The sequence below is a fragment of the Quercus robur genome, chromosome 1 (assembly GCF_932294415.1).
Source record: "Quercus robur chromosome 1, dhQueRobu3.1, whole genome shotgun sequence".
NCBI lineage: Eukaryota > Viridiplantae > Streptophyta > Magnoliopsida > Fagales > Fagaceae > Quercus > Quercus robur.
The window spans coordinates 26,425,851-26,491,011 of NC_065534.1; the positions used below are offsets into that span (position 1 = coordinate 26,425,851).

The window sequence follows — 65,161 nt, forward strand, 5'->3', positions numbered from 1 at the left end:
AAGGATTTCAACAAAAACAGATTTAGCTTTTTGAAAAACTCTTAACACAAAAATATTACACAAAAACACTTTTAAAAATAAATAAAATACTTAAAAATCTTTTTAGGTTTGATCATTAAGCAATTGAGTATACACATATCACATTTGAACACGTACAATCACACAAATGAAATAGGCATTCATTGAACATTAAACTTGTGTGTTGTGTGTATGGATCAAGTATGAACTAGTCCATAGTCTAGTATGAAGTTTCAATGATTAATTTAGTCAAGTTATACACAACTAGTATGAAGTCGAGTAACCTATCTCATTTGTAAAAATGAACATATATGACCCCTCACTGTAGGGAATTAACACGAAATTTCTAAACCTATGAGAAAAAAATAGAGAAAACACATGCCAAAGAAAAAATAATAATAATAATAATCACATGCACAAGACAGTATTTACGTGGTTCGGCAATTTGCCTACATCCACGAAGTTGCAGGGATTTCACTATTATCAAGGAAAAAAATACAAAGTGCGACAGTACAGTTTTTCTCTCTCTCAAAAAAACTACATCAAGAAACCCTAATCACTAAAACAACGGTTTATATATCCTGCGCATAGGATTCACAATGGGTTTCAAAATGGCCCAAGCCTTCGCTCCATGGACTAAGCCTCAAAAAATCTCCCATTAAAAAACACGCAACATCATTTCAGGTCAGGTCGTCATCCAGATCAAACACAACTAGGCTCCATAAAGCCCAATAAATCTCCCACTTGGAGACTAGTTCAATCACCAACATCAACCACAATCCTCCAAAAACAATCCCTCATCCCTACAACTCATCCTCATGTCCCTAAAGCTGCACACAACTTCAGCTTCTCAATAGTGACACCCTTAGTCAACATGTCTGCCGGGTTCTTAAATCCACAAATCTTCTCAAGTATTACCAGCTTATCTTCAGCAAGGTAACGGATAAAGTGGTATTTTGTTTGTATATGCTTCAAATTTGAATGAAAAGCCAAATTTTTAGAAAGAAAAATTGCACTCTGACTGTCACTGTGTAGAATGCCTATCTACTGCTTCTTACCCAATTCATCTAAGAAGCCATGTAGCCAAATCATCTCCTTTCCGGCTTTAGTTGTTGCAACATACTCAGCTTTTGTAGTAGACAAAGTAACAATATTCTGTAGATTTGAAGTCGAGGATATAGCTGTACCACCTAGAGTAAATACAAACTAGTAGTACTCTTTTTACAATTAATATCACTAGCAAAATCAGCATCTACATAACCCTGCAGTTTCAAAAGACATGTATCTAATGAAACCCTCAAATATCTCATAATCCACTTAACTGCCTCCCAATGCTGCTTTCCAGTTATACTTATGAATCTACTCACAACTCCCATTGCATGTGCAATGTCTGGCCTTGTACACACCATATCATACATCAAGCTACCAATAGCTGAGGCATAGGGCACCTTGCTCATATGGTCCCTTTCTTCTTCTGTCTTCGATGACTGTTCTTTGCTTATTTTGAAATGACTACCCAAGGGTGTGCTCACTGGTTTAGCTTCATTCATGTTGAACCTACTGAGAATTTTCTTCACATACTCTAACTGTGAAAGCTTCAATGTACCAATAGCCTTGTCTCTAATGATTCTCATACCAAGGATTTGCTTTGCAGCTCCCAAATCCTTCATTACAAACTGTTTTGACAATTGCTTCTTTAGATTATTAATCTCCTCAATGCTAGACCCTGCAATGAGCATATCATCCACATACAACAGTAAAATGATGTAAGAATTGCCAAAGAACTTAACACGGCAACAGTGATCAGCTTCACATCTCTTGAATCCAATTCTATGCATAAAACTATCAACTTTCTTGTACCACTATCTTGGAGCTTGTTTTAGGCCATACAAGCTCTTTCTCAGTTTGTAGACTAGATTCTCTTGTCCCTGAACAATGAACCCTTCTGGCTGAATCATGTAAATGTCTTCCTCCAAGTCACCATAAAAGAATGTTGTCTTCACATCTAACTACTCAAGATGTAAATTTTCTGCAGCCACCATTCCCAATACTAGTTTGATTGTTGACATCTTCACAACTGAAGAAAATATTTCTGAGTAGTCAATACCCTTCTTCTGCTGGAACCCTTTGACAACTAATCTGGCCTTGTAATGCTTGCTACCATCATGCTCATTCTTTATTTTGTATACCCACTTGTTATGCAAAGCCTTCTTTCCTACTGGCAATTCAGTCAATTCCCATGTTTGATTCCCCAACAAGGAACCCATCTCATCCTTCATGGCTAACTCCCACTTTCTTGAATTTTCATCCTGCAAGGCTTCATCATAACACTCTGGCTCACCACCATCAGTCAACAGGGGATAATTTAGAGCGGGTAAATAACGTTGTGGAGGTCTAATGGTCCTGGAAAATCTACGAACTTCAGCTACAAGTGTACTCTGATCTACCTGTGAATCTACATTCTCCTTATCTTCTTCACCCCTTTTCTGGACAGTACTTTCAATCAATTCATCTAAGTTGACAAACTTAGATTTCTTATGATCTATCTCTGTAATATCTAGCACTATAGTTGACCTATCCTTATACATAACCCGTTCATTAAATATCACATTTCTACTTCTAATGATTTTTTTTGTTTTGTTCATCCCAAAACCGATAACCAAATTTCTTATCACCATAGCCAATAAAAAAACATATTTTAGACTTTGCATCAAGTTTATTACGAGTAACAGAATTAATATGAACATAAGAAACACAACCAAAAACTTTTAAATGGGAAAACTTTACCTCTTTACTACTCCAAACTTCTTTAGGAAGTCTGAACTCCATGGGAATTGAAGGTCCCCAGTTTATCAGGTAAGATGTAGTACTAACAATATCAGCCTAGAAAGTTTTTGGTAATCTAGCATGTAACCTCATACTCCTAGCACGCTCATTGAGAGTTCTATTCATGCGCTCAGCCACACCGTTCTGCTGTGGTGTCCTAGGAATAGTCTTCTCCATCCTGATTCCATGTGTAACACAATACTCACTGAACCCTCCATCTATGTACTCTCTTCCATTGTCTGGCCTCAAACATTTTACTTTCAGACCTGTTTTTATCTCAACCATAGCCTTCCACTTCTTAAATAGAGAAAAACTACATCAAGAAACCCTAATCACTAAAACAACGGTTTATATATCCTGCGCATAGGATTCACAATGGGTTTCAAAATGGCCCATGCCTCCGCTCCATGGACTAAGCCTAAAAAAAATCTCCCATTAAAAACCACGCAACATCATTTCGGGTCGGGTCATCATCCGGATCAAACACAACTAAGCTCCACAAAGCCCATCACTCACCAATGTGTTTACATTTTGATTGAAAGCTTTTTATTTGGCTTCCATATTTCATACTTTTGATCAAATACAACTCAAATTTTTGAGAAACAATGCCATGATCTTTTTTATATTTCTTTGATAAATAAGCTGTTGGCTTTGGCTTTGATATTTCCAATTTTCCCTCATTTTCTCCTTTAGCTTGAATTCCCTTTGGCATTTTTATTGAGTTGTCTTGGCCACATAGAGAGTTAGCCCTTTTAAGAGCTTGAAACTTGAAGCAATTTAGTCTTGTGCGCCCTCGAACGCCACAATGATGACAAAAATGCTTCACTTAAGGTCCCCTTTGACTTTTGGTAATGACTTCCCTTTTTTCCTTTGGTTTTGGACTAGTGGTTCTCTTTACAATAGCAGGGACCCCAACCTTGGGCTTTTCTACATTCTTTGCCGACACAAACTTCACTTCCTTCTTAGGGCTGTTACTTGAGCTTCCTTCACCAGTATAGCCTAAACCAGTCTTGTCATTTGAAGATTTTTGAGAAGAAAGCACATTGTCAAGCTTCTTGATGGAAATGCGCTCCACTTTGACATTTGCTTGGATTATTTCAAGTTCAAGGAACTTGATTTTAGAATACTCATTCAGCAACTCTTCCTTTAGATCTTGAACTTCACATTTAGCTTCCTTAAGTTGCACAAGTCTGGATATATGCTCTTCTACAATTTTCTTCATCTTTCTAACAGCATTCTTTACAACTTTGGCATATTTGACACAATCTTCAAGTAACACATCATACACATCTTGAAGGTTCTTCTCACCTTCATTGAGATACACATCTTCATCATCTGAATCATCAATTTCTTCACCTTCAGAATGTACACTGAGCTCATCAACCAACTCACTCAATTCATCTCTAGAGTTAACTGCGGTAATTGCTATGAAAGTTGAATAGTTTCCCTCACTATCACATTCTCCTTCCGCATCAGAATTTGAGCTTTCTGAATCACTAAGGGTAGTTGCGAACACTTTACCCTTTCCTCTCAAGTAGTTTGGACATTCTTTCTTAAGATGTCCATGCCCATTACATTCATAGCACAGAATTCCTAGAGTTGATGATGAGTCTTTCCTATCCTTCTTCATGAACTCTCTCTTGTCATTTTTGAATGATGAGAACTTTCCTTTGCCAAATGACTTCCCATTGTTCTTCATCTTGAGAAATTTCTGAAAGTTCTTTACAAGAAACACCACCTCTTTCTCTACATCATCTTCATTGGAGAAATCATCCATTTTCTCATTTATAGTTTTGAGAGCAAGGGATTTGCTGGACTTATAAGAGGGCAGTCCGAGCTCATAGGTTTGGAGAGATCCAATGAGTTCTTAAATCTTTATCTCATCCAAATCTTTACTCTTCTCTATGGCAGTGACCTTAGCTCGGAAGCTTTTGGTTAAGGATCTCAAGATCTTCATCACCACCTTGGCGTCTTCAATCTTCTCCCCAAGATTAAGCTTGGCAATCACTATCTCGTTGAGTCTCCCATAAAAGGAATTGAACGACTAATTGTCGCTCATCTTTACTTCTTCGAACTGAGTAGTGAGCATTTGAAGCTTGGTGTCCTTAACCTTCTTGGTACCTTCATAGGTTGTCTTAAGAATGGTCAACGCCTCTTTGGCGGTCTTCACATGCAAAATCCTGTGAAACTCATCACTAGTAACACCACTGAAAATAGCATTAATTGCTTTACTATTGGCATTTGCCAAAGCAAGAACAGCCTTATCCCATTTGGATTTAGTTGTAATGGGTCTTTCCCAACCATTTTCAATGGAATCCCACACCGTCTCATCAATCACACACAGAAAAGCACGCATACATACTTTCCAAAAAGCATAGTTACTTCCATTAAAGTATGGAGGAGCATTAAGAGATTGAGATCCATCCATCTCACGCGGGGTCTAGGATCACACTAGGATATTGAAATCCGACAAGTGTACTTGCTCTGATACCAATTGAAAGCTCGGATTTGTGCTAAAACACAAGAGCTTGTTCAGAGCCCCAATTAAAAAATTACAGCTAGATTACTTTTACTCTAACTTAGACTAAGTGCAGAACAAGAGTAAATAAGCGCAATGAACCGATAAAACTACCCTAAGCCATATTCATCCACCATCAACAATAAAATGAAAGCTTAAAGAGTAGGGATGAGAGATGCAAACACAAGATAACACCAAGACGTGTTATCGAAGAGGAAACTGAAGAACTCGGCGAAAAACCTCTTCGTGACCCTCCAAGTCGAAATCGATCCATTAGAGAATAAAGTTGGAGTACACGAATAACAAAAGACCTTCTAAGCCTAGTCTACCCCATGTACTTGAACCCTCCAAGCTCTTGCTACCAACTGACTTCTCAGAGCCGTGTCTTCTCTAGTTTTCTGGATTCTGCAATTCAGCCCGATTGCATCCGCCAATGAATATCTCCTTCCAATGCTTCCTAACAGCACAAAAATCTCATTTTACACTCAATATGGGTGTGGTAAGTGTTTGGGCTAACAACCTCTAAAAGATCTAGAAATTGAGAGGTAGGAGTTGAGGAAAACCACAAGGGAATGTGTAGATGATTATGGGTATAACAATCTCAAACTCTCAAGTGTGTTTTTTAGGGTTTTCTCTCTAAAAAGCACTCCTTACCCTTTGTGGGTAATGAGGGTATATATAATATGGGTAAAGACTTGGTAAAGCAAAGCACAACTTTCTGCCAAATAGAGAATTTCGTGAGTCCTTTGCGGGTTGGCCTTATCCGCGAAAATGATAGCTTGGCACGACTTTTCATCTTCTAGTCATATGCTCTACACGTGGCTTTTTCGCGGGTTGCTTCTCACAAGCTACTCTCAAGCCAGTCGTGAAATCCACTTGTTCATCTTTTGAAGCTTGATTCTTCACCGATCTCTCATACTCATCCCTTACAATTAAACCCACATACATACAGGGAAAATGATTGAAGAAATTACAATCAAATTTGGTACGGAATTAAAGCCAACACAATATAATTGGAAATCACAACTTTACAAATTAAATAAGTGAACATGTGGCAAGTTTTTATTGGTGGAGTTTTGAGTGTGGGAAAAATGAGATAAAATATATAGACTCGAAAAAGATTGTGTCCAACATTTCCTACCAGAAGAATGTCACTCTTGCCTTCAGTCACTTTCAATGAGACAATCAGGATGTTTTATCAATAAATGTCCTCACAGCAATCTCTCCGATAGGCCAAGAATGTATTGACCCCTTTGGTAGCTTAATCAATTAATTTAGTCAAGTGAAATTAATTAGATTCAATTACATGCAATAAGCGTGGTAGCACTCCCGAGAATCCACTATTATCAAAACAAGCGGTTACAAGTAAAGGAATCCTAGTATCTTATACCAACCTACAATTGAACCTTTACCCCAATACCCAATTGGACTTGTAATGTAGTGATAATCTCTCCTTTCAATGCACAGCTCCAAGTACGTGACTAACTAATCAATGCACGGATCCTAGTATGTGACTAACACACCAACTTGAGAAGAATGTTGGCTGCAAAGTTCTTCAGTTTATTCATACGATGAAGATTAAGAAGCTCCTTGGTTACAAAACCCTTGGTGCACAAATGCAGCAGCTTCTTCAAGAGAAAGATGAACTAGGGCAAATTGTCTCTGGTCACAATTTGAGTGAATAATCACTTTGCATCGAGTTGCATCACCTTTGATAGCCCTAAAAATAATCCTTATATATGTCTAGGGTTATGAGAAAAGAAATTCTACACAAATACACATGGATATGCATGAAATCAGATTTGAAAATCTAAATTTCGTAATTCTTGATAGATACAGCTATCAAGATATCTGTCGAGTTTCAAATATTAAATCTCAATAGATACATCTGTCGAGCTATTTTTCTAGCTTTAATGAATAGCACTTCTTCACTTTATTCTTGGACAGATTTGCATGGCTTCAATACTTGGACTTGAACTCTTGTTCCCTAAAGTATTAAACACATCCTAGATCTACCCAATTACAAGTAAAATATGTTTTGTCAAAGAATTAGTCAATTCTATATGACATATGTTCTTAACATGTTCCACATATGTCCTAAAAATCTCCCCCTTTGGCAATCCATGACAAAACCACAACAAACAAATGAAATATTAAAGAAGTCATAAATCACTTAACTCATAATCACTTGTTAATTACAATAAAATCTATCCCAACACAAACTCTTGAAAAATTTTGCAAGAAGAGAGTTCATGGCATGGAAGATTTTGACAACTTGTATTTTTGAAACACTTTAAACAAAACTTATCAAGGCATCTTAGTGTGAAACAGAAATAAAAGAATGCGTACAAATAAGAAACATGTGTATAAAGAGAGAAAAGAAACAACGCATGGAGAGATAGGTGAAAAATGATAACAACATCAAATTTATATATATATATATATATATATATATCAAAGATAAATACAATGTTTGTCACTAAGTGGTCACAAGACCAATGTACAAAAAGGTAATGTATCTAAAAGGGAAAGAAAAGAAAAGATACATAAATCCTCACTACATCCCTCATAAATAAAGAGAACATTCCCCCTAACAAAAATGTCCTATGCTAACTCTCCCCCTAAATACATGACTACTCTCATACCCAAAACTACTCCCCCTATTTGTCATGAATGACAAATGTCAAGTCACTGAGAAGTAGTTATCTCCTCATCACTGGAAGAGCTAGCATCCTCATCCTCATCATTATCATCATCACTGGAGCCATCATCATCGTCCTCATCCTTGGAAGCCTGTGGAGATGGAGATGGAGATGTGACAAAGCCATCCATGTGAGCCTGTCGTTGTGCAATATGACTAACACAGGTGTTCACACCTGACACAACTCATCACTAAGAGTGTCAAGGCGAGCATCGATGTACTCAAGCTATGCCATGATGGTTGGTAGTGTCACACCACCACTCAAAGAGGAGGGAGCAAAGGTGGATGGAGCGGAAGAGGCTGGAAGAGTAGTCGTCTCAGTCTGTGGCCACTTCGATCGAAGTTGGGCCTCACTCTGTCTAACGAATACCGCACTGATGGTACCCATGATGGTGAAGTAGGGAGACTCGGGATAAGAGACAGAGGAGTGGCAAATGATCCTCGTGATAGCAGAAGGAAAGATAAGCTTATCATGGGTCGTCGTATCCTTATAGACATCTGTAAGGGATAGTATGAAATGAGAAGGAAAGTCCATAGTAAAGTCCTCGATGAGGGACAACAGAAAGCGAGCACGAGGCTCAGTAATAGAAATTTAGTGAGACAAGAGACGTAGAACAAACGTCATCACCATATTGAGGAACCTCAGACCTTTTGCAAAGTCTGAGCAAGGGGTGTTTTGACGGTCACCCCAAGATGAAGGTGTCTCACAAAAGAGAGACAGAAGTTCGTCCTTGGACACAGTCCTTAGACGTGGACATTCGGGGTAATCGGGATGCGATTCCCTCGGAACATGTAGTATATCGAAGATAAGCTCCGGAGTAACTACTATACAAGTACCTCAAACAGAAGTAATGAAACAAGGTATGGAATAATCAAAATCATGCATATTGGAGTAAAACTCCCGTATGATCACAGAAGGACAACTCACGGGTATCTCACAAAGAGATTCCCAATCCCACATGTGTATGACAGTCGATAAAGTAGTATGGGAGAAGTCTGATAAGATAATGTGGCATTTTGAATGAATACCACGTTTAGAGAAGTTCTCCGAGAAGTCCTAACAGGCTTTCTCATCAGGGAAACTGACATATAAAGGAGTGGAATTAGAAGATGATGCCCTAGAATGAAAAGAGTTCCGGGACGGAGTAGTTTTGAGCTTGGGTGCCATGCATAGACTATCTGAGAGAGAGAGAGAGAGAGAGACAGAGACAGAGAGAGAGAGAGAGAAAGAGAGGCAGAAAAGAACCATCAACAAATTGTACCATAAAGGAAATGAAAAGGTACGTATGCATGATCATATGACGTGCAAATAAAAATGCATCATGGGCTCAGCCGAATCCAATCCTACCAGCACACAAGGTTCCAACATAGAAAACATACATCTATAATGCATGAAACATAGTGAGAATGCAAATTTAATGCAATGCATGAGCATATAACAACATTTAAGCAAAATCCAACCCAAAAATTTCACAAAATTCTCATCAATTTTCAAAAATCCCAAAGATTTCACAAAAACCCAAAACCTAGGTCTAAATGTATGAAATGCAAGAAGAATGAGAGATTAGAGACCAAACCAATGAAGAAAGGATCACACTAGGCCAAAATCTAAGAGGGTTTGAGGTTTTGAGAGAGAAGAGAGTGTTTGGGAGAGAAAAAAGAAGTTTTCTGTTGAAAGAAATCGAAGAGAAATGAATTTGATTTCGCGTTGGACCTATTTAAGGAAAACGTGTCTCGATGGATCAAGGATCTATCATGATTCTGTTGAGCACTAATAATCTACAAATGAATCTGTCGAGGTGCTATCGAGAATTTATCGATGGCAAAATACCTCGATGGATCGAGCTTCTATCAAGAATCTATCGGTCAAATAGAAACTTTTTCGATGGATCGAAAATCTGTTAAGAAGCTATCAATGGGATTTTTTAGTCCTTCCCATCAAAAAGAGTGATATAAGAGTTAAGTACAAGAGATTACTTAATCATACTCATCACAAACACGAGCCACAAAGCTCACTTGCTTAGTTGTGCATTGAGATGCTCATCTAAGTTACAAAAGATACAAAGTTTAGAAAATTTTGTTTCAATGGCCATCCAAGGTACATAAGTACCAATGTACACAAAACACATACTGTTTTTGTATTTTTCTGATTTTTCAATTTTTTTTATTAAAAACAAAATAAAGCAAAACTGAAAACAAACAAACAAACAAAAACATGTTAAACAAAGCATAGTATAAAACTAGACTGACTCAAAAACAAGAAAGTAAAACATACAAGTAATGCATAAACAAAAAGAAAGGGAGAGAGAGAAAAAGTGACTAAATCACTTAGAGCCTTTTTCCTTCCACATCTTGGAAGAACCTTTCCGTTGAGTGAACCTTTGATCCGGCAGTGATGGAGAAGAATTGAAACTGCTCAAGTTCATAAGGAACATAAGGACCTTAAGAAGATCTCTAAAAGGAGCAAAAGAGGATAGAAACTGATTCTGGTTTCCAAATAAGATCATACTATTGCTTTGTTGAGTGGCTAACCACTTGTAGCAGTTAGTTCAAGTATGTCCTGTAGCTCCATAGTGATGACAGAGATGCTGCTTCTTCTGTTTAGACTTTTGATTATTTCCCTTCTTAGTCCTAGGGTTTCTAGTCTCTTTCTTATCAAGCTTAAAGGGTGCTCCTAAGATAGATTTTCCCTTGTCTATGTTCTCACTAGCCAAAATAGTTTTAACATTGTTGTTCTCAGAATTAACATAATTAGCAGGTGAGACAAACACAGTAGTACTAGAAGAAGCAATATTAGGAGAAGAGAAATCATACCCCAAACCGGTTCTATCCAAAATAGATTTTTGAAACCTAAGCATCTAATCAAGCTTTGCACTGGAAGTCCTCTCCAATTGAGCTCTAACTTGAAACAGCTCTGCTTCAAGCTTCTTGGTCTTTTCAGCCAAGAAATTTTTCTTAAACCGTAGTACTCCAATTGACTAATTAGCTTCGTCGAACTTTGTGGAGAGCTCTGATAGGCCAAGAATGTATTGACCCTTTAGGTAAATTAAACAATTAATTAGCCAAGTGAATTAATTAAGTCAATTAACATGCAATACGAGTGGTAGCACAAACAAATCACCAAATAACTAAATGCAGCAGAAATTAAATTTGACACGGGTGATTTGTTTACGAATGGGGAAAACTACCGAGGCAAAACCTCACCGGGTGAATTTAAGGTCACCACTCCTAAGAATCCAATATTATCAAAACAAGCAACCCTTACCTCGATACTCAATTGAACTTGTAATGTAGTGACAATATTTCCTTTCAATACACGGCTCCAAGTATGCGACTAACCAATCAATGCACGGATCCCAATATATGACTAACACACCAACTTAAGAAGGATGCTTACTGTAAAGTTCTTCAGTTTATCCACACAATGACAAAACCACAATAAATAAATGAAATATGAGAGAAGTCATAAAACATTCAACTCATACTCACTTGTTGAATACAATAAAATCTAATCCTAACACAAACTCTGAAACACTTTAAACAAAACTCATCAAGGCATCTTAGTGTGAAACAGAAATAAAAGATTGCATACAAAAAATAAGAAACATGTGTATAAAGAAAGAAAAAAAACAACACGTGGAGAGATAGGTGAAATGTGATAATAACATTATCAAATATATATATCAAGGATAAATACAATGTTTGCTATCACTAAGTGGTCACAAGACCGATGTACAAGAGATAATGTATCTAAAAAGAGAAAGAAAAGAAAAGATACATAAGTGCTCACTACATCCCTCAAAAATAAAAACACTCCCCCTAAGTACATGACTACTTTCATACCCAAAACTACCCCTCCTTTTTGTCTCGAATGACAAAGGGTAAGTCACTGAGAAGCAGTCATCTCATCATCACCGGAAGAGCCAGCATCCTTATTGATAGGCTAAAAATGTTTTGACCCCTTATGATAAACTAACCAATTAATTAGCCAAGTGAATTAATTAAGTTAATTAACATGTAATACATGTGGTACCACAAACAAATCACCAACTAAGTTAAATCCAGCAAAAAATAAAGTTGACACGGTGATTTGTTTTCGAATGGGGAAAACCTCTAAGGCAAAAACCCTACCAAATGATTTTAAGGTCAACACTCTCGAGAATCCACTATTATCATAACATGCGATTACAAGTAAAGGAATTCTAGTACCTTATACCAACCTATAGTTGAACCCTTACCCCAATACCTAATTGGACTTGTTCTGTAGTGACAATCTCCTTTTTTCAATGCATAGCTCCCACTATGTGACTAACTAATCGATGCGCAGATCCAAGTATATGGCTAACACACCAACTTGAGAAGGATGCTGGCTGCAAAGTTCTTCAGTTCATCCACATGATGATGATCACGAAGCTCCTTGGTTACAAAACCCTACAGCATACAAACGCAGTAGCTTCTTCAAGCGAAAGATGAACTAAGGCAAATTGTCTCCGGTCACAATATGTTTGCAACAACAAGTGCAACAACCTTATGACGGTCCTTAAAATAATCATTATATATGTTTAGGGTTGTGAGAAAAGAAAGCCAAAACACATACACATGGATATGCATGAAATCAGATTTGAAAAACTGATTTTCGTAAATCTCGATAAATAGGTTATCTATCAGGCAACTATTGAGCATTAGACTAAAACTGCCTTTTAAACCTCAATAGATGCAATCTGTCAAGCTAGTTGTCGAGCTTTAAAATACAGTACTTCGTCACTTGTTTCTTGAACAGATTTGCATGGCTTTAACTCTTAACTTGAACAACATGATTCTTGAAGACTTAAACCTATCCTAGATCTACCCAATTACAAGTAAAGTGCGTTTTGTCAAAGGATTAGACAATTCTAAATGACATATGTTCTTAACATGATTCACATATGTCCTAACAATCTCCCCCTTTGGCAATTCATGATAAAACCACAACAAACAAATGAAAATATGAGAGAAATCATAAATCACTCAACTCATACTCACTTGTTGAATACAATAAAATCAATCCTAACACAAACTCTTGAAAAAAATTTCAAGAAAAGGGTTCATGGCAAGAAATACTTTGACAACCTATATTTCTGAAACACTTTAAAAAAAAAAAATCATCACGGCATCTTAGTGCGAAACAGAAATAAAATATTGCATACAATAAATAATGTTAGGACATATGTGATTTGACATTAGGAACATATGTCATTTTAGAATTGGCTAATCCTTTGACAAAATGCACTTTACTTGTAATTGGGTAGATCTAAGATGTGTTTAATGCTTCAAAGAACAAGGTTTCAAGATCAAGTGTTAAAGCCATGTAAATTTGTCCAAGAAACAAGTAATGAAGTGCTGGATTTTAATGCTCAATAGCTAGCTCGATAGCTAGCATCTATCAAGGTTTAAAAAGCTGCTGAAGCCCAAAGCTCGATAGCTAGCTCGATAGATACCCTATCTGTCGAGGTTTATGGAATTCAGTTTTTCAGAACTATTTTTCATCCAATCCGTGTGTATATGTTTGGGATTTCTTTTCTCACAACCTTAAACATATATAAGGATTATTTTAAGGACCTTAAAAGGTTACGCAAGTGTGAAGCAAAGTTGTGTTCATACAAATTGTGACCGGAGGCAGAATTTGCCCTAGTTCATCTTTCTCTTAAAGAAGCTGTTGTGTTTGTACACCTTAGAGTTTTGTGACGAAGGAGCTTCTTGATCTTCATCATGTGATGAACTGAAGAACTTTGCAACCAACATCTTTCTCAAGTTGGCTATCAAGTCGCATACTGGGATCCGCGCATCTATTGGTTAGTCACATACTGGGAGTTGTGCAATGAAAAGGAGAGATTGTCAATACAGAACAAGTCCAACTAGGTATTGGAGTAAAAGTTCAACTGTAGGTTGGTATAAAGTACTGGGATTCCTTTACTTGTAACAGTTTGTTTTGATAATAGTGGATTCTTGGGAGTGGTGACTGATAGGCCAAAAATGAATTGACCCCTTATGATAAATTAACCAATTAATTTAACCAAGTGAATTAATTAAGTTAATTAACATGCAAACACGTGGTAGCACAAACAAATCACCAATAATCTAATTATGCAGCGAAAAATAATAACACGGTAATTTATTTACGAATGGGGAAAACCTAACGGCAAAATCCCCATCGGGGGTGATTTTCAGGTCACCACTCCCGAAATTTCACTATTATCAAAACAAGCGGTTACAAGTAAAGGAATTCCAGTACCTTATACCAACCTACAGTTAAACCCTTACCCCAATACCCAATTGGACTTGTTTTGTAGTGACAGTTGATAGGCCACAAACTGAATGACCCCTTGTGATAGAAATTAATTAATTAATTAGCCAAGTTATTAATTAATCAATTTATCATGCAAACGCGTGGTAGCACAAAAAAATCACCAATAAACTAAATACGTAGCGGAAAATAAATAACATGGCGATTTGTTTACGAATGGGGAAAACCTAACGGCGAAAACCCCACCGGGTGATTTTCAGGTCACCACTCCCGAAACTCCACTATTATCACAACAAGCGGTTACAAGTAAAGGAATCCAAGTACCTTACTAACCTACAGTTGAACCCTTACCCCAATACCCAATTGGACTTGTTCTGTAGCAACAGTTCCCCTTTCTGATGCACAGCACCCAAGTACGTGACTAACCAATTTGATGCGCGGATCCCAGTATGCGGCTTACTCCTTTGCACGAATCCCAGTACGTGACTAACTCCACAGCAACCCTTTGATTGTTGTAGTTGATTTGCAGCAGCTTCACATAGAAACACCAATAAGATCTTCAATGTTGGTGCAAGAGACTTTGCTTAGTTATAGAACCCAAAGGCGTACAAGAAACGCATCAAGAACTCTTTTTTCTGTAAAAGGAGGCTAGGGTTTCAAAAAGAAAACCTTATGAAGCTCTTTAGGGTTAGGTTTTTCTTTTTCCACCTCCTTTAAATAGGAGCTTAATGAGCTCTCCTATTTCAAATAGGTTTACACAAACCTTAGGCTTTCCTAGTCCAATAAGGATTATAAAAACCCACAAACCTTAGGTTTTCCTAGTCCAATAAGGATTATACAAACCCATAAACAAATAGCCTTTTAGAATAAAAACATTGCTGGCTATAGACTAAAATCCCGTAAGCTCGATCGATCGAGGCATCTGTCGAGCTTTAATGAATCTTGACAGATCGAGCTTCTATCGAGCAGGTATCGAGACCTGCAGATTGCACTTTTCTTGAACAGTTCTTGAGTAGTCTTTATGTCTTCAATTTAACCACTTGTAATGATCATCTTGAACCTACTTAGATTTACCCAAATACAAGTAAAATGCGTTTTGTCAAAAGATATGCCAATTACATAAAAATATGTCCCCAACAATCTCCCCCTTTGGCAATCCATGACAAAACCACAAGAGTACATTGAATGTCCTAGAATACATTCTACTCAAGATTACAGAATAAATAAGCCTAGTCTAAAAGATCTGAACCTTGGAAGTTGCTGCAAGAAGAAGGTTTGGAATCTTGACTTGGCTTTAACTTGTCTTTCCTGAAAGGCATTAAACAAAACACATCAAGGTACCATGTGGAAAATAATGACAAGTTAAATAAACAAGAAACATGTGTATAAAGAGAGAAAAGAAACAACACATGTGAGATAAAGAGTGAAACACATACATCATTATCTAATATAGAAATAACACATGATGTATGTAAATGGTTACAAAACCAAAAGATACACAACACAAAAAATATATCAATATCAATGTGTATCAAACTAACTCTCCTCCTAAGTTAGTTACGACAAAAACATTCTTCCCTTTAACATGAAGTTCTCCCTCTAAATCTATTACTCCCCCTGAGAAATGACATTCAATTCTCAAATTTCTCCCCCTTTTTGACACGATTGTCAAAGGGCATAAAAAGCCAAAAGACATGATGGAGACAAACAGAAAACTGACATAGAGGAAACAAGGAGAACAAGGAACCATAGACCTACAAGAAAAAGAAAAACAAGATGCTATGAACACAAAGATAACCAAAAATATGCAAAACATGTGAAAAATAATGCATGCAGGAGGATCTCAATCGATTAAGAGGTGGCGAGACAGGTGTCGAGCATGATAGACGTCGACAGATGTAGCTGTCGAGGATCTATTGAGGGACAAATCAACAAAAGGCTAAAAAGATCTTGATCGATCCACCAGGTGTCGAGAAGCTATCGAGGATGCAGACCCAATCTCGATCGATCCACCAGGTATCGAGGTGCTGGCGAGATTGAGATAAGAAAAAGCTTAGGAAGCTTGATAGATAGCTAGCTATCGAGGAGGTGTCGAGCCAGCTTTTAAAAGCAATTTTTCGAGATGAGACAAACATAGACATGAATGCAATCCAACATGCAACTCAACCAACGATCCAATCAACATATTAAGCTCTCAAAATCATCTCTCAAATGAAAATTTAAGCACATGGATCTCCAAAAACACACACACACACTAAACAAGTCTAACCAATTTTATATTTCAAAAACAAGTCTAGATAGTTTAGTGAGCATACATTAATACATGTAAACCTCGTGATGGCCAAATCACATTGTACCTACACATGTATCAAGCATAGAAAAGAATATTGCGTGTTGTGTGTGAAAAACATCGCAAGATTGCATAAGTGTATGCATGTTATGACGATTTGAGATATAAGAAAATCATTTTAACTCACACACAATCATAACTGCTTGATGGGGACTATCACCTTTGAGATACATCCTATAACTCCCACATCTCCTAGAATACATGCTTGCAATCATGTTTAAAGCATTTTTGATCTTTTTGCTTTTGATTCTTTGCATATTTTTTTCTTTTAAGCATATCATGCATGGGCTTATTAGAGAAAGAAAAGAAATACCCAATGATATTTGACATTTTAATTTTGCTATGCCTAAGCACACAAATGTCATTGACACTACACTTTTACTATGCCGAAGCATACAAGTGTCAAATTATGATTGGCAGGCAACAGTGGTGAAATGGTTATTTATGCCTTTCTCTCAGGATTTTTTAGTCCTTCCCATCAAAAAGAGTGATATGCGTGTTAAGTTTAAGAGACAACTTAATCGTACTCATCACAAACACGAGCCACAAAACTCACTTGCTTAGTTGTGCATAGAGATGCTCATCTAAGCTACAAATGATACAAAGTTTAGAAGACTTTGTTTCAATGGCCATCCAAGGTACACAAGTACCAAAGTACACAAAACACACATTGTTTTTGTATTTTCTGATTTTTCAATTTTTTATTTTTTTTTATAAAGAAAAACAAAACAAAGCAAAAATTGAAATATAACCAAACAAAAACATGTTAGACAAACAACATGAAAGTATGAAAGAAATATGCATATGCATGAAGGCATGATAGAAGGGTGCAGATGCATGAAGCATGATTCCAAAAGCAGAAAAGAAATCAAGCAAAGAGAGTCCTACTTTAGATAGAAAGAATTAAAGTAGAGGACAAACAGAAAAGACAATTAAGTCTTAGGATCCTTTATCACCTACACAGCATGAGTCCTTGGCCATGAATATGAAAAGGCACGTGTCCTAGTATGACTACTAAAGGACATAGAGGAATTAGAATTCCCCGGAAATTGAGTCAAAAAGCTCAAAGCTTTTAATAACTCACCAAGAATAGGTACAGAGCCTTTAGACAAAGGATGAGACCTATTTGACACTCGCTTATGAGGAAACAACTTGAAACAATTAGGACGAGTGTGACCGGAAGCACCACAATGGTGACAAACATGAGTAGTTTTCGAACTACTATGCTTCCTAGAAGGAGGTCTAACCTTAGAGGTTGACAAAGACCTTAATTTAGGACAATTTGGCCTAATATGACCAACAATATGACAATGATGACAAGTGGGGACAAATTCAGAATTTTTATTCAACCTAGGAGGAGTTTTAGACCTAGGTTTAGAAACTTCAGTGTTAACATCATATTGTTTACCTTTGTCTATCCTAGCAATATTAGCCTTCAACTTTTCATTATTCCTTTTAAATGGAGGAATATAACAATCTTTTTCTTTTGAGTCAGGCTCAACAACAAGTTTAGCACTAGTTAATTTTTCAACTTCAGTTTTAGATTCAACTAGTTGCTCTTCCAAACTTTTAATTTTGTCCACCTGAGATGAAATTTGATTTTTAAAATTCTCATTCAAATTATTGGCTTCATCCAATTTTGCAATCAAATCATCTTTTTCAAGCTTGACCTTTTTAAATTTAGCTTTTAATTTTGTAGAACATTCAAGAGATTTCATACAAAAAATATAAAGCTTGCAATAGGCATCTTGAATATTATCATCATCATTCAACATAAGATCATGCAAATCAAAACAATCAAGAGTTTCCATGACAATAGGAGTCAATGGATCACACAGCAAAGATTAAAACCTAATCAGAGTGTGCCTGCTCTGATACCACTTGATAGGCCACAAACTGAATGACCCCTTGTGATAGAAATTAATTAATTAATTAGCCAAATTATTAATTAATCAATTTATCATGCAAACGCGTGGTAGCACAAATAAATCACCAATAAACTAAATATGCAGCGAAAAATAAATAACACGGTGATTTGTTTACGAATGGGGAAAACCTAATGGCAAAAACCCCACCAGTTGATTTTCAGGTCACCACTCCCGAAACTCCACTATTATCACAACAAGCGGATACAAGTAAAGGAATCCAAGTACCTTACCAACCTACAGTTGAACTCTTACCCCAATACCCAATTGGACTTGTTCTGTAGCGACAGTTCCCCTTTCTGATGCACGGCTCCCAAGTACGTGACTAACCAATTTGATGCGCAGATCCTAGTACGCAGCTTACTCCTTTGCACGAATCCCAGTACGTGACTAACTCCACAGCAACCCTTTGATTGTTGTAGTTGATTTGTAGCAGCTTCACATAGAAACACCAATAAGATCTTCAATGTTGGTGCAAGAGACTTTGCTTGGTTATAGAACCCAAAGGCGTACAAGAAACGCTGCAAGAACTCTTTTTTCTGTAAAAGAAGGCTAGGGTTTCAAAAATAAAATCTTATGAAGCTCTCTAGGGTTAGGTTTTTCTTTTTCCACCTCCTTTAAATAGCAGCTTAATGGGCTCTCTTATTTCAAATAGGTTTACACAAACCTTAGGCTTTCCTAGTCCAATAAGGATTATACAAACCCACAAACTTTAGGTTTTTCTAGTCCAATAAGGATTATACAAACCCATAAACAAATAGTCTTTTAAAATAAAAACATTGCTGGCTATAGACTGAAAACCCGTAAGCTCGATCGATCAAGGCATTTGTCGAGCTTTAATGAATCTCGACAGATCGAGCTTCTATCAAGCAGGTATCGAGACCTGTAGATTGCACTTTTCTTGAGCAGTTCTTGAGTAGTCTTTATGTCTTCAATTTAACTACTTGTAATGATCATCTTGAACTTACTTAGATTTACCCAAATACAAGTAAATTGCGTTTTATCAAAGGATATGCCAATTACATAAAAATATGTCCCCAATAACAATTTTCCCTTTTGATGCACAACTCCCAAGTACGTGACTAACCAATGCGCGGATCCTAGTACGCGACTTCAATCACCAACTAGAAAAGATTATTGGCTGCAAAGTTCTTTAGTTCATGCCAACGATGAAGATCAAGAAGATGCTTGGTCACAAAATCCTACAGGGCACAAACACAGCAACTTCTTCACAAGAATGATGAAGTAGGGCAAAACTTTGTCTCCGGTTACAAAATGCTTGAACAAACTTTGCTCAACACTTGTGCAACATGTGTACCCTTTAACGGCCCTTAAAGTAATCATTTTATATGTCTAGGGTTAGAAGAAAAGAAAGCTTAAACACATAATCATGGATTAGAGTCAAAACAGAACTGGAATTCTGTTTTTCATAAAGCTCGACAGATACCTGTCTGTCGAGATGCTATCGAGTAGCTATCAAGCCACGGGGTTGGAATAGCTTCTTAAGCTCGATGGATAGCTAGCTGTCAAGCCAGCTATTAAGCTTTAATGAACAGCATTTCTTCAGCTTGAATCTTGGACAAACTTGCATGTCTTCAACACTTGATCTTGAAACACAGTTTCTTGAAGTATTAAACACATTCTAGATCTACCCAAATACAAGTAAAGTGTGTTTTGTCAAATGATTAGTCAATTACATAAAATAGTAACATATGTTCCTAACAAGTGAATCACATATGTCTTAATAGTGACCTTAAAATCACCTGGTGGGGTTTTTACCATGTAGGTTTTCCCCATTTGTAAAAAAAATCACCGTGTCAATTTATTTTCCGCTGCATATTTAGTTAGTTGGTGATTTTTTTGTGCTACCATGAATTTTGCATGTTAATTGAATTAATTAATTAACTTGACTAAATCAATTGGTTAATTTATCACAAGGGGTCAATACATTATTGGCCTATTAAGTGGTATCAAAGCAGGCACACTCTGATTAGGTGTTAATCTTAGCTGTGTGATCCATTGACCCCTGTTTGTCATGGATAGAGGACAATCTCTTATTATATCTCCTTTATTTGATGGCACTAACTATGCATACTAGAAAGTACGCACGAGAGCTTTCTTGTAGTCATTGGATGAAAAGGTGTGGCAAGCTGTGGAGATAGGCTAGACCAAGCCTACTGAAGTGTCAGCCGACTGGGATGATGCTAAGATCAAGGCGGCAAACTTCAACAGCAGGGCATTGAATGCTCTATTTAGTGCAATCACGAATGAGGAATTCAAGAAGATATCCTCTATTGAAACTGCTAAGGAAGTATGGACCATTCTCCAAACAACCTATGAAGGAACCAAGGCTGTCAAGGATTCAAAGTTACAGAGGCTTACTACGAGCTTTGAAGAAATTAAGATGGAGGACAATGAGTCATTCGATGAGTTCTATGCCAAGCTCAAGGACATAGTGAACTCAGTCTTTAATCTTGGGGAAACCATTCCTGAACCTAAGATTGTGAGAAATGTGCTCAAATCTCTACTTGAGAGATTTCATGCCAAGATCACCGTAATTGAGGAATCAAAGGATATTGATAAAATTCCTTTAACAGAGTTTGCTAGAAATCTACAAACCTATGAGTTGGGTTTGACAAGGATCGGGAAATCAAGCAAGAGCAAAAGCTTGGCATTGAAGGCCAATAGTAGTGACATTGATGAGTCTTCAGATGATGAAGATTCTAAGATGAAATCCTATATCATGAGGCAATTCAAGAAATTTATGAAGAATGCCAACGCAAAAGGATTTGACAAGGACTAAAAGCAATCTAGTTCTTTGCAATTCAAGAGTCAAGACAAAGGGAAGAAGGATGCTAGGGATGGCGGTCAGTACACTGTTCCCTCAAGACCAAAATGCTTTGGGTGTCAGGGTTTCGGTCATATGAAACAAGAGTGCCCTATGTATCTCAAGACTATTGGGAAGAGTAAGGCACTTGCTATAACATTGAGCGACACTAAGCCTGAGGATGATGGAATCCTAAATGCCTTCATTGCCACTGTAAATCCTACTAAAGGGATTGTTGAAGAAGTGGAATTGGTGGAGTCTAAGTTTGAAAAGATGGATGAGCAAGATGACATCCACACAGCCTATGCAAAGTTATACAAGGTCTTAAAAAAGCATGAGAAGTTGTATAGGTTGGCCACCAAGAAGCTTAGTGAAGTGGAGCTTGAACGAGAAGAAATTTCCACTAAGTTTGATGAAGCAAATCAAACCATTAGAGCATTGAGATTTGAGAATAATTTCTTGGCTAATAAGACTAAGAAGCTTGAGGCAGAACTGTTCCAAGTCAGAGCCCAGTTGGAAAGGACTTCAAGTGCAAAGCTCGATGAGATGCTCAGTCTTTAGAAATCTGCGTCTCATCGAACAGGTTTAAGGTATGATTTCTTTTCTCCTAGTATTGCTACTTTTAGTACTATTGTTTTTGTTCCTCCTGCTAGTAATGTTGAAACTGAGAACAATGATGTTAAAAATGAATCAGCTAATGAGAACATAGACAAGGGTAAATCTATCTTAGGTGCACTCCCTAAACTTGATAAGAAAGAGATCAAGAATCCTAGGACTAAGAAGGGAAATACTCAAAAGCCCAAACAGAAAAAGCAGCATTTCTGTCATCACTGTGGAGCAGCTGGACACACTCGACCTAATTGCTATAAGTGGTTAGCCACTCAATAGAGCAACAGCATGATCGTGTCAGGAAACCAGAATCAATTTCCATCCATCTTTGCTCCTCTTGGAGATCTTCTCAAAACCCTCATGTTCCCTTCGAACTTGAATGATTTCAATTCTCCCCCCTCACCGCCGAATCAAGGGTTTGCTAAATGGAAAGGTTCTTACAAAGTGTGGAAGGAAAAGGGCTCCAAGTGATTCTGTCACCTTTTCTCTCTCTCTCTCCCCTTCTTGTTTTTGTTTTGCATTACTTGTGTGTTCTGCTTTCTTGTTTTGAGAAAGTCTAGTTTTATGCATTTCTTTGTTTAACATGTTTTTGTATGTTTAATTTTCAGTTTTGCTTGATTTTTTTTTTTCATCTAAAATTTAAAAAGAAAAATTGAAAAATAAAAAAAAAAATACAAAAATGGTGTGTGTTTGTGTACATTGGTACTTGTGTACCTTGGATGGCCAATGAAACAAAGTTTCCTAAACTTTGTATCTTTTGTAGCTTAGATGAGCATCTCTATGCACAACTAAGCAAGTGAGTTTTGTGACTCATGTTTGTGATGAGTAAGGTTAAGTAATCTCTTGTGTTTAACACTCGTATCATTCTTTTTAACAAGAAGGACTAGAAAATCCTAAGAAAAATGCATAAATAACCATCTCACCACTGTTGCCCGCCAATCATGAAATGACATTTGTATGCTTCGGCATAGCAAAAGTGGAATGTCAAATGCTTAACATCATTGGGTACTTCTTTTCTATCTCTTATATGCCCATGCATGGTTTGCTTAAAAGAAAAATATACAAAGCAAAATGAAAAGAAAAAAGAATCAAAATGTTTTATACATGATTGCAAGCGTGTATTTTAGGAGATGTGGGAGTTATAGGATGTACCTCAAAGGTGATAGTCCCTATCAAACAGTTATGATTGTGTGTGAGTTAAAGTGATTTTCTCATATCTCAAATCATTATATCATGTAGACACCTATGCAATCTTGCGATGTTTTTCACACCCAACATGCAATATTCTTTGCTACTTTTGATACATGTGCAGATACAATGTGATTTGGCCATCACAAGGAATACTTGTGTAAATATATGCTCACTAAACTGTCTTAACTTGTTTTTGAAATATAAAATTGGTTAGACGTGTTTAGTGTGTGTGTGTGTGTTTTGGATCTATGTGCTTAACATTTTTCTTGTTGAGAGATGATTTTGAGAGCTTAAAATATTGTTTGGATCATTGGTTGTATAGCATGCTTGATTGCATTCATATCTGTGTTTTTCTCTTCTTGAAAAACTGTTTTTAAGCAATCTTGACAACTGCTGGACACCTCTCAACAGCTAGGCTATCTATCAAGACCCTTTAGTTGCTTTTTTATCGCATTCTCGATAGCATCTCAATAGCTGCTTGATCCATCAAGATACTTTCTTGTTGCTCGATAGCTTCTCGACAGCTTCCTCGATCCATCGAGATTCCTTTACTGTGGACACCTCTCGATAAATCCTGGACAGCTCTTCAACAGCTATTACACGCATTTTTAATATCAACATATCTCGATCTGTCAAGATTTATGAAGTTTCTATATAAAGGATCTACGCAATTTCTCCCTTACTTTTCTCATTCTCTCTCGATCCTTTCAAACTTCTCACCTTCCCAAACACCTATCCCTCACTCCAAATCTTTTCCCCACTCCTTCTTTGGTCTTGATCTTGTATTTTTCACAGGTATGATCCTCTTTTCATCATCTTATCATACATTTCATGCATTTTTTACCTAACTTTTGGAGTTTTTGAAAATTTTTGGGATTTTTCAAAGTTATTGAGGTTTTTGTGAAATTTTTAGGATCGGCTTTGTTTAAATGGTTTTAAAACATCGTGCATTGCATTCACATTTGCATTATAACAATTTTTCATTCATTTAGATGTGTGTTTACTTTGTTGCAATGTTGTGTGTTGGTAGATTTGGATTGGGCTGAGCCCATGATGTATTTAAGTTTGCATGTCACATGTTCATGCATTTTCATGCATACGTATCTTCAATTTCTTTATATTCTTTTATACTACTGTTGATGGTACTTTTCTAACTCTCTCTCTCTCTCTCTCTCTTGCGTTAGTCTGCTCTATGGTACCTAAACGCAAATCTACTCCGTCCCAAAATCCTTTGCGTTTTAAGGTGTCTTCTTCTTCTAACCCTACACCTTTTTATGTACGGTTCCATGATGATAAAGCCCGAAAGGACTTTTTCAGAGAACTTTTGTAGATGAGGCATTCATTTGAAACGCCACGTCATTCTGTCAAACTTTTCTGACACTGACCTACCCACTGCTATTCACAGTAGGGGTTGGGAATCACTTTGTGACATCCCAGTCACTTGTCCCTTTGTGATCATACAAGAGTTTTACTCCAATATGCACGGAATCAATACTTCTGTACCTCATTTCTTCTCTCGCATTCGAGGTACGCGTATTGTAGTTACTTCGGATATTGTATCCGAGGTACTACACATTCTTAGGGTAGTGCATCCTGACTACCCTGGTTGCGATCATTTGTGGACTATGTCCAAAGACAAACTCTCATCTCACTTTTGTGAGACACCTTCTTCTTGGGGTGACCATCAAAACACCCCTTGCTCAGGCTTTGCAAAAGGTTCGAGGTTCCTTAACATGGTGATGACATTCATTCTTCATCCTTTGTCTCACTATAACTCCATTACAGTGTCTCGTGCTCGCTTTTTGTTGTCCCTCTTAAAGGATATATCTATCAACTTCCCTTCTCACTTTATTCTATCCCTTATAGATGTCTATGGAGATACGGTGACCCGTAATAAGCTCATTTTTTCTTCAGCTATCATGCTGATACTTTGCCATTTTTCCGTCTCCTATCCCGAGTCTCCTCATTTTTGCGTGATAGGTGCCATAGACGCTACTACCGTTAGACGGAGCGCGACACAGCTTAGATCGTGGCAGCCCCAGACAAAGACGGCAACTCCTCCAGCTTCTACCACTCCATCCACCTCTACTCTTTCGTCTTTTGTGGGTGGAATGACACTTGAGGCCAACATGGCACAGCTTGTGCACATGGATACTCGCCTTGACACTTTCAGTGATGAGTTGTGTCAGGTGAACACCCGTGTCAGTCGTATCACACGATGACAGGTTGTCATGGGTGGTTTCACTGTTGCTTTCTCTCCATTTCCACCAGTCTCTAAGGATGAGGGTGACGATGGCTCTGGCAGTGAGGATGCTGATGAAGATGATGGTGCTAGCTCGCCCAGTGGTGATAAGATGTCTACTTGATGTACTCACCCTTTATCACTCATGACAAAAAGGAGTAGTTTTGAGATGAGAGTTGTCATACTCACAGGGGGAGGGTTAGTATAGGAGATTTTGTGATAGGGGGAGTGTGTATATGACGGATGTAGTGAGGATTTTTGTATCTTTTCTTTTCCTTTTACTTTAAATACATTATTTCTTGTACATTGGTCTTGTGACCACTTAGTGATAGCACACCTTGTACTTACGTTGATATATATATTGAGGTTGTTATTACTTTCTTTCACCTATCTTTACATGTGTTGTTTCTTTTCTTTCTTTATGTACATGCTTCTTATATAATGTATGCAATCTTATATTTTTGTTTCACACTAAGATGCCTTGATGAGTTTTGTTTAAAGTGTTTCAGAAATATAGCTTGTCAAAGTATACTTGCCATAAACTCTCTTCTTACAAAGTTTTTCAAGAGTTTGTGTTAGGATAGATTTTATTGCATTCAACAAGTGAATATGAGTTGAGTGATTTATGACTTCTTTCATATGTTCATTTGTGTTTGTTGTGGTTTTGTCACGGATTGCCAAAGGGGGAGATTGTTAAGACATATGTGATTTAATGTTAGGAACATATGTCATTTTAGAATTGACTAATCCTTTGACAAAACGCATTTTACTTGTAATTGAGTAGATCTAGGATGTATTTAATGCTTCAAGGAACAAGGTTTCAAGATTAGTGTTAAAGCCATGCAAATCTGTCCAAGAAACAAGTGAAGAAGTGTTGGATTTTAAAACTCAACAACTAGCATCTATCGAGGTTTAAAAAGCTGTTGAAGCTCGAAGCTCGACAGCTAGCTCGATAGATACCCTATCTGTCGAGGTTTATGGAATTTAGTTTTTCAAAGCTATTTTTCATCCAATCCGTGTGTATATGTTTGGGCTTTCTTTTCTCACGACCTTAAACATATATAAGGATTATTTTAAGGGTCGTAAAAGGTTGCGCAAGTGTGAAGCAAAATTGTGTTCACTCAAATTGTGTCCAGAGACAGAATTTGCCCTAGTTCATCTTTCTCTTGAAGAAGCTACTGTGTTTGTACACCTTAGGGTTTTGTGACCAAGGAGCTTCCTGATCTTCATCGTGTGATGAACTGAAGAATTTTACAACCAACACTTTCTCAAGTTGGTAATCAAGTCGCGTACTGGGATCCACGCATGTATTGGTTAGTCACGTACTAGGAGCCGTGCAGTGAAAATGAGAGATTGTCACTACAGAACAAGTCTAATTGGGTATTGGGGTAAGAGTTCAATTGTAGGTTGGTATAAGGTACTGAGATTCCTTTACTTGTAACCGCTTGTTTTGATAATAGTGAATTCTCAGGAGTGGTGACCTTAAAATCACCCGATGGGGTTTTTGCCATGTAGGTTTTCCCTATTCGTAAACAAATCACCATGTCAATTTATTTTCTGCTGCATATTTAGTTAGTTGGTGATTTGTTTGTGCCACCATGCATTTTACATGTTAATTGAATTAATTAATTAACTTGGCTAAATCAATTGGTTAATTTATCACAATGGATCAATACATTCTTAGCCTATCAAATAAAAAGCAAGTGCATAAAGAGAGAAAAGAAACAACACATGAAGAGAGAGGTGAAAGAAAGTAATAACAACCTCAATATATATATATATATATATATCAAAGAGAGTACAAGGTTTACCATCACAAAGTAAGAACAATGTATCTAAAAAGTAAAGAAAAGAAAAGATACAAACAATCCTCACTACATCCCTCAAAACAAAAACACTCCCCCTAACAAAAATATCTCCTATACTAACTCTCCCCCTAAGTACATGACTACTCTCATACCAAAAACTACTCCCCCTTTTTGTCACGAATGACAAAGGGTAAGTCACTGAGAAGCAGTCATCTCATCGTTATCGGAAGAGCTAGCATCCTCATCCTCATCCTCATCAGCATCATCACCATCAGAGTCACAATCGTCGTCCTCGTTTTCAAAAGCCTTTAGAGAAGGAGAGGGAGATTCGACGAAGCCACCAAGATGAGCCTGTCGTCGTACAATACGACTAACACATGTGTTCACTTGATACATCTCAGTAGTGAATGTATTAAGGCGAGCATCCATGGGCTGAAGCTACGCCATGACCGCCTTAAGGGTCAAACCACCCACGGAGGTAGAAGGAGCAGATGTGGATGGAGCGGAGGAGTCGCCATCTCGGTCCATGGCCGTTTCGGTCAAAGCTGAGCGTCCTTCCGTCTAACGATCGCCGCATCAATGGCATACATCATGGAGAAGTGAGGAAACTCAAGATAGGAGTTAGATGCATGGTGAAGAATCCGCATGATAGTGGAAGGGAAAATAAGCTTATCACAGGTTGTCATATCCTTATAAACATCTATAAGGGAGAGTATGAAGTGAGAGGGAAAGTCTATGGTAAGCCCCTCAAGGAGGGATAACAAAAATCGAGCACGAGGCTCAGTAATCGAATTATAGTGAGACAAGGGATGTAAAACAAATGTCATCACCATATGTAGGAACCTCAAACCTTTTGCAAAGCTCGAGCAATGGGTGTTTTGACAATCACCCCAACATGAGGGTGTCTCACAGAAAAGAGATATGAGTTCATCTTTGGACACAGTCTGAAGATTAGGACAACCGGTGTAATCAGGATGTGATACCCTCAAGACATGTAGCATATTGGAGATAAGCTTTGGAGTGACTACAATACGTATACCTCAAACAGAAGTGAGAAAGCGAGGTATAGATGAATCAAATCCGTGCATGTTCGAGTAGAACTCTTGTATGATCACAGAGGGACAAGTGACCGAGATGTCATAGAGAGACTCCCAACCCCTACTGTAGATGACAGTGGGTAAGTCAGTATCAGAGAAATCCGAAAGGACGACTTGGCGTTCCTGATGAATGCCACATCTAGAAAAGTTCTCCGAAAAGTCGTTATGGGCTTTATCATCACAGAACCTGACATGAGTACAAAGGAAGAAGATGATGCCTCGGAACGAAGAGGGTTCTGGGATGGAGTAGTCTTGCTCTTTTTAGGTGCCATGAGAAGACTAACCAAAAGAAAGAGAGAGAGAGAGAGAGAGAGAGAGAGAGAGAGAGAGAGAGAGAGACGTAGAAAAGTACCAAAAATAGTAATATCAATAAGAATGAAAGGAATGGTATGTATGCGTGAAAAATGCATGATCATGTGACATGCAACAATAAATACATCATGGGCTTAGCCCAATCCAATCCTACCAGCACACAAGATTTCAATCATAGATAACACACATCTATAATGCATGAAACATTGTGAAAATGCAAATGAGATACAATGCATGAACGTATAGGATCATTTAAGCAAAACCCAACCCAAAAATTTTGCAAAAACCTCATCAATTTTGAAAATCCCCAAAATTTTTCAAAACCCCAAAAACCTAGATCTATATGAATGAAATACACGAAAAAGAGTGAAAACAAGATCATACTAGAGATGGGAAGATCAATCTAGGGTGAAGATCCATTAGGTAAGAGATTTAGAGAGAGAGAGAGAGAGAGAGAGAGAGAGAGAGAGAGAGCAAAAAGTGTTTGGGGAGGTGAAGAGTTAGAAACTATCGAGAGAGATCGGAGAAAATGAGAGAAATTATCGCACTGAGCTATATAAAGAAACACGAAGCTCGATAGATCGAAAGGTGTCGAGAAGCTATCGAGCACTAAATCTCGACAGATAAAGCTATCAAGGTGTTGTCGAGAGGTGTCCACAGCAAAGTGACCTCAATGGATCGAGAAGCTATCCAGCATCTATTGAGCAGACAGAAACTTTCTTGATGGATCGAGAATCTGTCTAGAAGCTATCAAGACAAATTCTCAAAAACTTCGATGGATTGAGATTACGATAACAGCTGTCAAGAAAGAATATCAAGAGGCTCGATAGATAGCTTAACTGTCGAGAGGTATCGAGAAGTTGTCAAAAAGTGCACAAAACAGTTTTTCAAGGAAGAGAAAAACACATAAATGAATGCAATCAAGCATGCTACTCAATCAAAGATCCAAACAACATTATAAGCTCTCAAAATCATCTCTCAACAAAAAAAATGTCAAGAACTTAGATCCAAAACACGCACTAAAAGAGTCTAACCAATTTTATATTTCAAAAACAAGTCATGACAGTTTAGTGAGTACACATTAACACATGTATTCCTTATGATGGACAATTCATACTGTACCTGCACATGTATCAAAGGTAGCAAAGAATATTGCATGTTGTGTGTGAAAAACATCACAAGATTGCATAAGTGTCTACATGTTATGATGATTTGAGATATGAGAAAATCATTTTAACTTACACACAATCATAACTGCTTGATGGGGACTATTATCTTTGATGTACATCCTATAACTCCCACATCTCCTAGAAACACACTTGCAATCATATTTAAAAGCATTTTGATTCTTTTTGCTTTTGTTTTTCTTTGCATATTTTTTCTTTTGAGCATATCATGCATGGGCATATAAGAGAGACAAAAGAGATACCCAAAAATGTTAAGCTTTTGACATTGCATACAGATGTCATTTCATGATTGGCGGGCAACAATGGTGAGATGGTTATTTATGCCTTTCTCTTAGGATTTTCTAGTCCTTCCCATCAAAAAGAGTGATGCGAGTGTAAAGTACAAAAGATTACTTAATCTTACTCATCACAAACACGAGCCACAAAACTCACTTGCTTAGTTGTGCATAGAGATGCCCATCTAAGTTACAAAAGATAAAAAGTTTAGAAAACTCTGTTTCAATGGTCATCCAAGGTACACAAGTACCAATGTACACAAAACACACACTGTTTTTGTATTTTTCTGATTTTTCAATTTTTTTTATTTTTATGGAAAAAAAAAACTGAAAATAAACAAACAAAAACATGTTAAACAAAGCAAAGCATAAAACTAGACTAACTCAAAACTAGAAAGCAAAACACATAAGTAATGCAAGCAAAAAATAGAGGGAGAGAAAGAAAAGTGACAAAATCACTTTGAGCCTTTATCCTTCCACACCTTGGAAGAACTTTTCTGTTTAGCAAACCCTTGATTCGACGATGAGGGGGAAGAATTAAAACCGTTCAAGTTCGAAAAGAACATGAGGGCTTGGAGAAGATCTCCAAGAGAAGCAAAAGAGGATGGAAACTGATTCTAGTTTCCCAATGAGATCATACTGTTTCTCTGTTGAGTGGCTAACCACTTATAGCAATTAGGTCGAGTATGTCCAGTCGCTCCACAGTGATGACATAGATGTTGCTTCTTCTGTTTAGATTTTTTAGTATTGCCCTTCTTAGCCCTATGGTTTTTAGTCTCTTTCTTATCAAGCTTAAGGGGTGCTCCTAAGATAGATTTACCATTGTCTATGTTCTCACTAGCTAAAACAGTTTTCACATCATTATTCTCAGATTCAACATTGTTAGCAGGTGAAACAAAAATAGTAGTACTAGAAGAAGCAATATTAGGAGAAGAGAAATCATACCCTAAACTGATTCAATTAGAAGCAGATTTCTGGAAGCTAAGCATTTCATCAAGCTTTGCACTTGAAGTCCTCTCCAACTGAGCTCTGACTTGGAACAGCTCTACCGTAAGCTTCTTGGTTTTCTCAGCCAAGAAATTGTTTTCAAACCGCAGTGCTCCAATAGCCTGATTAGCTTCATCAAACTTTATGGAGATTTCTTCTCGTTCATGCTCTACATCACTAAGCTTCTTGGTGGCCAACCTATACAATTTCTCATGCTTTTTTAAGACCTTGTACAATTTTGCATAGGTTGTGTGGATGTCATCCTGTTCATCCATCTTCTCAAACTTAGACTCCACTAAGTCCTCTTCTTCATCCATTTCTTCATCAATCCCCTCAGTAGGATTCACAGTGGCAATGAAGGCATTCAGGATTCCATCATCCTCATTTTTCGAATCAACCTCAGGTGCGATGTCACTCAAGGTAGCAATAAAGGCCTTGCTTTTCCTAATGGTTTGAGAAACGTTGGGCACTCTTGTTTCATGTGTTCAAAGCCTTGACATCCAAAACACTTAGGTCTAGAGGGAACAATGTACTGACCACCTTCCTTAGCATCCTTCTTTCCTTTGTCTTGGTTCTTGAACTGAGACGAACTAGACTACTTGCGGTCTTTATCAAATCCTCTTGTATTGGCATTCTTCATGAACTTTTTGAACTGCCTTGTGATATAGGATTTCATCTTAGAATCTTCATCATCAGAAGACTCATCAGTATCACTGCTTTTGGCCTTCAATGCCATGCTCTTGCTTTTGCTCGATTTCCCAATCCTAGACAAACCCAATTCATAGGTCTACAAGTTGCCAACTAGCTTTGTCAAAGGAATTTGATCAATGTCCTTTGATTCCTCAATAGTGGTGATCTTGGCATGAAATCTCTCAAGTAAAGATCTAAGCACCCCTAACAATCTTGGGTTCGGAAATGGTTTCCCTAAGATTAAAGACTGAGTTCACTATGTCCTTAAGCTTGGCATAGAACTCATTGAATGACTTATCCTCCTCCATCTTGATCTCTTCCTAGCTTGTAGTAAGCCCCTGAAACTTTGAATCCTTGACAGCCTTAGTTCCTTCATAGGTTGTCTAGAGGATGGTCCATGCTTCCTTTGCAGTTTCAATAGAGGATATCTTCTTAAACTTCTCATTCATGACCGCACTGAATAAAGCATTCAATGCCCTACTGTTGAAGTTAGCTACTTTGATCTTGGCATCATCCCAATCAACAGGCGCTTCCTTTGCCTTAGTCCAGCCTATCTACACAGCTTGCCACACTTTTTGATCTAATGACAGCAAGAAAACTCTCATGCGTACTTTCCAATATGCATAGTTAGTGCCATCAAATAAAGGAGGTATAATTAGAGACTGTGTCTACTCTGATACCACTTGATAGGCCAAAAATGTATTGACCCCTTGTGATAAATTAACCAATTAATTAGCCAAGTTAATTAATTAAGTTAATTAACATGTAATACGCATGGTAGCACAAACAAATCACCAACAAAGTTAAATGTAGCAAAAAATAAAGTTAACATGATGACTTGTTTTCGAATGGGGAAAACCTTTAAGGCAAAAATCCCACCGGGTGATTTTAAGGTCACCATTCCCGAGAATCCACTATTATCATAACAAGTGATTACAAGTAAAGAAATCCCAATACCTTATACTAACCTACAGTTGAACCCTTACCCCAATATCCAATTGGACTTGTTCTGTAGTAACAATCTCTCATTTTCAATGAACGGCTCCTAGTACATGACTAACCAATCGATGCATGGATCCAAGAATGTGACTAACCAATTGATGCATGGATCCAAGTACGTGACTTACACACCAACTTGAGAAGGATGTTGGCTGTAAAGTTCTTCAATTCATCCACACGATGAAGATCATGAATCTCCTTGGTTACAAAACCCTATGGCATACAAACATAGTAGCTTCTTCAAGAGAAAGATGAACTAGGACAAATTGTCTCCGGTTACAATATGCTTGCAACAACAAGTGCAACAACCTTATGACAGCCCTTAAAATAATCCTTATATATGTTTAGGGTTGTGAGAAAAAAAAAAAAAAAAAACCCTAAATACATACATATGGATATACATGAAATCAAATCTGAAAAATTGATTTTCGTAAATCTCAATAGATAGGCAATCTATTAAACAGCTGTCGAGCATCAGGCTAAAACTACCTTTTAAACCTCGATAGATGCAATCTGTCAAGCTAGCTGTCGAGCTTTAAAATACAATACTTCTTCATTTTTTTCTTGAATAAATTTGCATGGATTTAACTCTTGACTTGAACAACATGATTCTTGAAGACTTAAACCCATCCTGGATCTACCCAATTACAAATAAAGTGCGTTTTGTCAAAGGATTAGCCAATTCTAAATGGCATATATTCTTAACATGATTCACATATGTCCTAACACTCATCTTCATCATCATCATCATCATCACCGGAGCCATCATCATCGTCATCATCCTCTAACGCCTGTGGAGATGGAGAGGGAAAAGCAACGAAGCCTCCAAGGTGAGCCTGATGTCACGCAATACGACCCACACAGGTGGTCACCTAACTCATCTCACCAATGAGAGTGTCAAGGCAAGCATCCATGCACTGAAGCTGCACCATGATCGCCTCAAGCGTCACACCACCCGTGGAAGGAAAAGGAGCGGAGGTGGATGGAGTGGAATAGGCTAGAGGAGTCGTTGTCTCAATCCGTGGCCGCTTTGGTCGAAGCTGGGCCTCGCTCCGTCTAATGGACACCACGCTAATGGGACCCATAACAGTGAAGTGAGCAGACTCGGGATAAGATACAAAGGAGTGGCAAACGATCCTTGTATAGCAAAAGAAAAAATAAACTTATCATGGGTTGTCGTATCCTTATAGACATCTATAAGGGTGAGTATGAAGTGAGAGGGAAAGTCAATAGTAAGGTCCTCGATAAGGGACAACAAAAAGCGAGCACGAGGGACAGTAATAGAATTATAGTGAGACAAGGGATGTAAAACAAATGTCATCACCATATTCAGAAACCTCGGACCTTTTGCAAAGCTCAAGCATAAGATGTTTTGACGGTCACCCCATGATGAAGGTGTCTCACAAAAGTGAAACAAGAGTTCGTCTTTGGACACAGTTCACAGACAAGGACATCCGAGGTAATTAGGATGTTATTCTTGCGCAACATGTAGCACATCAGAGATAAGCTCCGAAGTGACTACTATACAAGTACCTCAAACAAAAGTAATGAAACGAGGTATAGAATAATCAAATCCATGCATATTGGAGTAAAACTCCTGTATGATCACGGAGGGACAACTCATGGGTATCTCACATAGAGATTCCCAACCCCGCCTGTGTATAACAGTCAGAAGAGTAGTATCGAAGAAGTCTTATAGGATAACGTGGCGTTCTGAATGAATTCCTCATTTGGAGAAGTTCTCTGAGAAGTCCTAACGGGCCTTCTCATCACGGAACCTAACATGGAGAGGGGTGGAATCAGAAGAAGACGCCCCGAAATGAAGAGGATTTCAAGACGGAGTAGTTTTGCGCTTGAGTGCCATGCGCAAACTATTCGAGAGAGAGAGAAAAAAAAATGCACCAATCAATAGAGAGTACCAAAAAGAAATGAAAACGTACATATGCATGAACAATGCATAAGCATGTGACGTGCAACAAAAATTTCATCATGGACTCAGCCCAATCCAAACCTACCATCACACAAGATTCCAACATAGAAACATACATCTCTAATGCATGAAATATAGTTAAAAAATGCAAATGAAATGTAATGCATGAGCATACAACATCATTTAAGCAAAACCCAACCCAAAAATTCACAAAATATTCATCAATTTTCAAAAACCCCAAAAAAAAATTAAAAAACCCAAAAACAAGGTCTAAATGTATGAAATGCATGAAGAATGAGAGAAAAAGAGATCATGCCAATGAAGAAAAGATCACACTAGGCCGAAATCCAAGTGGGTTTGAGGTTTAGAGAGAAAAGAGAGTGTTTCGAAGAGAAAAAGAAAGTTTTCTGTCGAGAGAAATCGAAGAGAAGTGAAACATGAAAGCTTGAAAATGTGTAAAAACACAGGAGCTATTTAGACCCTCAAATTAAAAATTACGACTCGGTTGATTTTACTCTAACTTAAACTTAGTGCAGAATAGAGTAAATGCGAGCGAATAAACAATATAACTATTCTAAGACATATTCATCAAATCGCAGCAGTAAAATGAAAGTTAATAGAGTAGGGAAGAAGAATGCAAACACAAGATAACACGCTAATGTGTTATTGAAGAGGAAACCGAAAAACTCGGCGAAAAACCTCTCTGTCGCCCTCCAAGCGGTAAATTGATCCACTAGAGAATAAGTTGGAGTACACGAATAACAAAAGACCCTCCAAGCCTAGTCTACCCCATGTACTTGAGCCCTCCAAGCCCCTACTACCAACTGACTTCACCAAGCCTTGTCTTCTCTAGCTTCCCAGCAGCACCAAAACCTCACTTTACACTCAAGATGGGTGTGCTAAGTGTTTGGGCTATCACCCTCTCAAGGATTTGGAAATGGAGAGGTAGGAGTTAAGGAAAATCACAGTGGATTGTGTAGAGAATTGTGGGTATAACAATCTCTAACTCTCAAGGGTTATGGCTAGATTTTTCTCTCTAAAAGCACTCATCAACATATGTGGGTAATGTGGGTATATATAGTGTGGGTAGGGACATGGTGTGTCAGATATGTCAAATTGGCAAAGCAGAATGTTTCTCGGGTATCTCGCAGGAAGGCCTTACCTGCAAGACACTCGCGAAAACCAACTGTCACCATCTGTCATGACTCTTCGAATTCCAGTTATATGCTGAGCACATGCTTCACTTCGCGGGAAGGCTACTCGTGAGCTACCCGCGAAAACTTCTTTGGTCTTCAATTACCTTGAGTCTTTACACTCTCTCTCACACACAACCTTTACAATAAAATCCCATATAAAATACAGGGTACAAAAGATGGAACATAATTACAATCAAATTTGGCACAGAATTAAAGCCAACATAAAATAGTTGTAAATCATAACTTTACAAAACAGATTTCGCGTTGGATCTATTTAAAGAAAACTCGTCTCGATGGATCTACCGAGATACTGTCGAGCACTAATTCTTGACAAATAAATCTATCAAGGTGCTGTCGAGAATCTGTCGACAACAAAATTGCCTCAATGGATCGAGAAGCTATCGACAATCTGTCAAGAAGCTATTGAGACAAATTCTAGAAAGCTTCAATGGATTGAAGATGAGATAAGATCTGTTAAGAAAAGAAGTCCAAGGGTTTTGATAGATAGCTATCTATTGAGATCTGTCAAGAAGTTGTCGAGCTTAATAAAAATAGTTTTTCAAAGAGGAGAAAAACACAGAAATGAATGCAATCAAGCAAACTGCTCAACCAAAGATCCAATCAACATATTAAGCACTCAAAAACATCTCTCAACAAGAAAAATGTAAAGCATTTAAGATCCACACACACACACACACACACACACAACAAGTCTAACAAATTTTATATTTCAAAAACAAGTTAAGACAGTTTAGTGTGCATACAGTAACACATGTATTCCTTGTGATGGCTAAATCACATTGTACCTGCACATGTACCAAAATTAGCAAAGAATTTTGCGTGTTGTGTGTGAAAAACATTGCAAGATTGCATAAGAATTTTATGACGATTTGAGATATGAGAAAATCAATTTAACTCACACACAATTATAATTACTTGATGGGGACTATCACCTTCGAGCTACATCCTATAACTCCCACCTTACAACCATATTTAAAAGCATTTTGATTCCTTTTGCTTTTGATTTTTCTTTGCACATTTTTTCTTTTAAGCATATCATGCATGGGCATATAAGAGAGAAAAAGGAAATACCCAATTATATTAAGCTTAAACATCATAATTTTGCTATACCGAAGCACACAAATGTTATTCATGATTGGCGGGCTTTAGTGATGAGATGGTTATTTATACCTTTCTCTTAAGATTTTTTTTATTCCTTCCCATCAAAAAGAGTGATTTGAGTGTTAAGCATAAGAGATTACTTAATCTTACTCATCACAAAACATGAGCCACAAAGCTCACTTGCTTAGTTGTGCATAGAGATGCATCTAAGCTACAAGAGATACAAAATTTAGAAAACTTTGTTTCAATGGTCATCCAAGGTACACAAGTACCAATGTACACAAAACAGATACTGTTTTTGTATTTTTTTTTATTTTTCAAAAAAATAATTTATTTTTATGAAAAACAAAATAATGTAAAAACTAAAAATAAACAAACAAAAACATGTTAAATAAAACATAGCATAAAACTAGCAAAACACACAAGTAAAGCATAAACAAAAAGAGAGGGAGAGAGAAAAAAGTGACTGAATCACTTTGAGCCTTTTTCCTTCCACACCTTGGAAGAACCTTTCTGTTGAGCAAACCATTGATCCAACAATGAAGGGGAAGAATTGAAACCGTTAAAGTTCGAAATGAACATGAGGGCCTTAAGAAGATCTCCAAGAGGAGCAAAAGAGGATGGAAACTAATTCGGGTTTCCAGATGAGATCATACTGTTGCTTTGTTGAGTGGCTAACCACTTCTAGCAATTGGGTCGAATATGTCCGGAAGCTCCACAGTGATGACAGAGATGCTGCTTCTTCTGTTTTGACTTTTGATTACTTCCCTTCTTAGTCCTAGGGTTTCTAGTCTCTTTCTTATCAAGCTTAGAAAGTGCTCCTAAGATAGATTTACCCATGTCTATGTTCTCACTGGCTAAAACAATTTTAACATTGCTATTCTCACAATTAACATTATTAGTAGGTGAAACAAAAACAGTAGTACTAGAAGAAGCAATATTAGGAGAAGAGAAGTCATACCCCAAATTGGTTCTATTGGAAGTAGATTTCTGAAAGCTAAGCTTCTCATCATGCTTTGCATTGGAAGTCCTTTCCAATTGAGCTCTGACTTAAAATAGCTCTGCTTCAAGCTTCTTGGTCTTTTCAACCAAGAAATTGTTCTCAAACCGTAGTGCTCCAATGGTTTGATTAGCTTCGTCAAACTTTATGGAAGCTCTTCTCAATCAAGTTCCACATCACTCAGCTTCTTGGTGGCCAGCCTATATAGTTTCTCATGCTTCTCAAAAACATTGTCCAATTTTTTATTGGCTATATAGATGTCATCTTGATCATCCATTTTCTCAAACTTAGAGTCCACCAAGTCCTCTTCATCATCTACTATTTCTGAATCCCCATCAGTAGGATCAACTGTAGCAGTGAAGGCATTCAAGATTCCCTTGTCATCATTGTCATCTGAATCATCCTCAAGCTCGGTGTTGCTCAAGATAGCAACAAGGGCCTTGCTTTTCCCAATAGTCTTGAGATAAGTTTGACATTCTTGTTTCATGTGTCCAAACCCTTGACGTCCAAAGCATTTTGGTCTGGAAGGAACAATGTACTAACCGCCATCCTTAGAATCCTTCTTCCCTTTATCTTGGTTCTTAAATTGTGAAGAACTAGATTGCTTACGATCTTTATCAAATCCCCTTGCATTGGCATTCTTCATGAACTTTTTGAATTGCCTTGTGATATAGGATTTCATCTTAGAATCTTCATCATCAAAAGACTCATTAGTATCACTGCTTTTGGCCTTCAGTGCCACACTCTTGCTCTTGCTCTTGCTCGATTTCCTGATCCTAGACAAACCTAACTCATATGTCTACAAATTGCCAACTAGCTTTGTTAAAGGAATTTGGTCAATGTCTTTTGATTCCTCAATAGCGGTGATCTTGGCATGGAGTCTCTTTGGTAGAGATCTGAGCACATTTCTTACAATCTTAGATTCAGGAATGGTTTCCCCAAGGTTAAAGGCAAAGTTCACTATGTCCTTCAACTTGGCATAGAACTCACCAAACGAGTCATCCTCCTCTATCATAATATCTTCAAAGCTCGTAGTAAGCATTTGAAGTTTTATATCCTTGGTGGGCTTTAGTGGTGAGATGGTTATTTATGCACTTCTCTTAGGAATTTTTAGTCCTTCCCATTAAAAAGAGTGATATTAGTGTTAAGTACAAGAGATTACTTAATTCTATTCATCAAAAACATGAGTCACAAACCTCACTTGCTTAGTTGTTCATTAAGATGCTCATCTAAGCTACAAAAGTTACAAAGTATAGAAAATTTTGTTTCAATGGTCATCCAAGGTACACAAGTACCAATGTACACAAAACACACACTATTTTAGCATTTTTCTGAAACAAACAAACAAAAACATGTTAAATAAAAGTATAGCATAAAACTAGACTGACTCAAAAATAAGAAAGCAAAACACACAAGTAATGCATAAACAAAAAGAGAGGGAGAGAGAGAACAAGTGACTAAATCACTTAGAGCATTTTTCTTTCCACATCTTGTAAGAACCTTTCTGTTGAGTGAACTTTTGATTTAGCGGTGGGGGGCGGGGGGGGGGGGGGGGGGGAAGAATTGAAACCATTCAAGTTCGAAAGGAACATGAGGGCCTTAAGAAGGTCTCCAAGAAGAGCAAAAGAGGATGGAAACTGATTCTGGTTTCCAAATGAGATCATACTGTTGCTTTGTTGAGTGGCTAACCACTTATAGCAATTAGGTCAAGTATGTCCTGTAACTCCACAATGATGACAGAGATACTGCCTCTTTTGTTTAAACTTTTGATTATTTCCCCTCTTAGTCCTAGGGTTTCCAGTCTCTTTCTTATCAAGCTTAGGGGGTGCTCCTAAGATAGATTTACCCTTGTTTATGTTCTCACTAGCCAAAACAATTTTAACATCATTGTTCTCAAAATTAATATTATTAGCAAGTGAGACAAACACAGTAGTACTAGAAGAAGCAATATTAGGAGAAGAGAAATCATAACCCAAACCGGTTCTATCCAAAGCAGATTTTTGAAAGCTAAGCATCTCATCAAGCTTTGCACTAGAAGTCCTCTCCAATTGAGCTCTAACTTGAAACAGCTTTGCTTCAAGCTTCTTGGTCTTTTCAGTCAAGAAATTGTTCACAAACCGTAGTGCTCCAATTGTCTGATTAGCTTCGTCAAACTTTGTGGAGAGCTTTGATAGGCCAAGAATATATTGACCCCTTAGGTGAATTAACCAATTAATTAGCCAAGTGAATTAATTAAATCAATTAACATGCAATACGCGTGGTAGCACAAACAAATCACCAAATAACTAAATGCAGCAGAAATTAAATTTGACACGGGTGATTTGTTTACAAATGGGGAAAATCACTGAGGCAAAACCCCACCTGGTAAATTTAAAGTCACCACTCTCGAGAATCTACTATTATCAAAACAAGCAATGACAAGTAAAGGAATCCTAGTATCTTATACTAACCTATAGTTGAACCCTTGCCCCAATACACAATTGGACTTGTAATGTAGTGACAATCTCTCCTTTCATGCACAGCTCTAATTACATGACTAACCAATTGATGCACGGATCCCAATAAGTGACTAACACACCAACTTGAGAAGGATGTTGGCTGCAAAACCCTATGGCGTACAAATATCGTACGATGTACAAACACAACAGCTTCTTCAAGAGAAAGATGAACTAAGGCAATTTTTGTCTCCGATCACAATGTGAGTATAACAACAATTGCAACAACCTTTGCATCAACTGAGACGGCCCTTAAAATAATTCTTATATATGTATAGGGTTGTGAGAAAAGAAACCCTACACAAATAACTTGGATATGCATGAAAAACATATCCAAAAATCTAAATTTCGTAATTCTCAATAGATACAGCTATCAAGATATCTGTTGAACTTCAAATATTAAATCTCGATAGATACATCTGTCGAGATATCTATCGAGCTTTAATGAACAGCACTTCTTCACTTGATTCTTAGAAAAATTTGCATGGCTTCAAAACTTGGACTTGAACTCTTGTTTCATGAAGTATTAAACACATCCTAGATCTATCCAATTACAAGTAAAGTGTGTTTTGTCAAAGGATTAGCCAATTTTAAATGAGATGTGTTCATAACATGTTCCACACATGTCCTAAAAAGCTCTTCTCGATCAAGTTCCACATCACTCAGCTTCTTGGTGGCCAGCCTATATAGTTTCTCATGCTTCTCAGAAACCTTGTACAATTTTTCATAGGCTGTATGGATATCATCTTGATCGTCCATTTTCTCAAACTTAGAGTCCACCAAGTCCTCTTCATCATCTACTGTTTCTGAAACACCATCAGTAGGATCAACTGTAGCAGTGAAGGCATTCGATATTCCCTCATCATCATTGTCATCTGATTCATCCTCAGGCTCAGTATCACTCAAGGCAGTAGCAAGGGCCTGGCTTTTCCCAATAGTCTTGAGATAAGTTGGACATTCTTGTTTCATGTGTCCAAAACCTTGACATCCGAAGCATTTTGGTTCGGAGGGAACAGTGTACTAACCACCTTCCTTAGCATCCTTCTTTCCTCTGTCTTGGTTCTTGAATTGAGATGAACTAGACTGCTTATGATCTTTATCAAATCCCTTTGCAATGGCATTCTTCATGAACTTTTTGAACTGCCTTATGATATAGGATTTCATCTTAAAATCTTCATCATCAGAAGACTCATCAGTATCACTGCTTTTGGTCTTCAGAGCCATGCTCTTACTCTTGCTTGATTTCCCTATCCTAGTTAAACCCAATTCATAGGTTTGCAAGTTGCCAACCAATTTTTTCGAAGGAATTTGGTCAATGTCCTTTGATTCCTCAATGGCAGTGATCTTGGCATGAAATCTCTCCCGTAGAGATCTGAGCACCTTTCTTACAATCTTGAGTTCGGGAATGGTTTTCCCAAGATTAAAGGCAAAGTTCACTATGTCCTTCAGCTTGGCATAGAACTCGACAAATGACTCATCCTCCTCATCTAAAGACTGCAAGAAAGCTATCATACATACTTTCTAGTATACATAGTTAGTGCCATCAAATAAATGAGGTATAATTAAATATTGTCCTCTATCCATGACAAACATGGGTCAATGGATTACACAGCAAAGATTAACCCTAATTAGAGTGTGTCCACTCTAATACCACTTGATAGGCCAAGAATGTATTGACCCCTTTGGTAACTTAATCAATTAATTTAGTTAAATGAAATTAATTAGATTCAATTATATGCAATGAGTGTGGTAACACAAACAAATCACCAAATAACTATATGCAGCGGAAATTAAATTTGACACGGGTGATTTGTTTACGAATGGGGAAAACCACCGAAGCAAAACCCCATCGGGTAAATTTAAGATCACCACTCCCAAGTATCCACTATTATCAAAACAAGCGATTACAAGTAAAGAATCCCAATACCTTATACCAACCTACAGTTAAACCCTTAACCCAATACACAATTGGACTTATAATGTAGTGACAATCTCTCCTTTCAATGCATAGCTCCATGTATGTAACTAACCAATCAATGCACGGATCTTAGTACATGACTAACACACCAACTTGAGAAGGATGTTAGCTGTAATGTTCTTCAGTTCATCCACACGATGAAGATCAAGAAGCTCCTTGGTTACAAAACCCTTAGCGCCCTAACGCAGCAGATTTTTCAAAAGAAATATGAACTAGGGCAAATTGTCTTCGGTCACAATTTAAGTGAATAATCACTTTGCATCACCTTTGACAGCCCTAAAAATAATCCTTATATATGTCTAGGGTTGTGAGAAAAGAAACCCTACACAAATACACATGGATATGCGTGAAATTAGATCTGGAAATCTAAATTTCGTAATTCTCGATAGATATAGTTGTTGAGATATCTATCGAGCTACAAATATTAAATTTCGATAGATACATCTGTCGAGCTTTAATAAACAACACTTCTTCACTTGATTCATGAATAGATTTGCATGGCTTCAATACTTAGACTTGAACTCTTGTTTCTTGAAGTATTGAACACCTCCTAGATCTACCCAATTACAAGTAAAGTGCATTTTGTCAAATGATTAGCTAATTCTATATGACATATGTTCTTAACATGTTCCACATATTCTAACGCTCTCCTCTCAAGTTCATGCATGAAGACATATGCACCCTGTTAAAAATCAACACTCTTTTTTCTAGACTAGAGTGTCTCTCTTAATCTCTTTCTCTCCGGAATTCTCTACATTTTTCTAGAGGCCTTTACAAGTTAAAATTTAGTCATAATTTGCCTACTGTTCTAGAAGTTGACTTGGGCAAGAAACAAAAATAGGAACCTAGAACCTAGAATCTAAAAGCTTATAGAGTCGAACTGTACAATCAGAAGAAAGAAGAAGCTAGAAGCATTGCTGAAAGAAAGTAACAGAAAATTTAAGGTCGGTAGCTTAACAGTCTAAAATCATGTATAAATAGGAACCATGGGGTTCCCACTTGTTGTGTGTGTCATAAACATAAGTCAAGAAACTCTTCCTAGTGAGTGAGTGCATTAAACAAAAAGCTAGTGTGTGGAGTGAAAGGAAGGTGTCGTGTGTGCATTAGTGTCATAATGTATGCTATGTTGCACAGACACACCTATTTTGGCCAAGTACCCAGGTATTGGTAAGACACTTCCCAAATGTGTACCTGATTTTTTTTTTTTTTAATCTGGATACGACTTAGACATGGTTGCAACACGCCAGTATGTCCCAAACATGGAAGATCTTAAAAAAATAAATAAATAAATAAAAGCAAGATTTTGACAACTAGACAAACCACTCACCATTGATCCTGGTTTGAGCATAACAATCGACTAAAAGCCCTAAAAGACATCTGCCTCTCAGTTCTTCCATCTCTCGCACCAAAGCCCCTCAGCCTCTCTTTGCTCTGTTCTTGCCTTGTCCATGTTCAACAAGTCACTCCACCGTAGATTGGCGACAAAAGAACCCCCGTCGGAGACCCTAACTCTCCCTCTCTCCCTGTCACACCCCAAACCCAAAAGGATCTAAAGCATGAGAAATACATCTCAAAGGTACTTGTAAATTTTTCCTTTTTGACAATTCAATTCAAACAATTCATACTAAGTACCAACATCAAGAATTTTCATAATAATTTTATTAAAGATACTCCAAAAGTAAGTCAGAGCTCTATATGCAATAATTACAGGAACCATTGACTACAAAAGAATGGAGGTCTGAATAAAATATAATTACACATCATCAGCTTGTCCAATTAATGGGAATAAAGTCATCAACACTACTATCAGATACAAAAGAATGAGTCAAGCTTCCATCATCTAAAGATCAACATCACAAAAGTCTAGCCTCCATCACTAGTTAGTCTAACTATTGCTAGCCACAAAAACCTGTCTCAAAATGATCATTGCCTACTCTAAAAAACTTTGTGAAAGAATGGGATGATCATTGCCTACTCTAATAGGGGTAGGGGAAATGCAAGTTTCATGATGATGAATAGTCTACAAAGCATGTGATAATTTGGGAATTTCCAAATAAATTCTACAAAACCATTTCCAAAAATAATATGACAAGAATGATTAAAAATGATACGGCACAAAACTTCTCAAAATGCTTGCATGAAACTACATACTATATTTTGTGAGCAATAACAATACAATTCCAAACCCAAGGCCACATGACAATGCCGTCACAAAGATGGAACTAATCTGCCATCACAAAGATGGAACTCATCGCCGTCACAAAGACGGAACTCAATAACCATCACAAAGACAGGTACTAAGATACCAATGTCACACAGACTATAGTATCTAGCTAGGTAATCACCGAGTAATCACATGTCACAGCATATGGGTAGAACATAAAGAGCTCACAAATCACATTTAATTCAAAATAAGTAATTCACTTCCAAGTAGTTTCATAAAATATGTGAATACCCAAGGTATTCACAAGGTTCTCAAAGCCTTCAACTCATTTCTTATCAAAAATATTTTGTATTAACTTCCCAAATAACATAGGTCAAGATAAAGAATGTTTATATTTTGCAAATAATTCAATAAATCCATAAAATCTATTCTCAAGAATTTAATCAAAGATGCTAGTCTTTTCCATGCTAACAAATCATGCATTTCCCCATATGCAATAAGAAATATGATGCACTTTCAAATATAATCATATATAGTAGGGTCACAACACAATACATTTTAGAAAAACAAAGTTCTACAATTAATTTTCCAAAATGTGTTTGACCCAAATAAAATGCTTATGCAACATGGTTATTTTCCAAAAATCTCATTAAAAAGCTACTTATCTCGCAACCCGCAAAAGCCTAATTTTCCAAGCTCCAAATGAGATTAGCTGGAACCTAAACAATACCAAGCAAACCTATCACAATAAGCATAAAGCTTGACATTGCATCTAGCTATGAATTAGATATTGCTAACTAAGCAATTAATTAGGCAAGCCTAGTATATAACCTCACAAATAATGTATTTCACTTCCAAAGTTTCTCAACAAATTAATTTACAAGGCATAGACTCTCATTATACTTATAAATCATTCAAGGTATTGTCTCTAACATCAAAATCTCAACACTTTATGAGTAGTCCCACAAGATTTATATAATATCATCAAGGGATCCATGACACCAAAATCATAATATTCTCCAAGACAAAAATTAGAATCTTTAATGTAAACTTGTGATTTCCAACTAGCCTTTGTTGGCTTTAATTCCGTGCCAAATTTGGTTGTAATTCAGTCAATCATTTCCCTATATTTATGTGGGTATAATTGTAAAGGATTAGTGTGAGAGATTGATGAAGAATCAAGCATGCAATGAAGAGTAGTGCAGTTTTGCAACTAGCTCGCGAGAAGCTCACGAGTAAAGGAACTCGCAAAAAGGCCACGTTTGAAGCACATGACTAGAAGCTGAAGAGTCATGCCAGCCTATCATTTCACAAGTACTTAGCGAGAAAGGCCATCTCGCAAGGTACCCTCGAAACTCTCTATTTGGCAAAAATGAAATGTGCTTTCCTAAATTCTTTACACATACTATATATACCTTCATTACCCACAAAATTGTAAGAAGTCGTTTTTAGAGAGAAAACCCTAGCAAAACACTTGAGAGTCAGAGATTGTCATACCCACAATCATCTACACAAATTCTCTTAGTTTTCCTCTACTCCTACCTCTCCATCTACGCATCCTTGAGAGGTTCTAACCCAAACACTTACCTCACCCATTCTGAGTGTTGAGAGAAGTTTTGGTGCCTTTAGGAAGCATTGGAAGAAGTCATTGAGTGGCGGATGCAATCGGGCGGAATTGCAAGAATTGGAAAGCTAGTAAAAGCAAGACTCCGAGAAGTCTGTTGGTAGCAAGAGCTTGGAGGACTCAAGTACATTGGGTAGATTAGGCTTGGAGGGTCTTTTTGATATTTGTGTACTCTTAATTTATTCACTAGTGGATCAATTTCGACTTGGAGGGTCGTAAAGAGGTTTTTTGTCGAGTACTTCGGTTTCCACTTCGGTAACATGTCTCGATGTTATCTTGTGTTTGCATCTTTCTTCCCTACTCTTTAAGCTTTACATTTATTGCTCATTATACTTGCTTATGGCTTAAAGTAGTGTTACCAATTTATTGCGTGTGCTTTACTCTTGTTTCGCCCTTAGATAAGTTAGAGTAAAAGCAATTAAGTCGTAATTTAAAATTGGGGGTCTCAACAAGTATTAGTGTTTTCACACTAATTGAACTTTCATTTAACTAGCTCCAAATAATCAATAAAAATTATATTCACCATCTATTTCACATTAAAAAGCCAAAACCCCCAAATCTTCACCACTTAGATAATCACCATTGTAAAAACTATAAACCCACTCATCAAATAATTCCACCAACACAAAACCCATACATATAAACACATGAATATCACTTCCAAAACTCATGAATTACATGGGTATTATTATCAAAGCTTAGATAAAGAAAGCCTCTAGCAAAAGCATATAAACCCACCAAAAAAATTAGAAAATTTTATCTCAAATAAAAGATGTGAAGATGCAAGGGTTCCTAAGAAGTTTTTCCGGTGATCTTGCCAGAAAAATGATGGTGGAGATGATGATGTGGGGAGTGGGGTACCGATGGTAGAGTGAGAGGGAGAAAGAGGGAAAAAATGTGAAATGAAATGAAAAGAGAACCAAATGAGATAGAGGGATGGACCAGCCAAAAGGGAGGGAGATATCATGAGATTGTGTGGTGAGGAATAGTTGGGGTAGGTGGAGGGTCACGTGGGCCTAAAAAATCTAACCACCTTTTTTTTTTTCTTTTTTTTAAAGGGTTGTGGTGTTACACTCACCCTCCATCATAAAAAGAAGTTTCTCTCTCCTTTAGGTTTCAACTTCTCTCTCTCTTTTGGTCTATCTTTCTTAGTTCTTTTCTCTCTCTCTCTCTCTCTCTCTCTCTCTCTCTCTCTCTCTCTCTCTCTCTCTTGTTTTTTGGTTGGATTTTATCGTTCTTGCAATTTAGCCTTACACGTTTTCTTTTATTGGTTTTACTGTTTTAGCCTTCTATGTTTTCTTTTATAGGTTTAGTAATTTAACTATTTGTTTTGTTGACATTGTTGTTTAGTAATTGACTATTTCTAATGGGTTTAGTAAATGACTAATTGTTTTGTTGTTTAGTATTTGCTATTTTATGAGTGATATTATACTTCCTTGTTGTTCTTAGTTAATTTAAATTCTAAAATAAATATAAATTATGTTTAAAAAATTTAAAAATATACCTAAATATAAATATTAATTAATTAATTAATCGATGTACCCTAAACGTGTCGTATCCTTATTTTTCAAAAATTGACGTACTCCCATCCCATATCGTACCCATACCCATGTCGATGTCCATGCAACCTTGAATGTATGTAAGTCAAGCATTAATGCTTGTAAGAGCACTAGTATTGGTGGTACTAAAAAGTTATATTGCTATTTTTAGCACTACCAAATACCAAAACATGGCTACATTAGTGGAGCCAAAACCATATTTTTTAACTTTATAGCTACAGTGCATAGCTACTTTTGGCTGTGCACGGTAGCTCATATGTAAAAAAAAAAAAAATATATATATATATATATATATTATTAAATGTTGTGTTCACATTGCTTTTAACTAAAAAAAATTTCCTTTTCTCTTTACTTTCTCTTTCTCTGTTTTGCCTCTCTCTACTTCGTTTGTCCTTTGCATTTCCCCTCTCTATGCATTCACACTGCTTTAATAATATAAAATCTCTTTTATATTATTTTAATTAAATAATTAAAAATATAAATCCATTATCAGTGTGTATTGTAAAGTGTGAAGATAAAATAGATAAACTAGTTTTTTGTAAAGTTATATTACTAAATTTATGACTCATTCAACGTAGATGCTCCAAAGTATTATAATTTAAAGAGTTTAGTTTTCAATAAAAGTACTTTGTTCACGTGTTTATAATATGGTATAGAGCTTCAGCGACTTCAACACACCCTTGCATTGGACAAACTCCCACCGCTCGTTATACTCCCATTCCACCGTAAATGGTCCATTGATGGGTCTATTAATTAAATCAGACAGTTAAGTAAGGGCTCCAAATTGCAGTGTTCTTGAACTATCCCCCTGCTCAGTTGGGATCTTAGTTGATCGTGGCAGTTTAAGCCACTCAACGGTTTCATCAGAGGCATCCTACTCTATTGCTGTGATCTTCATAGGAGGTAATGATGATAGAGAGGCATTGATGTTTGCGAAACGCATGGCCAATGACCCAAACATCAGCCTGACTGCAATTCGCTTTGTTGACTCTTGCGGCAATGAAGTTGTTAGCAGCTGGGACAAAATGATCGACTCTGAGATATTGAAGGATGTGAAGCTTAACAATGTGGGTGATGCATATGTGATATACATTGAGCAGTTGGTGAAAGATGGGCCTCAGACGGCATTGATTGTTCGCTCTATGGTGGACGAGTATGATCTTATTATAGTAGGTAGAAGGCATAACATAGTGTCACCTCAGACATCAGGGCTTGCAGAATGGAATGAATTCCCAGAGTTGGGGATAATTGGAGACTTGCTCGCCTCATCAGATATCAGTAGCAGAACTTCTGTTTTTGTGGTGCAACAACAAAAACAGAGGATTGCTGTTGGACGAAGAAATTAACTAGGGTTCTTAATTCTCATCTTTTTTTTCCTTCATAAATATAAAATATAAATCCATTCATCTTCTCATGGTGCAAGTGTACAATTATAGGCGAGGGTGATACGTAGTTTGTTGTTAGGATTTTATGGTAGTTGTTTGTGGGATTCGACATAAATTAATGGGGTTAAAAGGACTTGTAATGGTATTGGGGTATGAACAGGGCTCCTCTTGTGAAGCCTATTATTATTGTTTAAATAACAAATTTTGAAGCATAGTGCTTTGTTAGAATTTTCATAATCCTTTTTAAGAAATAATAAAAAGGGTTTTAATAAAATATTTTAGAAAAATTTTGACACTATTTTTTTGAGAAATATAAAAAACTGTGAAAAAAATTAAATATTTTTTTGCCATAAAAAATTCTAAAAATATACCCTAAATCAATGCCCTATTTCAGTTATATATTATCATAATAAAAAGAAAATATGTGCACAAAAATATCATATTTGCAAATTGCAAATACCTACTCCTTGAAACAGCAAATGAATGATTAATTGGTAGCCGTAATTTGTAGAATACAAGGTGGAACACTGGGAGTTAAACTAGGTGTTTGACCATCCCACACCATTCACGTGCATGTCTATTAATTCTCTTTTCCAATTCTTCACTCTCATCTCAACCCTGTATGATATATTGACTTGATACATTCTCTCTCTCTCTCTCTCTCTCTCTCTCTCTCTCTCAATTTTGTTCTTCCAGTGAGGCCTTGAAGCATAACTTCTGTGAGTTTGGAACATGATGCAGGATATTTGGCGGAATGCCACCTGGGCCTGCCTTCCATACAAAGATGTAACAAGTAGAGGTGTCTTTCTCGGAGATAATCCGTTTGATTTCGCAGTTCCAGTCCTTTACACACAGCTATCCGTGGCCGCCTTGGTCGCTGCCTCCTTACAATTTATTCTTACCCCACTAGGTGAAAGTGCTTTTATTTCACAAATGTTGGTAAGCTTTTCATTCTTGCTAATGTAATTCAACACAGTACCTGATTTCAATTCTCCCTCAATTAAAAAAGAAGGAAATATAAACATATAAATAATGATACTTACAGTGAATCCCAACCCTTTTCCATGTACATCAATGTGTGTGTCTATATATATATATATATGCAACGCAATATTCATATTATCCTTTCCACGTTATTCAATCATAACGAGATATATGGCCTTTTGAGAAAAATGAAATTATAAAGAGGAAAAATAAACTAATTAATTTCTGCATTTTATTTTATCTCATTCTTTTTTGGTTTTGAATGTGATCAGACAGGTATTGTACTGGGACCTTCGATTCTGGGAAAAGACGAAGTCTTAGCTGATACGATCTATCCCGGAAGAAGTATGTATACAATTAGAACAATCGGGGCCTTCGCATCCATGCTCTTCATGTTCATCGTTGGAGTTAAAATGGATTTGAGTATGGTAACAAAATCAGGAAAAAAGGCACTGGTTATTGGCTTATGTGCTTTCTTTTTGCCACTAATGCTAAGCACAACCTTGGCTTACACTTTAAAGCGTAAGGTTAACCTGGAGCCTAATTTATATGAGAGCCTAATTCAAATTGCTGTATTTCAATCCTCAAGTTCCTTCCATGTCATTGCATGCCTTTTAGCCGATTTAAATCTTCTCAATTCAGAGCTTGGCCGATTGGCTACTTCTTCTTCCATGGTTAGTGGGTTATGCTCTTGGATTTGGTTCTTGGTGTCATTCATGGTGAGGCAAAACATAATAATAACCAAGAAAAATACTTTCCCACTTGCAGCATTAAGTGTAGCCGGCATGCTGCTGATCATAATATGCATCATGAGGCCCATCTTATTATGGATGATTAGACAAACAACTAAAAGAAAACAACTCAAAGAGAGTTACATGTTTTCCATCTTTCTCATGATATTGACGTGTTCCCTCCTTGGTGATATCGTTGGGATACATTTCGTGTTGGGGCCTATGATTTTAGGCTTGACTGTACCAGATGGTTGGCCATTAGGATCAGCAATAGTCGATAAGCTTGAATCCTACGTTTCGTTAATTCTCTTGCCAACCTATTATGTGCTCACCTGCGGGAACTTAGATATTTTTTCGTTAAATTTAAAGACTACTGGAATTGTAGAGTTGTTGGCTTTATCTAGCTTTCTGGGGAAGGTCATCGGAACCATGTTGCCTTCGCTCTATTGCAAAATGCCCATCATGGACTCGCTCTGTTTAGGCCTCATCATGAGCACCCAAGGCATTACTGATGTTATAAATTTACAAATCGGGATTCTCCTCTTTGTAAGAACAACAACTTGTTTATTCATGCTTCTCATGCTGCTACATATATATTTAGTTGCGTTCTGCAAAAAGAACTAGGAATTGGTTTCATTTCCCAAAAACCATCTATTTTGCATTCAAAAAAGGAGAGAGTGCTGAAAAAAATTGCAATGAAATACTTGAGCAAGGAATTAATGAGTCTATGTTTGAATGCAGAATTTGTCTGAGAGCTTATTTGCTTATTTATTGAAAATATATAGTTACTTATTTGCTTATTTATAGAAAATTAATTAAAGTATAATTGTACCAAAAAAAAACGAGGTTTTAAAAAGACGTAAACATGCAAATAAGCCAAAAGTCTCACAAAAAAAAAAAAATTGTATTCAAATGCACACTGATATCAATTAACTGAAACATTTTTGTTTTCTTTCCCACATTCTTTCCAAAATCCCAATTGCATCTTTAATATTAATTTGCCCACCAAATCGTGTTAACATGACGGCATTCCTGCTTTTGCCTTGCAGGTTATTGACAACGAATCATATAATGCAATAGCTGTAACCTTCATTTTGATGACGGGAATCACCGCTCCCATAGTGAAAATACTCTACAATCCATCCAAGAGATACATGAGCTTCAGAAGGAGGAGGACTATCCAGCATACAATGCCTAATGAAGAGCTCCGTTTGTTGGCCTGCATTTACCATCAAAACAGTACTCCTTCCCTCATCAATCTTCTCGAAGTCTCCAATCCAATGACCAAAAGTCCCATCTGCTTTTATGCTGTCCATCTCATGGAGCTACAAGGCAGATCAGCTCCAATTCTCGTGGCGCATCAACAAGGAAAAAGGAGTTCTATTCATTCTAATCATTCTGAACACATAATAAACGCTTTCTGGCGATACGAGCAACATAATCTTGGTAAGGTAACGGTGCATCCATTTACAGCCATTGCACCGTATGCCACAATGCATGATGAGATATGCAACCTTGCTTTAGAGAAGAGAGTATCAATGGTGATTATCCCTTTTCATAAGCATTGGACGTTGCATGGTTCAGAGGAGTGTGACAAGCACATAAAAGCTGTCAACTTCAAAATTCTTAAGAATGTCCCATGCTCAGTCGGAATCTTGGTTGATAAAGAGACATTATCTGGGAGGAATTCAGGGGGCAGCAAACCTCTGTACAGTATTGGAATGATCTTTTTGGAAGGGCCGGATGATCGCGAAGCATTAGCATATGCTATGCGCATGGCGGAACACCCCAATGTTAGCCTTACAGTTATTCGGTTGGTTCAACCTAATAAAAAGAGTACGGAGCTTGATTGTGATATGATCAAACGGTTTAGGAGGTCTAACATCCAACAAAAGCACCATATATATAAAGAGAGAGTTGTGAAAGACTGTGTGGAAATGATAAATGTGATTAAATTACTAGAAAACCATTATGAACTAATTTTGGTAGGAAGACAGCATGAAAGCAATTCGCCATTGTTCATGGGACTTACTTTATGGAATGAGTATCCTGAGCTAGGGTACTTGGGGGACATGTTAGTGTCATCAGAGTCTGATTGGGAGGTATCAGTGTTGGTGGTGCAACAACAAACATTTGAAGGTGAAGATATGCCTGAAGGCTTCAAGCTCCTTATGGAAGACGCATTCTCAGTAAACGGAAGTATATCAAGCGATACCAAATTGTGCCCCAATTCCCACAAGACCATCTGAAACCTGAAATAGTCAAACATAGAATAAAGGGCACTGTTAGCAAAATATGGTTTAGGGATTGATAATTTTTCTGTTTCAGTTAGAACAAGCTCTTCACCAAGATGTAATCGTTGCTTTTCAATTGAATAAAATTCATAGTATTCCCATAAAAAATAATAATGAAGGACAATGGGAAGTTTTCTCTTAAATCATGAATTAAAAGAACAAATTCTCTATACCACTTTTTATGTTCTACTTTATGTATTCCACCATTCACAAGTTACTATGTGTTTAATTTTTTTTCTATTTTAAACTTTGGCGATTTTATAACAAAAGTCAAATAAATATTTGATAAGTTGTAATTGGTGGAACAAAAAGTGGATTTGTATTCAGTTGAGAGCACCTCCGAAATTAATTAGTAAGACCATATCAATGAACATGAAAAAATTCTATTTGCATAGCTTCAATCTTATTTTTTGCCTGTAGATTCGAGATTACAGTTAGATGTGAATGATTTACGGCTAGTCATGTAGACTTCAAATTGCTCCATTGGCCTCTCCTAATTAGGGGTGTTCACTAAACCGCACAAACCGTAAAAACCGCACCAAAATCACTAGTAAAACAACATAACCGCACCGTAAGTACTAGTGCACCGTAAGTAACAGTGCACCGCACCACATGGTGTAGTGTAATTTACAGTTTTATAATAAGAAAATTGCACTGCACCCTCTCTATATATTAATATATTTATTTTTTTAGTATTAAATAGATTATTAATAATTTAATAACCCTAGTTTTCAAAAAAAAAAAGTTTAATAACCCTAGCAAGTGTTGATTAAGAAAGCCAGCCCAAAATAAAGAAAAACTAGCTTAATGATTTAAAATTTAGCCCAAAACAAAGGGAAAATCAGTTTTGGGCTAGGGAGGAAAAGCAGTGGCTGCACCACGTTATGCTCAGGGTGTTCCCAGGAACACCTTGACCTGAAAAATATATATATATATATATATATATATAATAATAATTCAAAAAAATTTATTTGTTTACCCTTAAAAAAATTAGGAACACCCTCAAATTTAAAAAAAAAAAAAAAAAATTGTTCTACTTTCAAGCAAAAAAAAAAAAAAAGCCCAAAAAAAATTGAACTAAAATCTAGAAAAAAAAAATGTAACAAAGCAAGCGGCAAGCCCACGGATTCTCAAAAAAAAAAAAAAAACAACGGACGGCAAGCCCAACAGATTACAAAGGTAGCAAACCCATGGATTCTCAAAAAAAAAAAATAAAAATAAAATAAAATAAAAAAAAAAACACCAAACCCCAATACAAAGCAAATCGCTAAATCAGAAATCACCAAAGGCTAAAGCAAACCCTAAGCTCCCAGAATCTCCTTCACAATCCCACTAAGATCCTTTGCCATAGACCTAGGCTTCATCACCTTAGCGATCTCGATGACATTGTCGAGCGAGATGTTATCATTGTGCTTGATGTTCTTTATCTTCTTTCGGTCGCACTCTGGCTCCTTTAGCGCCTTGATGACCAGCGTAGTGGCGGAGGGCACCATGGACACTTTGGCTTGATAGTTCTGGGCCGTTAGCTTGATCGTTACGCGGAGGCCCTTCCAATTCTTGGTGGTTTCCTTGGCTATGTCTTCTCTGATCTTCTTTGGGGAGAGACCCAGTGGACCGATCTTCAGAGCTAGTGAACTCGCCGCTCCGACCTCACCTCCGGTGACTTGGACGTACACGTCCACCACCTATGAGGGATCGAGCTTTGGAGGCATCTTTTGGGTCTCTGGTGGTGGAGCTTAGGGTTTGAGGAGCTTGTATGAAATAGCAAGGGGGGTGTTGTGAAAGTGAGTCAAAGAAACTGTGAGGTATTTCATTTTACTAACTTCTCTCTCTTTTTCTCTCTGACTCTTGTCGGGGGCGGTTTTTTGCACGTAGTCACGTGTCTCCTTCTGGAAGTGTGACTTTGCTAAGTTCGGATTTTTTTTAGGGAGTTCAACTCAGAACTCAACATTGGGCTGCATAAACCAATGACTTCCGGTGTATTTTTAAGTCTACAAAATAAATGAAACCCAAAGTCTTAGAATCATAATAATGGTTGAAATAAATAAATAATATGCTTAACATAATAGCTTTGATTAAATGATAAGTTGATACGTTATTATTATGTATATTAAGTGATGTCCGATATTAGAAAATAATTAATTAGGTGTCAAATGTCCAACAATGGGGTGAGTCCAATAGTCCATGTCTAGTTGCAGTTCATGGTTCATGTTCAACATAATAAGGTTTGTCCGGCAATGGTGGTTCATGTCCAAATAATATGTGTCCAATGGTGGTTCATGTCCAAATAATATATGTGCGATGGTGGTAGCTCGATTTATTGATATGTATGTTTATTAATGAAGCATTAATGAATCCATGTTTATTAAATGGTGAGATAATATTAAAATAATTTACATCCAACAGTAAAATGATAATGAATTAACATATACTTAATGATGTAATTTCAAAGATGGAGAAAGATTGACTTATCTTCACAGTTTGTAGCTCCGGCTGTAGAACAACACTTCATATTTCGTAGCTCCAACTGTATCACATTAGTGAACTTAACATTTCAGCAACCTTCATATTCAAAAGGGAAAAATGGTTGCAACTGGAGGGAGAGAGAGCATGTCCAGCCATGTGCATAAGTTGGTTAAGTTTATCCCCTTTCATCATGCACTTAAATGATTTTCCCCATGTAATGCTCTTTTAGTTTTTTAGTCAAGTATGAGTTATATTGCCTTCCATAAGAAGGGCTTTTAATTTTATAAGTTTTTGTCTTTCATAAAAAGGGCTTTTAGCATTATAAATATATGTCTTCCATAAGGAAGGGATTTTGTAATGTGTTCTTAGAAGAGTGTTTGATATGTTTTAAGATATGTGGAGATGGTAAGAAGCATATATATTTTGTGTAATATGTATAGGAATTATATGTAGATACTTTATTGGACATGGGTCTTGTATATGTATACTATGTGAGACATGGAGTTTAAAGATATATGAGGAGTATGTGTGGGTATTTTGTGAGGAATGTGTTTGTAAAATATATGGAAGAGTGAGATAGATGAAATGAAGGTTAAATTTAGTAAATAGATGAGATTATAGCTGCTGCTGGAGTGGTTTTTTGTGTTACGTCATGGGTTATGTTACTTTCTAAAAAGGGAGATTTTGTATGAGAAATAAAGAATGAGATGGAGATGTGTTTTTGGGCAGCAAAATGATGAAGTTTCAGAGTATTAAAGTGTGGGAGAGATGGATAGTGTGTAATGGTGTGCTCTAAGAAGAGATATTTTTGCAAGGGAGATGGAGAAATATGGAAGAGTTTAGAGATATATGCAGCAAAGTGAAGTTTCAAAATATTGGGGATGAGAGAAAGAGTCCCCCCTGATGTGTGGCTTGGTCCTCTTTATATAGAGCCAAGCATGTAACTAGATTAGAACTAGTTGAAGGGAAACTTAGCAAATAAGGAAAAATCTTTGACAAAGTAAGTGGTCTTCATTAGTGGGATTTTGTTTTTAAGCCAAAAGAAGCAAAGTTAGAGACTTAATGGTGCTGTCACAGCTGTTACAACTGTTAGCTGTCAAATGATGCCATCTGAAGTGAGATCTTTTGCTTGGGGGGAAAATATTTGGCATTAAATTCATGGTTTGGCTAAAAATGGTAAGATAATGAAATCATTCTATTTCTGGTACCACAGTTGGAGCCACTGCAAAATGTGCTGGAGCTATTGCAACTTCTGCAAAAGCTGTTTCTGCTTCTGTTGGAGCTGTTTGCAGCTTCTACTGGAGTTGCTGTTGGTATTTTTGGCTAAGTTTCTTCTTTTGGAAAATTATATGCTTAGTCCATATATAATTTTGGTAAGTAATAGACTAGTTGGTTGATATATGATGAAGTTTTAGAGATATAATTATGGTCTTTTTGCATTTTAACCAAATCTTAGAGAGTAAGGAGAACATTTAATGCTAGATATGAGATATTAATATATATTTAGCCATATGCTTGGAATTGATTTAGATGATAATAATATAATCTACATGAAATACTATAATTACATTTTTAAACTTATATTATATGATGAACATTAATTTTTATGTAAAGAGCATGAAGAGTTTTATCATTTTAAGTTTTATGTGATATGAAAAGCTTACCAAATGTTACCTATTGCACACTGACCCGTCAGAGTTCAGGGAATTGAGGAAGACGTGCCAAGCAACATATTTTCCTTTATCAACTTTGAACCACTGGAGCTTTACTGAACATATTTCTTGGCCCTCTAAACCACGACTCCCAAAATTCCCCCGATGAGACTCATGAGCTTGGATCATGAGCTAAAAATAAGATGATGTGCTATAAGCTTGAACCAAGGCTTTGACGCCTTTTGTCTAAATATGGGCTCTTTTGGGCTTTAAGAGAGGTTTTCCCAAAATCCATAATAATGTTGATGCGGTACAGGTTGCCAAGGGAATGAAGCCATGTGATGTGAAAAATTTGTCCTCAACAACTCTCTCTCAGTCTATCATTCTCTCTCTCTCTCTTTATCTAAAATCACTGAAATGAAATGAACGAGAGTCTCTCTCTCTCTCTCTATTCTTTAAGACTAACTTTATTCGATTCTTTTGAATTGTGATTGGCTGAAACTTTAACTTTATTAATATTTTGCCTGTTTTTTTACTTTTAAATTTGGCTTTATCTTATCTGTAAGGTTGAATTTATTCAACCATCTAATTGGCTTTATTCCGTGCCAAATTTGCTTGTAATTCAGCATTTAGTAACCCTGTATTTAGGTGGGATTGTTGTAAGGGTAGTGAGTGAGATAGTGTGAAGATTGCTCAAGAGTGTGCAAGAAAACAGAGTGTCGCGGCTGGTACTCGCGACTGGACTCGCGGCTTCAACCCGCCAGAATCTGCACACGTGCCAAGCATGCTGGAAGATGAACAGTCATGCTAGCTGGAGCACTACAGGACAAAACAGGACAACTGGCCATACGGTTAACTCGCGACTGGAACTCGCGACTTAGTCAAGCCGCGAGGTCAAGCCGCGAGCCACCCCTGTTTTGGAAAAACCTGACGTTTCGCATTCCTCTTCACTCCAGTATAAATACCCTTTTAACCCACGATTGAAAGAGAGCTTCCAGAGAGAATTTTGAGAGAGAAACCCTAAAGAAAAACCAGATTGTTTCACCCACAATCTCTACCTTAGAGTCTCATCAAATTCCCTCACTCTCTTCCTCTCCATTGTCAAATACTTGAGAGGCCATTATACCAAACCTGGTTCTCACCATTATCATCTCTGTGAGACAGACGTTTGGAGTTCTGGGAAGCAGTTAGGAAGGAGCCAATCTTTATTGGTTGATGCTACGGTGTAGTAGCGGAATCCGGAAAGCTAGAAAAGAAAAAGGTTCGGCGCAACCTCGTTGGAGCAAGAAGCTTGGAGGGCTTAGGTGCATTGGGTAGATTAGGCTTGGAGGGTCTATTGCTGTCCTTGTATCCCAACTGTATTTTCTAGTGGATTGATTACCGCTTGGAGGGCGGCGGAGAGGTTTTTCGCCGAGGTCTTCGGTTTCCTCTTCGATAACATATCTGGTGTTATCGCTGTATTTGCATCTTCCTTCCTCTCTATCTCTGCCTTTACATTATCTGCTGTGGTTTATTTTGTTGTGGCTTAGATAGTTGTTTAATCAATACCATGTTATAGCATATGTTAAGTTTCCGCACACTATTGTTTAACATATTGCGTGTGTTGATTAAGTTGGTTTTTGGGGGTCTAAACGTTCAAAAGTGTTTTTGTACACGTTTTTGAACTTTCAATTGGTATCAGAGCGGGTACACAGCTGTTTGGTTTCATTACCATTTGTGTGATCCTAGACCCCTGTGTTGTGGTTGCTGTTTTTGTTTATACCATGTTGAATTGTAGCTCAAGTGTTTGTGAAAATGTCTCTATGCACATGACTGAAAGGTGTCTTACAGATGACCTTGTAGAGTTATTAAAAACTAAGAAACATGCTAGAGCTTTTGTTCACATGCTGAAATTTCTTGAGAATCAGAATCTTGTCTTACACAGTAGCATATCTGAATCAAAATCATTGATTAAGAAATATAAAAGAAAGAATAGAATGTTGTGTGAAATGATTGAGAATCTGAAAATGAAAAATCAATCTAAAAGTAGCATGAAACCTGATGATGAGTTTGTGTTTGAAGGTCAAGAGTGTCTGTCACATGTGAACCTATTTGTGCATACCTCATTAAAGGTGTTTAATGCTTGTCTGTGGTATCTTGATAGTGGATGTTCTCGCCATATGACAGGGGATAAGTCACTGTTTAAGTCACTCAAAGAAAAGGTGGGTGACTATGTGACCTTTGGGGATGGAAGCCATGCTCAAGTCCTAGGCAAAGGAACCATTGAGATACCCGGTTTGCCTCTGTTGAAAGATGTGCTGTTCATAAAAGGGCTGAAGGCAAATTTGCTGAGCATCACTCAAATTTGTGATGACAACTTTCTGGTACAATTCTCCAAGAAAGGATGTTTGATCATCAATAAAGAGGGGATTCAGGTTTTTGAAGGAAATCGGACTACGGATAATTGTTATGGAATAGTTCCCACGGCACCAATATCATGTAGAAGTGCTCGGGTAGATATGTTGGAGCTGTGGCATCACAGATTTGGGCATGCCAACTTCAAACAAGTAGCCAAAGTCTCCAAACTTGAAGCAGTCGAGGGACTTCCTAAGTTTGGAAAAGTAGAGAAGACCATTTGTGGTGCATGTCAAATGGGGAAGCAAACTAAGGCAAGCCATCACAAGGTAAATGTGATAGCCACCTCTCGTTGCTTGGAGCTACTTCATGTTGATCTGATGGGGCCCACCAGAACTGAAAGCCTAGGGGGAAAAAGATATATCATGGTCATTGTGGACGACTACTCAAGATACACTTGGGTTGAATTCCTTAGAGAAAAATCAGAAGCTTGTGAGAGGCTAGAGATTCTGTGCAAGAAACTACAAAATGAAAAGGGGATTCCAATAGCCAAGATTAGAAGTGATCATGGGAGAGAATTTGAGAATGCAAGATTCGAGTCCTTCTGTGAGAAGAGTGGTATTAAAAGAGAGTTTTCAGCTCCCAAAACTCCACAACAAAATGGAGTGGTAGAGAGAAAAAATCGTGTGATTCAGGAGATGGCAAGAGTCATGTTGCTTAATAAGCAAATACCTCAAAATCTTTGGGGAGAAGCTGTCAACACCTCGTGTCACATTGGCAATAGGATTTTCTTTCGAGCTGGTACAAAGAAGACTGCATATGAGATATGGAATGAGAAGAAGCCTAAAGTGAAGTATTTCCGGGTATTTGGAAGCAAATGTTATATTTTAAATGATCGAGAGAATCTTGGGAAGTTTGATGCAAGAAGTGATGAGGGTATTTTTCTTGGCTACTCTACTACAAGTCGAGCATATAGAGTGTTCAACAAGAGAACAAAGACTGTGATGGAATCCATAAATGTCAAGATTGATGATGCCTTACCTAAGGTGGAAATGATTGATGATGTAGAAGGGCAGAGCACCGAAGAGCCTGATGTTGAGGTAGAAGCTTTGGATATAGAAGGTGAAGAACCTATACCAGAAGTAGAATCGACTCCCATCAACCCAAGAAGGGAAACGAGATCGATGTCTAGAACTTCAAGTCCTCTTACTCCACCAGAAGTTCATCCTCCTATCTCTCGTAGTGATGAAGTTTCCACTTCAAAAAGGCCTTCCTCAAGAATTCTCAAGAATCATCCGGAAAGTAATATCATAGGATCACTTGATGACGGTCTTCGCCTCAGGAAAGGAAATATTCTGCTAGCCAATCATGTAACATATCACTGTTATCTTGCACAGTTTGAACCAAAGAGGGTTGAAGAGGCTCTTCTAGATGAGAATTGGGTTGAATCAATGCATGACGAGCTGAATCAGTTTGTGAGGAATGACGTGTGGGAACTTGCTCCACGGCCTGAGAACGTTCATGTTATAGGCACAAAGTGGATTTTTAAAAACAAAACTGATGAAGATGGGGAGATAATTCGAAACAAGTCTCGGTTGGTGGCTCAAGGCTACACACAATTAGAAGGGGTGGATTTTGATGAATCATTTGCTCCGGTGGCAAGACTCGAATCCATTCGAATCCTCATGTCCATTGCGTGCACCTTGAAGTTCAAACTTTATCAAATGGATGTTAAGTGTGCGTTTCTGAATGGATATCTAAATGAAGAGGTTTTTGTTGAGCAACCAAAAGGATTTGAGGACCCTCATTTTCCAGATCATGTATTAAGATTAAAGAAAGCACTGTATGGTTTAAAACAAGCGCCTAGAGCCTGGTACGATCGTCTTACACATTATCTTCTAGATAGAGGTTTCAAGAGAGGGTATGCTGATCGAACTCTATTTGTCAAAAATGATGAAGATTATCTCCTTGTGGCACAAGTCTATGTTGATGACATAGTGTTTGGAGCAACTATCGAAGATCGTGCTACTGAATTTTCTGAGGAGATGAAGAAGGAGTTTGAGATGAGCATGGTGGGGGAGCTCACATTCTTTTTGGGTCTTCAAGTCAAACAACAGAAGGAGGGTATATTTGTATCTCAAGAGAAGTATGCCAGAAATATTGTCAAGAAGTTTGGCCTAGACTCCAAAAAACATGCCTCCACTCCCATGAGCTCTGCCACTAAACTGAATGTGGATTCATCAGGAGTTGAAGTAAGTCCCACATTGTATAGGAGCATCATTGGAAGTTTGCTCTACCTTACAGCAAGTAGACCGGACATTGCTTTCAGTGTGGGCGTTTGTGCCAGGTACCAAGCTAATCCGAAAGAATCTCATCTGACTGCTGCTAAGCGAATCATTCGATATGTGAGTGGTACTGCAAACTATGGTCTGTGGTATTCAAAAGACTCAAATGCGTGTCTTGCTGGTTATTCGGATGCTGACTGGGCTGGAAGTGTAGACGATCGGAAAAGCACTTCAGGCGGCTGTTTTTATCTTGGTAACAATCTTGTTTCGTGGATGAGCAAGAAGCAGAATTCAGTGTCTCTATCTACTGCAGAAGCAGAGTACATAGCTGCTGGAAGTTGCTGCACTCAGCTTCTGTGGATGAAGAAATTACTTCATGACTATGGAATTCCTCAAGAAACGATGTGTGTCTTCTGTGACAACACCAGTGCCATCAATCTTTCCAAAAATCCTGTTCAGCATTCAAAATCCAAACACATAGAGATACGTTACCATTTCATTCGGGATTTGGTAGAGGAAAGAGTAGTGTGTCTTGAGTTCATACACACTGACAATCAAAAGGCGGATATCTTCACCAAGCCTCTCGATGGTCCACGGTTTGAATCACTCCGTAAGACCATTGGTGTCGGTACAATTCCTTGACTCTCTTGTGTGTTGTGTGCTTCATTGTTTATATATCTGTATGTGTTGGAGCACACACTTCTTTTTGCAACTTGTTTCTTGTTTGCTTGTTCTTTTGTGTTTGCTGATGGTTATGTTTGTGTTTGATTCATTCTTTTTGTTTCTTGAGTCAAAAATCCAAAAATTACATAAAGAATTTGAAAATCAAAACGCTTGATTGACTTTGTTGAGTTTTGTCTTAAAACTCGTTTTGCCTTGTACCCTTGTGCTAATGGCTTTGTGCATTGTCGAGCATTGCTTGTTTTCATGCACTCATATCTCTATGGGAAAAATCTTGAAATCTATGTGATTGTTGTAAATAGATCTTCAAGCTTGTCATGAATGATTAGTGAATGGTTATGTCGATCTTGAATCATGCATAGTTTGTGTCTATATCTCTTCCCACTTTTTATTTTTTTTGCTAAAAAGAGCTCACCAAATGTAAATCTCCAAATGAAAAGAGATATTGAGCTGCAAAAGCCTGTCGCACATTCTAGTATTTAACTAGGAAAAAGGGTAAGCGACCTTATGGTAAAAGTGAAATTTCTTTCAAAAAGGCCAAAGGCCTGTTCTTCAAAAGAGAAATGTTATATATCCCTCTCACTATGAGAGATGATTGCCTCAAAAGGTCAAATGTTAAGGCTGAAAGTGGAGTCAAATGAAAAGCTCCAAGTTATGTTATCAAGTTGTGTGGGAGGTCATATATTCATATTTCTATAATTGAGATTGGTCACATGATCTAGTGCTAATTGTGTATGTCTTGGTTGAATTGATCATTGAAGCTTCACATTAGACAAAGGACTATCTCATTGTTGATACCCACACACAACACACAAGTTTATGTTCAATAAATGCCATATTCATTTGTGTAATTGTACTTGATAAAATGTGATTTCACATGCTCAATCTTTGTTAATTCAAGCACTAAAAGATTTTTGAGTGTTTTAGGTGGTTTTGGAAAGTATTTTGTTGAAAAATCTGAAAATTTCAAAAATCCTGTTTTGCCCTGTTTTGGCGGCTCAGTCGCGGGTATGTCAAGTCGCGAGACTCAGTCGCATCTTCGCTGGTAAGTTTTGGCGACTTGTTCGCGAGTGGAAGGTCCAGTCGCGAGATTCACTCAGAGATTTTCGCGGCTCAGCTCGCGACTCACTCGCGGGTAGACCTTCCAGTCGCGAAAAACACTTAGAAAAATTTTTCAAAAATTTTGTTTTTGTGTTCTTTGGCGGCTTAATCTGGCGACTGTGTGGCGACTTGTCTCAGTCGCGAAAATCGCGTGTTTTGGACATACAGGGGCAGTTTTTAAAATTTTCTGTTTTCCCTCGATCTTTTTGTGACTGTTCATTGTCTTTTTCTTCTGCACTTTCCCTTTCTCACCGTGCCTCCATTGTCGATCTCCATTGTTTGCTTCTTCTCCGCTAAAGATCGTCGACTCACAGGTATGGTTCCTTGTCTTGCACTCTAATTTTCCTGTTGTTATGATTTTCCCTCTGGATTATTCACTTTTGAGTGTGGGTTTTGTGATGGGTTTTGATGTCATTGTTGTCCTTTCTTAGCTTATGGTAACCTGTGCTTCTGGTTTTGAGCTAATTTATTTTGTTGGCTGTGTTCCTCATCATATGCTTAGCTAGGGTTAGCTAATTTTTGTCTGATCTGTAGTTGCTATCTTGTTTCACTTTGATCTTGTGTGGTATCTTGTTGATGTGGTGGTGATTTTGGTCCTTTTACAGCTGTCTCTGTGGTTATATTTGATCTCTCTACTGTGTAGTTCTAATTTGGGCCTTTGGTGTCCCTCATTGCTACTTTCTGACCATACTCATCCAGCTGTTAGGGTTTCTTCATTGTTCCTACATTTTCACTAACCCACTGCTGATATAGTCTGTTGGATTGTGTTTTGTCATTTCCCTTGTTTATAATACAGACTGGTCATGTCTCCATTCAAAAAGGCTGCTGTGAAAGGAGGTTCTTCCAAAGGGAAGGAACCCGTAATTGATGTTGATGAAGACACACCTCTCCCGAAAGTGACTCGCTCTTCATCACAGCGATTCGATCCCAATAAGTTCAAATCCTATTCAGCGTATCAGTCATATGAGAATTTCTTTCTTCATGCCACACCACTTCTAGAGAGAGCTGTGGATCTGCCTTCACTTCATAACACTGACATTCCGATATGTTTTGCTCACAAGGATTGGAATTACCTTCTCTCGGATCCGGATATCGTGTATGAAGAATTGGTTAAAGAATTTTATGCTAATGCAATTGTGGAGGGAGATGAACTTAAGTGCTGGGTTCGGCAAAAGAGCTTTTCTGTCTCTCCTACATACCTGGCAGACATTTTTCACATCAACAGACCCATTTTTCGTCATTCACCGGTCTATGATGATCTATGTCCTGATGAGGAGCTTCTCAAACAAGGTCTTGGTCAAGACTTGGAATTCTCACCCAATGGAAAATCCATCA

General features: G+C 37.4%; 3 protein-coding genes across 3 annotated transcripts; 2 read left to right on the forward strand and 1 right to left on the reverse strand.

The window, feature by feature from the left end:
• Nucleotides 1–27,493: 27,493 nt before the first annotated feature.
• LOC126693550 (NAD-dependent protein deacetylase HST1-like) lies at nucleotides 27,494–41,812 on the reverse strand. Its single transcript, XM_050389575.1, has 5 exons — nucleotides 41,668–41,812; nucleotides 41,369–41,568; nucleotides 38,381–38,550; nucleotides 31,219–31,354; nucleotides 27,494–27,649 (listed from the first exon to the last, which is right to left on the reverse strand). Exons 1-5 carry the CDS (start codon nucleotides 41,810–41,812, stop codon nucleotides 27,494–27,496), a joined length of 807 nt encoding a protein of 268 aa, XP_050245532.1.
• Nucleotides 41,813–48,491: 6,679 nt separating this feature from the next.
• Nucleotides 48,492–49,259, forward strand: LOC126693611 (cation/H(+) antiporter 4-like). Its single transcript, XM_050389688.1, is given in 3 exon segments — nucleotides 48,492–48,501; nucleotides 48,570–48,660; nucleotides 48,662–49,259. Coding segments are annotated over 3 exon segments (699 nt in total).
• Nucleotides 49,260–50,033: 774 nt separating this feature from the next.
• LOC126693670 (cation/H(+) antiporter 15-like) lies at nucleotides 50,034–53,262 on the forward strand. The gene is made up of 3 exons (XM_050389800.1): nucleotides 50,034–50,237; nucleotides 50,555–51,559; nucleotides 52,063–53,262. The coding sequence occupies exons 1-3, from the start codon at nucleotides 50,034–50,036 to the stop codon at nucleotides 53,260–53,262; spliced, it is 2,409 nt and encodes an 802-aa protein (XP_050245757.1).
• Nucleotides 53,263–65,161: the final 11,899 nt, after the last annotated feature.

Bases quoted from the DNA above. Each gene is read 5' to 3' on its own strand.
- LOC126693670 (XM_050389800.1), top strand. From the start codon at position 50,034: ATGCAGGATATTTGGCGGAATGCCACCTGGGCCTGCCTTCCATACAAA. The intron at 50,238-50,554 runs GTAAGCTTTTCA...GAATGTGATCAG, and splicing joins CTTTTATTTCACAAATGTTG to ACAGGTATTGTACTGGGACC. The intron at 51,560-52,062 runs GTAAGAACAACA...TTTGCCTTGCAG, and splicing joins AAATCGGGATTCTCCTCTTT to GTTATTGACAACGAATCATA.
- LOC126693550 (XM_050389575.1), bottom strand. From the start codon at position 41,812: ATGGCTCTGAAGACCAAAAGCAGTGATACTGATGAGTCTTCTGATGAT. The intron at 38,551-41,368 runs GTGGACTCTAAG...ACTTATCTCAAG, and splicing joins TAGATGATGAAGAGGACTTG to ACTATTGGGAAAAGCAAGGC. The intron at 31,355-38,380 runs GTTTGAGAAAAT...GAAATTGTATAG, and splicing joins GAGGACTTGGTGGACTCTAA to GTTGGCCACCAAGAAGCTTA.